We start from the raw sequence: 70,799 nt of genomic DNA, 5'->3' as shown, positions 1-70,799 counted from the left end.
CGACAGGATTAACAAAACGCTTTAACATAACATTGTTGTTCTGGGTTACTAATCTAAAGTATTATTATTATCCTATTTAATCTCTGGGGTGTATGTGTGCTAATGTCTGAGCTAAACTGTGTTATGTAGTGAAGTACAAGTGCCACAAGATGGCAGGAGCTACATTAGAAGTTCTACGGACAGAAAATAAGACGTGTTTTATTAGAACATAACTGACCAAACAGAGGGAGTTAGATTCAGAGGTTTTGTCGCCACACTAGAATCTTTTTGGAGATCTCACAAACATCTAGATGTTTAGAAACAAGTAGAAAAGAAGAGCATCTTTAAAACACTCGATCTGATTGGTGCTAACGTAACTACTGGACTGAACTGTTGGAGCAGCTGGAGCTGTTGTATTTTCCAACAATGCTCTGCTCGGAAGGCGCCAACAGGTTGTGCGTTGCTAGGCTTCTTCTTCTTCTCCTTTATAATTTACTGTAGCTCCCCCTTCTCGCCTCCTCCTTACTCGTCCTCGTGCTCGAAGAACTCGTGGCAACAGACGGTAACCACGGAGATGAATGTCATGAACTCCTGGAAGTCACACTCGGCGTCGCCGTCGGTGTCCAGGCTCTCCATCAGGTTGTCAAGAGTGGCCTGGTCTTTCACATGCTGCAGGGGGAGGAGGAGAGTTCAGCTCAGGACACAACTCAACACCAGAAAGTCAAAACAAAACTCACAATCACAAGATCTGAATCAGTTAGTTCCGAAGCAGAGCATCAAATAAAAAGTCATGTTTTATCGGAACTGTGTTTATACTGACAACTACAGGTCAAACAGTCATCAGGTCCAATGTTCAACAATAAAAACATTTTCAAATGTGTTCTGACGCAGCATGACATCTGCAAAGTAACTGGTAACTAAAGTTATTGAATAAAAAGTACAGATTTGCCTCCAAAGTGTAGAGGAAATAAAAAGTAGCAGAAGATGAAAATACTGATGAAATTAAATAGTATAAAATGGAATTTCTCTGCTCTACGTGTTTCTTGTTTCTTGTTTTGTGTTTCTTGTTTCTTGTTTTGTGTTTGTTTCCTGTTTCTTGTTTTGTATTTCTTGTTTTGAGTTTCTTGTTTTGTGTTTGTTTCCTGTTTCTCATTTTGTGTTTCTTGTTTCTTGTTTTGTGTTTCTTGTTTTGTATTTCTTGTTTTGAGTTTCTTGTTTTGTGTTTGTTTCCTGTTTCTCATTTTGAGTTTCTTGTTTTGAGTTTCTTGTTTCTTGTTTCTTGTTTTGTGTTTTGTGTTTAGTGTCTCACCGTCATCAGGTCCGGCAGCTCGTCGTGCAGCAGATCCTTCAGCTCGCTCTTCTTCAGTTTGTGTTTGTCTCCTTCTCTCTCTGAATACTTCTGGAACACGGCGATGATGGTCGCCATCGAGGTCTCCAGGTCTGTCATTGTCATCTGCGACTCGTCACCTTTTCATTAAAAAACAACAGATAAGAATAAATATGGAGGACAATCCTTTTCACTTGCATTGTAAGTCAGACACAGAAGGACAAAGTGTAAGTCACTGTTAAAGATTATTTTAAGCAATCCAGTATTTTAAATTCACTTTTGCTGTAATCATAAACAGAAAAACGGATTTTGTTGTTATTGATATTAATTCAAAAAATCAGCCTCAAATGATGAAATACATATTTTTAAAGTAAAACAGAGTTTTGATCCGGTCACCCCATTCAAAGTATTATATTCTATTAAAATATTATTTGTGTAATATCCATGATAATAATAATACAATTAATCTATTTAACACTTTCCTCACTGTACCAAAGTGCTTTTCAAAATAAAACCAGGAAAGGTGGATAAATAAGAACATGAACTCAAACAGAAGATACTTTTTAAAAATGTTGTCTTTATCGTTGATATTTTACAGTTTTTATTACAAACTGTTCAATCAATCAAACATCAAACATTTTTAAAAGCTTTAATCAAGAGGAAAAAAATCAAGAAAAGATTTAAAAGAAGCTAAAGACAATATTTTTTTATATCATACTTAATAGTTTTTAAATTCTTGATTGTTTGCTGCTCATTAAATGAATGTTTGACTAGCATGACAGTGCAAAAAATACTTTTTAAGATACATATCTGATTAAAAATACTTGATTTGCCTTTAAAATTGAAAATGGATTTTAAATCAGATGGCCATTACCTTTCCCTCTCTCTGGTTACACTATATAATAACCATCATTAAGAAAATGGTAAATTATACAATTGTAAAAATACATAAACATCATTTATAAAAAACAGTTGGATATTAAATATTTTAAAGGCACGTCATTGTTTACCAACCGTTAAATAACTTTTAACTAATGTTTAACAATGAACTGACCTTTTGTTGGATGATGGATTAGATGATTAGTCATCAGTTGAAAATTAAAAAATACATTGCATATGAGTCAGTTTTAAAGAAAACAGGTTGATACATTATATTTGTTTCACTCTACACTTTCTAACTTTTTCTTTATTCTTGGCATTGAAAATCTTCCATACTTTGCTGTCATTGCTTGTTTATCAGTTCAGATTTCTCGTTGAAATAAAAAATAACACGAATGTTTAAAAGGATACTCCAGTGCTGCTTTTATAAACTATAATCCACACAATTTTTAAACCTTTGGTTCCATATTTTAAAACAGTGAAGTGGAGTCGTGACCTTACCTCGGTGTCGGATCAGGCAGCAGTCGTCCGGAGGGAGTGCAGGCTGAGGATGGACAGCAGGCTTTATATGCAGCCGGGTGGTGCTGGTGCTGGTGCTGGTGGTGTGGAGGGTGCAGCGCTGAGGTCATCCAGCCTGTCACTCAAACTGCTGACCAATCCCGTGCGTCCACCTCCCCTCACTCCACTGCAGCCAGCACTGATGGGACTGTCTGACTCTGAATGTCAGTCTGATAATGTGACGGGAGCAGAAACAAGACGAGCACATTTAACATTAACTCTGTAACGTTTGGACATTTTGAAATTACTGACTGACATTCATCTAGTATGTAAATATAGACTGCATGCTCTAAATAGTGGCTTCTTACTCTTCTTACTCGCCATCAACCAGCGAACAAGTCCAACTACGACCCGGTTAGCGTACATCGCTGCACCCAAAACAACACGACTGCTGTGACGTACCAGCGACAGTCGAGCCCGACCTTCATCATAAACACTGGTAGTTTTGTCAGGTTTAGGAAAACATTGTGTTTTATCTTAAAATAACTACAATTTTGACTTCCTCCTTTGCTGTTGTGATAATGACTACAGCCAGTAGAGGTCGCCACAGAACAAGAGACAAAAACTGAACAGGTTTAGGGAAGAAATCTACTTGGTTAGGTTAAAGAAAACATGATGGTTTGACTTTCAGAAAGGATTTTACTTATTTAACTTCAGTAATGAATGGACGTGACGTAACTTTACAACGCTAATAAGCCAAAATCGCTGACTTTAGGTTTCAAACTGGATTCAAGAGTGCTCTCCATTGTCAAACTCCCATACCAGAAAAATTTATGTAAAATTATCCAAAACTTGTATCTCAGTCGAGCCCAGAGTGAATCAGAAGCTGTCGTTGAACCATTTGGGGTACAGAAATGGTTTCAGTGTGTATTTTTCACCAGTCGCCTACATTTTTACTGCTAAAATCAGCCTGCAGATGAGAGCAACAGGAGCAAAAACTCATCACAGTTCTTAATCTCCTTATTCACACAAACTTTGTGTGGATTAAATAGTCAAAAACAAGTGCTGAGGTGGAAAAACAGCGTATTCAAAGAGCAAAAACTACAAAAACGTGCATGATTTCCAAGTTAGGCCTGAAAACACCCATAAAAACAATTCGAAATCCCATGATGCATCATTCAGCTGATGTTAAGTGGCTCAGGATGGAGGAAAGTGGTTCTCCTGTCTATGAAATCACTTGTTGGTTGTTGCAGGATCTTGGGCGGGCATAGAAGAATAGTGAATTGAAAACAATCGCCGTTTAATCATGAATCACTGTGTTTTGGACTCATTATGTTACTGAAAAGGATCTAGTGGACATTCAGGAATAAGAGAGTTCAGAGTTTGTTGTAGTTTGTCGTCTGGTTCTTTTGTTTGTTTGTCGATTGTTCGTCGATGATGTGAAGCTTTCTAACGCCGGACCATCGCGATAAAGCCAACAATCAACCGCCTGGTCATTCATGTAACCTGACATGTTTGGAACAAGACAGCCTCATTTAGAAAACCTCGCCAAACACTCGTGCACTCATTAGGCTGAAGCTCGACGGTAAAACAACATGCCAAACGCCTCCGTCTGCATCTGTGGATCGTATACATCTATCTGCGTCCTCCCTTTGATCGGGCTCTGCTTCTTCCTCGTTTTGCGCTCGGGCATCTGCTGGGCCACAAAGGCCCGTTTCAGAGGAAGCGTCTGGCCGTGCATGTTAATGAAGACGCTCTTTTCACTGGTGAAGTTGGCCAGACGTGTGCCCTCCGCTGCCGAGAGAGAGCTCGCAAACACTACAGCTGCTCCGGCCAAATAGGCAGGAGTTGAGATGTGCCGGTGCCAGAACTTTAGTCCAAAACGCTGTCAACAAACCTTTCTGAGGGGAAAAATATACCAACAGTTCAGAACATGAGTTAGGAGTCACAGAATATGTAAAGCTGTCCTGTATGTATCCTCACAAAGGATTATTACCGGCTTTCACAGGACATTTAGTGATTAGAACGTTAATGAAGTGATGTTTTAGTACGAGGTGTCTGTCTGAGACAAATGAAGAGCGACAGAAATGAAAGACGTTCGCAGCATCTTCAGCCCGTTTCTCCACACAGAGTTTCAGTGTTTGAGGGGAACAATGGCGGCGTCTGTGTTCGTCCGCGTGAGGAGTGAATTTATCGCCCAACAAAGACACAGTTTATCGAGTAATAATCGGCTCTGTTCTCAGACTGGAAACACACAGAGCCGAGGGAGGTCGGAGGTCGCGGAGGGCGGAGACGAAGTCATCCGGGGAATTCAGCACATCATGAATAAACTATTGATCAGATCCACCTGCTCTGTGATCAGCTCTGAACACTATGTTAACGTCAGTTTAACACATCGGACAGGGTGATTTTGTTTTTTTGGTAAATTTATCAGCAGCTGAAAATGTTCTGAGTTAAAAAAGTGTCCAAGACGAGTGTTAAAATGTCGGATTTATCCTGAAAATATATCTTGTTTTGAGTGTTTTAATGCACTTTTAGTCAGTTCTGTCATGTATGAGTGTGTTTGACCCACTTTCACTACATCAAAACCACATTAAACACTAGAAAAACAAACATTTGTGACACTGACATGTTGAGAAATTTGTGAAAACTGCTTTTAAACTTACAACTTGTGAGCTTTACAATCATGTTTTCCCCATTTTTCACCAAACAGATTCAGTTTTTTACTGGAAGTCACAACGACAGATTACACTTCAACATTTCACAATCGAGCCTTCTTTCTTTCTTTCTTTCTCTGTTGTGTCTCTTTTTGCATTTCGTCTCCGGGGCGACGGCGTCCTCAGTCGTCCTCGCAGCCAGCGCCTCCCGCCGGGCTGGGAAAGGTCCGGCCGGGCCGCTGAGTCGCTCATGGCAGCCGGTGCTCACACATGCTGAGGTTGCTGATGTTTGGACTCTTTCTTTCAGATTCTCGGTTATTTTTAGAGCGTGATGTGTTTGTTTGAGAAGTCTTCTGCGACCTCTGACCTTTCATCTCCTCGTTACTCAACCCCTGTTTCTGACAGTTTCTGCTGACCTCTATTCAAATATAACTGTGGGGGAAAAAAACAGTAAAACAGAACAATCCTCCTCTCGTTGGACTTGTAATTCTCATAGTTCAGCATGAGAGGGCAGCGTCAGTCAGCCACAAAGCAACCTCATCCCAGACTAATAATCATCTTACCTCTCTTATCAGTCATTAAACTGACACCAGAACACATTTTCCGCCTCTTAAAGTCACAATTTCTCCATTAAATAAGTTTAATTGGATTCTAATCAATTATTCACAACTACAGTTTGATTATAACCTCTGCAGGAGAAGTAATAAGGAGGATTTGTTGTCTCTCTCTGAGGCGTTTCTCCAGATATTTGTTTTAGTGTGTTTCTTCATGCGTCTCTCATAGACTTCAATAAGTCTGAAACCACAGTCTGAGTAGGCCTTCCTTCTTCTTTTTTAAGGTTTCTGGACTCTCACCTGGAGGTTTTAGCGACAGGTGATGAACTGACTTGTGTATTCTTCTGGTTTGAACATTACAGGAAACATTTGTTACAGTGCTTGTTGTGTCATGTAGATTTTACTTTACTTTAAGAATTTTAAATGTTCTCTGAAGCAGAAATACAGCAAATCTGTGCAGTATAATCAAGAAAAATCAGCACTTTGAGAAATACGTATCAGAGGAGATGGGTGTGTTTTCAGTAGAAGATAAATAAGACCTTTTAAATTTGTTGTTAAAAACCCAAATGATGCTCTGAAGTCTTGTCAGCTGATGACGAGGTGGATGTTGCAGAGTTGAACCGCTGCAGTTGTTTCTCTGTCGGTTAAAAAGCGGTGGAACGGACGCGGCGGCTCCCAGAAATCCCTCCCTGGCGTTGGTTGGAGCACCGTTGACGTGCTGCCCGCCGGTGTCATGGCGCCCTCCCTGGCTGGTGTTTCCCTCCGCTGGATTACCTCCGTGTCTGTTTGCCTGGCTGCCGATCACAGCGTAATCTGGACAGATCCTCAATCTGTCGGTCCAACCCGAATCCCATCTGGCTCATTTGGTTGTTCACACCGTAGCGGCAGAGTAAATGCAATAAAGCCGGATAATACGGAGGAGGAGAGAGTTTTCTGGAGGGTCAGGGCCGCTGTGAGTGTTATTGTCACCTTGAGTTATGGCTGCAATCAAGACGCTCAGGTGATTTGTGAAGGTCGGCGGCTGTCGCCTGGAGCTCAGAGGAGATGATTTTCTGTCTCCTGTCTCTCAGACACACTCACCACATAAAGCCTTAATCTCAAGTTATGAATTCCCTGATTCACCCTTCAGTTCTGATTCTGAGGCGGGACGATTCCACCTTTTTCAACCAGACAATTTACTTTTACTTCAGGTAATATTAGACAGAAGTGTCTCTGACTCAGACCGACTGAGCTTCATCACTTTATCATGAAAAATTAATGAGGACACATTCAGTATTTCAACAACTTGCTGCCTCACAGATTCAGTCTTGTTCAGTTTTTATCCATCAGCTCTGCAGCATTTTAATGGACAATCTGTTGGATAGTTTATAGATTTTACAAATATTAGAGAGGTGATGCTTCCGACCTTTCACCTTGTAGTTATTACCTGACGTTGTTGTCCAAAGTAACCTCAAATCTGCCGTCATTTTATGCAATATGTAAGTTCTGGCCAGCTTTTTTGTTTAAAACATTAAAAACTGAACAGAATATGAAGAAACAACGATGATGTTTTGCTGAAAGTAAACTTGACTGTCCAGGATAACTTCTGTCTAATAGTTATCAACAAAGATGAAACATTTTATAGTTTTATCTGCTTTAACTGAAAGTTTTCTTGTCGTCCGGTCGAGGTTTGAACTACAGTTTGAACAGAAAATAATTGTAAGAGACGTCCTTAATCAGAACATCTGCTATACTCCAGTATGCAGATGATGTTAAATTATACTTTACAAAAAGACAGTGACACAGTTCATCTTTAGAAACGCATCGACTGAATGCACATCGTTGTTTGGCGCCGTTTCGAGCCGCTGCTGCGGATTTGAACCCGCGCCCGTCTCTGTTGCCCTGGAAACTGCAGACGTGGCAGCAGGACGAGCTGTGCAGCTGCAGAGTGGCCATCTCATGTCGCATCTTCCCTCCGTAATCCCATAATCCTCTCCTGCCTCTACTCTCACCCCCCCGATGGGATTAGAGGCTCCTGGATCACAGCCCTCTATCCTGCACACACACACACACACACACACACACACACCTGATGGCCTACATATCCACTTCCTCCGTCCAGTTTGAGCTAATTTGGCTGCCGGGAAATCAAACCACGAGACAACAAACAGGTTTACAGGCTGATCAGAACAGACTGAGGACTAAATAAAGGTCGGCGATGAGTCACTACTAGCAACAGCTTCCTAAACATCGTAAACTGTTTGGTGTCACACTGACGCTTTAATCTTATTTATTCCAACAAAATCTGCCAACGGGTGAAGGAAACATTCACGTTCAGCTTGTAGAGTTTATATTTTCAACATAAATCGACTTGTTTTAACAGAAAAGTTCTAAATTTTAATCTTTGTTGCTTTAAGATCCAGAAACAAATTTCTCAAAAATGAGTTTTGTAGGCAGATTTGTTTCTCTATTTGATCTATTTTATCATTCAATTCTTCAATTTTTAAGTATTTTTTTCGTCTTAATTTGAAAGGGATGTTTGCAGAAGTCTGATTATACATATTACACATCTCATGACATTTCAGAGCAACACTTCTCCTTGAACAAGGAACATGTTTCTGGTTATAAAACGGAGATGCTCCCTGTAATGTTGTCAGACACTTAGAATAACAACCTCAGCCTCAGTGGGTTAACTTTGATGTCACAGTTGCCCCAAAGGATCATATTGCAGCCATGTTGCAGCAGCCAGACGTCTGCTTTGTAATCCAGCCTTGAAATTATAAAATTCATCATTCAAAGAATAAAAAAAGACTGTTGTAGTTGTCACCCTGACATCAGACTGTTTCACCTCCTGCAGGTCACTGTCTGTCACACACTTGCTGGGTCATGAGAGCCAGATTTAGCTCGTTGGCTGATTAATTGAATCAGAACACAGACAGATCACACAGCTGGAGGAAGTCCAGGAAGGAAGTGTTGTGTTTAGAGAAAAGCTCCTCCTCCGTGACCAGTTTGTGTCCGTCTCAGACCTGACGAGATGTTTTCAGGTCTGAGACAAACGTGAACGATGCCAGAAAGGTTCGACTTCAGACCAGAAGCACGATGTTGTCACAACTTTACAGTCTGCAGAAACTTATCAGCAACATTTATTCTGACGATTGAGATAATCATCCAGCTGTTTAGGGCGACTCAACACAAATGCTTCTGCCATCAAACTCTCTTAACTGTTGAAGTATACACCATTAAAAACAATCTTAGTTGGATTACAGCCATAGTTCGACTATGCTGCTCAATCAGACAACTGCAATTATCCGAGTATACATGCCGGTGAGAAAATTATTGGCCGTAGCATGTCATACCCGGTACGATAGGTGGCGCTGTGCCCATTTCAACTAGTGGTAACAGAAACACCTCCGGCTGACCTCTTTACGTCACCAGCAACAACAAACTGCCTCGGCATTCCAGAAAGATGGCGTATGAAGAGCGAGATTTTCGTATATGGTGTACATGATAATTACACAAACTAGATGCACAATGGTGCTCTTTCTTGCGGTTATTTCGGAGGAAAGACGCCGCCGCCGTCCTTCTACTTCCGGCTCACGGCCCCAGGAAAGAAATCTCGCGCCTGTGCAGAACGCAAAATCTGATCCAATCTGATGGAACGTATACATGCAGGAATAATACTCTATCAATCAAATAATCTAGGTGCTTTAATCCGACTATGAGAAATCTAAAACGCACTGACTGTTGCTGCTGAAAATCTATCTGATGTGACTCAGGCACAAATGTTCACACATGAGGAAATGTTTTAGTTTGGTTTGCCAACTTCACCGTACCGTAATTAGCGACAGGTGACTAAATGAAACGCACCAATACAACAGCAGCAACATTTCATTGTGAAACCATTACAGATATTCCAAAATGTTCGGGTTGATCCTTTTTGCTGATTAGGAGGAGCTTGAAACAAGATTCACTTCCTAATTTCCCATCATCATCAACCCGTCCATCTATACGCTGTCTGTAACGTACAGCATCCGTCTAACTCCAGTAAAGAAAGTCATCAGACGCAGCATTAGAGACGTCTTCTCCAGTGTTTTGACAGTCCTCCACTGAGCGCCCAGTGTGTCAGCGACCACACACAGCTAATCTTCCCCCTGCACACACAAAAACAGCTCCCGACAACCACAACACCATATGGTGAACACTAAGCCCCCGTCAGGTCATAACAGCAACGCTTCAAACTCTCAGAGCGGCTGGCACGTCGCAGGCCGACTTCACTGGAGCTGCCAGAGGGGATTACTGATGTCGAAGAAGCGAAAAGTGTAGAGTTGTGAATGCGAGACGTTTACGTAGCAGGGGCCAGATAAATAACAAGTGAGTGAGAAAAAGAAAATCTGTGTCGGAGCTGATTACAAACTGAATAATTACAGCGGCAGATTCATTAAACCGAAGCTGAAATACAAATTAAATTAGCAGCCAGAAGCTTCTCAGTTTGGCTGAAAATGGCCCCAGAACACAGGAAGTCAGCAGGAGTATGTCAGCATCTCGCTCAAGGACGCGTGGACGCCTTCGTCCATCTCATCCGGATCGAAGCGCTGACCTTTCGGCGACAGGAAGTGCCCTCCGTCCTATTCTGATGTAAGCGTGTGAACAGCTGTCATGGCGAGGACTTGGAAACAGAGACGAGGGAGCTCATTATGATAATAGGCCGGGGAGCTTCTCAACAAGATTAAAAACAATTTGATTAACCCGTCTGTCACTCACCCAGCGCCCTCTTTCCTCTTTGAAACCCTGCGAGTGAAATCACAGTGACCACAGAAGAAGAAATCTCCTGTTCCGAGACTTAGAGAGTGACTTCGTATCCTCAAAATCTTTCCTTGAAATCTCAGTTTTGCTTTGCTTTTTCTTTCTTCACAGTACTCACACTGACATCTTAATGTAACAGTAACTCAGTGATGTTTAACGGCTACGCTAACACCTTCGTCCTCCCTCACTCTAATCCCCATTTATCTCACACCTGCTCGCTGAGCTCGCCTAAATGTTTTTCGGCCTTCGTTTGCCCGAGCTCCTCCCCCATCGATCATAATTATCAGCCATGATTGATGACTCCGCAGAGGAAACAAGACACCCACTTTATGAGGCCGGTCACTTTCAATGTAACTTGAAGTGTGTGTGAGTGTGTGTGGCTGAAGAGATGGACGGCCTCCTGAAGTCATATATATCTCTCGGGTGAGTGGGTGAAGCATGGAAACCCATCTGAAGGCCAAATGAGAATTAAAGCTCCATAAAAAGGTTAAATGGCTGTTTCACCTTGGGATTAAAGACCGTATACACAGAGGGAGTGAGCTGCACAGCTGATGTATAGAGATGTTAGCACTCAAAGATAGCAGTTAATCAAGCGAGACGTTCAACAAATAGAGCGAGAGGTTGTGAGGTTTTAATCCTGGTTCCAGTTGGATGGTGGTGAGTTACACATCAGTCAAGTTCCTCCACAACAAACTGGAACATCTGTACAGAGACCTGTCTCCACCTCAACATCTGTACAGAGACCTGTCTCCACCTCAACATCTGTACAGAGACCTGTCTCCACCTCAACATCTGTACAGAGACCTGTCTCCACCTCAACATCCAGAACATCTGTACAGAGACCTGTCTCCACCTCAACATCCAGAACATCTGTACAGAGACCTGTCTCCACCTCAACATCTGTACAGAGACCTGTCTCCACCTCAACATCAACATCTGTACAGAGACCTGTCTCCACCTCAACATCTGTACAGAGACCTGTCTCCACCTCAACATCAACATCTGTACAGAGACCTGTCTCCACCTCAACATCAACATCTGTACAGAGACCTGTCTCCACCTCAACATCCAGAACATCTGTATAGAGACCTGTCTCCACCTCAACATCTGTACAGAGACCTGTCTCCACCTCAACATCTGTACAGAGACCTGTCTCCACCTCAGCATCAACATCTGTACAGAGACCTGTCTCCACCTCAACATCAACATCTGTACAGAGACCTGTCTCCACCTCAACATCCAGAACATCTGTATAGAGACCTGTCTCCACCTCAACATCTGTACAGAGACCTGTCTCCACCTCAACATCTGTACAGAGACCTGTCTCCACCTCAGCATCAACATCTGTACAGAGACCTGTCTCCACCTCAACATCAACATCTGTACAGAGACCTGTCTCCACCTCAACATCAGGAACATCTGTACAGAGACCTGTCTCCACCTCAACATCAACATCTGTACAGAGACCTGTCTCCACCTCAACATCAGGAACATCTGTACAGAGACCTGTCTCCACCTCAACATCCAGAACATCTGTACAGAGACCTGTCTTAACCTCAGCATCAACATCTGTACAGAGACCTGTCTCCACCTCAACATCAACATCTGTACAGAGACCTATCTCCACCACAACATCCAGAACATCTTTACCTTTATCCTAAACTACCTGTGAAAACAAATTTCCCTCTGGAACTATGAAGTCTATGAGAGACGTCTTTGCTAAACGTTGGCAGCTTTATTATTAAAGGATCTTTTTCTTTTACTTTCTTTATTTCAGTAGAAATATGCACAGTAGTGAGCAGTGGGGCACAAATACGTTTTTGATCTTATTTGAATTGTTCCATGAATTAAATATATGATGTTTTTCAGTTTAAATATGAGACAAGCACAAATAATCCAGAGCTTGACTTTGACGACTGAGTTTTTAAGAGCGTTTTTTATAAATGCAGAACGTATCTGTCAAATATATTATAACGGCTCCATGTTAAATGGCAATTACAAGGTTATTCGAATCATTTTCTGGAGGTTTGCAGTTTGAATTGAGGGAGCTGTTAAATATTTGACCCCATCCATAACAGACATCCTTCATTTTCATCTTACAAGATGGATTTGTATAATTTGAAGCTGCTGCCAAGACACTGTACGTCCATTTCTAAAGAGAGGACATCATTACCCTCCGCTGATCATCCTGTATCTGGTCTGGGTGTCCTTGAGCGAAACTCTAAATCCCTCCTGCTCGCCCTCTTTGCAAGTTTCTCCAGATAATAGCAGCAGGAGGTGAATGCTGTGTGGATGCGGTTGGTGTAGACAGGATCCAGGGAATAAAATGGTAATCATTTAGTAACCAGGGATTTGAGGATTTAAGGATTTAAAGGCTGCCCTTCATGAAGTAGCATCATTTGGTTACATCATGTTATCAGAGAGGATTTCTATGTTTTTCAAACGGGAGACGGAAGACAGGATTATAAATAAAATGCCGACAAGGACAATTTAAAAACACAAGAAATGATGAATAAAAGGCTGTGAATATTCAGCTTGTCCATAAAACTGAGGATTAGTGATTTACACTTTGCTTAAATGCAAATGTGATGAATTTATCACCCGGTATTCACACCAAATCCTTAAAAAGTGCTGCCTCAGGTCAGAAGAGGCTGCAGGTTTCAGGTGTGTGTGTTTGCCTGAAGATACAGCCGGTTAATCCGCGGCGTCTCCCCGCTGCTGCAACTGAAGGGAAGTGATGAATACGTAATTTTGCGTGAACAGGTCGAGGATCCTCAAGTGTGGAGATGTAGTGAACGGACAGATGGAGGCGAGAGAGAGAGAGAAGTGGCTGGGGGGAAGAAGAGATAGAAGAATACTGCTGGAGGAAGATGAAAGCTCCTGTTCTCTCAGCAGAAAATACAGATTCCCTGCATTTTTATACTGAACACGACTTTAAGCAGAACTCTGCACCAAAACACAGATTACTGTGACTTTATTGTACTTTAAGGTAGTTTTTGTATCGTCCCTAATGTGAGGTGTAGCTGGTTTTTGTCTGAGATGTTCCGACTTTCCACGATAAATAACCAGTTTGAGTTGCCAATAAAACTAAAAATAATGTTTTGACTCCTCGGGAAAATGAAAAGTACGATGCCTGGAAATGTCGTCAGATTCTACTTCCTACAGATTCTCTCTTTAAGTTAAATGTTGAATTGCATTGAGGTGTGACTCCCTTTACTTCTGAACAAGATCTGCCACAGTTCTCACCTTCTCTGCTGGTATTTTAAGTATTTGGAACAAATTCTCGGCCACCGCATTATAAGGAATTCCTCGTTTTTGCATTCAGACAGAATCTGAAATAAACCAAATTCCTGGAGTCTCTTCCCAGAACCAACCTGGCTGTCAAGCAGACGCTCGGTTATTCTGATGCAAAGCGAGCCGGGCTGATAGCGAGGCTTCTTGATAAAGCAGTGAATGGAAAGAATCCTTTTCAGGTCCCACAGTTCCCATTCAGCCCGGCTGAATAGACGCGTCGAATCCAGTCTGAGCCTCTAATAAGAGCTGAACTTCGGGGCAGCAACGGCCTCTTCTGAGTGAGACGTGTTCAACGGAATAACATTTACCTCTTTGTACAGACAGTTCTTTGTGTTTCTGACTCTATGAAAGATTTTAGGCTTTACTCTTTGTCTTAAACGTCTTTAAATCTGCTTAATTTACAAGCATTAGGATGCAAACTGCTGTTCTGTCATTCTGTTTAACATATATGCAAAGTTTCTTGGAGGAAATGTTGACGATTATGATAATCAACGTGACAAATCTGATGGTGGATTGAGAGAGAGTTTGTGAAGCTGTGCGATCTAAAGTTCAACCCTTATCTCATCAGTTACTGGATGATATTTGGTACAAACATTCATGATTCTCAGAGGATGAGTCCGACTAACTCAGCTGTTGCCACAAATACAAGCACGGCCCAAAATGTCTGAAGGTCTCCTGAAAAACATTTGCCTTTGTCTCCACATGAGCAGCCGGAACTGTCTCTGTCTTCTTATTGTTTTGGAGCAAATAAACAATAATAACATAAATAAAGACGTGAGTGAATAATTTGCGGTGCAGCACTGCATTGTGAGTAATAAAACTTCAGCCTCTTTGATTTAGCTGGCCGTCTCCTCCTTTGATTTAGCCTGAGACGGTGGAAACACGTGGACGTCCAGAGGTGACCCGGACCTGCTGAGTGGTTATCAGAGCCCCGCGCTGGTCTCCAGTCACTTCATACGTCGCCTCACAGATATCCATCACATCCCCGCCGGCCGCTGACGGTGCAGAATGAGGAGGCATGCGGAGGGCGGAGGATAAATCAAACACACTTCCACTTCTCTGAAGCTGCTGCAGCATTCATCATGTACCCTGTGGACATAAAGAAAGGCCGGTGTTTCCTGAAATCCTGCAGCTTTTGGGATGTGATTGAGCCACGAAAACACGAGCTGAATAAGTTCAGAACTCAGACACATGAAGGCTGAACGTAGAGACTTTTTCACACTTGACCTCTGAGACTTGCTTGATGTAAATATAAATAAAAAGCACGAGTGGTTGCTGCTCCGACGCCTGATTTCCACCTGATTAAGTCGGCCGTGAAAGAAGACGCTGCTCTGCTGTTGTTGGTCTCCAGCTGTTGGTCTAATTAACCATCTTGTTGGAAACTTTTGGTGCCGCCTTTAAAAGCTCCCAGAGGCCCGGCTGAGGGGGAACAGGCAGCCAACACGCTGCAGAGCTCTGATTTTACAAGTTTCCACGCTGGAGCAGATCAAAGTCAAGTTTTCTTTCTGCTGTCTTTGAGCTCGCTGCATTCAGGCATCTTAAAGTGTTTGATATTCTGCATTTGATGCTCGATTTAGTGGGTTGCAGTAAAAGAAGTATTTCAGTGCTGGAGAGATGGCCCTTGCATAAATAAGGCTGCCGCTGCAGCAGAGAGACACAAATGTGCTTGAAATCGGTGCTTCATGACCCGAGAAAACAGAGAAAAGGAGATGAAGTATTACCTTTTGTTCAGAAGGTAGAAAAGCTAAACCAACAGGTGATCGGCTGCAACTTGTACAATCCGAGACAACAAAGACTCACAGAAGAAGCAGTTGTTGGAGAGAGATTGGGGCGATGAAGCCAGGAGGAGAATTTTAATAGCGATAGTTCAGGTTCAGAGTTATTGTTATTATGAATTTCAATTTTATAAAGTCATTACAACTCCAACTGTCCTGCTGAAGCTCCCCGTCTCTGTCCAGATGTGTTGCCAGAATAAAGTTGGCAATTCTGCAAATCATCGAAAATGTTGAACGTTTCTTTATGATTAGTTTCCAGTTTTATGTTGTTGCTCTTCTCTTGCTGCCAGTAGATCTCTAACGGTCTGAAATATCCCCACTATAAATGTTTCGCTGAGTACGTCTCTGCAAAACCACAGAAAAGTTCAAACTGGACGTTCCTTTACGTTGCATCTTAAAGGGATATTCCGGTGTAAATTTAATCCATGGTCTAAATCACCGTGAAACTGTGTTAGACTCCCTCTCCAGAGATCAAGTTAGCAGACCGCTTATTTACGGAGTTTTATCAACCTCAGAAACGACTGCACGACAACAATACACTGCAGTAAATGGATCCAAATATAAACCGCCACCAAAAAGCCACAAATAATGCTCAGAACAGCACCAAACTTCAGCAACAGTACAAATAGGGTCTCAGTACATAGTCCGGGGCATCTAACCTCCGCTAGCTTAGCTGGATTTCTACTGAAAAGCTGACTAGATTTACAACTCTCCTCCATCAGCTTCCGGGTCGGGAAGTCCTGACGAGTCGATTACCGAGTGCAGTAGAGTTCCGCGGCTCATGGATGAAAATGTATGATTATGACTCCATGGAAAAGCAATCAAAGTTCATATGTGTCTTACCTGCCAGTTTATAACAGTTATTATCGAGAGCGGACAGGGAAAAGAACGGAATTGAGCATTTCTAACCGCACTCGGTAATCGTCGCATCAGGACTTCCCCGACCCGGAAGCCGATGGAGGAGAGTTGAAATCTGTTTTTAGCTTCACAATAGAAATCCAGCTAAGCTAGCGGAGGTTAGATGCCCCGGACTATGTGCTGAGACCCTATTTGTACTGTTGCTGAAGTTTGGTGCTGTTCTGAGCATTATTTGTGGCTTTTTGGTGGCGGTTTATATTTGGATCCATTTACTGCAGTGTATTGTTGTCGTGCGGTCGTTTCTGAGGTTGATAAAACTCCATAAATTAGCGGTCTGCTAACTTGATCTCTCGAGAGGCAGTCTAACACAGTTTCACGGTGATTTAGACCATGGATTAAACTTACACCGGAATATCCCTTTAATGTCTGTTTAGGTTGAATTTTCTGTTTCTCTCTTGTCACAACTCTGTGTTTATGCTCTGTTCAGGTTTAGGCAAACAAAAGACTCGGCTGTGGTGAGAAAAATATGGCACACAAACGTCACTGCAGCATCCGAATGAACAGTGAATTATCTTTTAGGAATCACTAAAATCAGGGGAAACAGTCTCAGCGGGCGATCAGAAGCTTCCGTTCAGCAGCCATGAATAAATCCTCACATGCAGAGCGTCTTCATTTCCAAACTTCTGCTGATTTCCAGACATTTTTTCTTCCTCGCGTCGTCTTTTCCAGTCGGCTCCAGAGCAGCATCCCTCTGCTCTGACAGCAGCTTTGTGCAGCAGAGAGCACAAATCGTCTGAGTGGTTTTGTCAATGAGATGAAAGAGGAAGGTCATTAGACGGATGAAAGCTGCTGTTTTTCTCCACGCTGGTGCTTTTTCTGTCCCCCGCAGCCTTTTTACGCTCTTTTAAGTTTTTTTTTTTCAATCTCCATCTTTCCTCAGACTCGTGAATTATGCGACGACATATTTCTTGAAATAAAAATATAATTTGTTCATGTGTTGTATTAATGGAAAGCTCAGTGTTTTAATATTTCATTCTGAAACGCTCATCTGTTTTGCATGCAGCGTCCACATTTTGGAAGCGGCTCCTGCTGCTGTTGTTATTCTTAATGGCTCCACGCAGACCACAGCGCTCTCAGAGGGATTTCAGCTCGCCGACAGCGTTTATTCACCAAACTCTCAATGAACCGCGCCTCATTAGCAGAGGACCGTTTACCCCTCAGCTCCACTCGGCTTTATTTATAGAGCCACTTAAACTCACACAATTTGTTGATCATTACTGGCTCCAAAGGCAGTTTTAGTGCCTTTATTTGCAGTTTTTTATGACGCCGTTTGTTAAAAATGTAAGCAGCAACCGGAGCTGTTAAATTCGATTTCATTTTGGTTATTAGCTCTATTTTCTGGAAGTGTGATGGACATTCAGAAGGACTGTTGTCTGCTGTTTTTGTCCATGAAAAAGGGGCCCAACAATGGACGATGTTATGCTATTTGCTGATACCATAAACTCTGCTACGATACAATTTGATTTCTATTAAGGGGCCTTCAATAAAAACAAATCCATCAATAATTGTAATCAACAGCAAAAACTGTAAAAAAAAAAAAATCAAATACATATTAAAAATACTAAGATGCATCTTTAAAAAGGCTGTTGCTGCGGCCAAGGCTCTTTTCTTTAGCTCCGGAGCTGTGTGCTTTGTGCTAATGTTAGCGGCCAAAGAACCAGAGTGTGTTAGCCACCTAAGAAGGCTGATGCTACCACTGCATGCTCATTTGTTGGGTTCAGGGGCTGTGTGCTTTGTTCTAAAGTTAGCTGCTACAGGAGTCTATTAGCAGCTAAAGGAGGCTGTTGCTGCTGCGGCTCTGTTCTTCAGCTCTTGTGGTGTATGTTTTGTGCTAACCTTAGCCACCACAGAAGGCTGTTTCTGCCACTGCAGCTCTGTTTGGTTCAGCAGCAGTGTGCTTTGTGCTAAAGTTAGCTGCTACAGGAGGCTATTAGCAGCTAGAGGAGGCTGTTGCTGCTGTGGCTCTGTTCTTCAGCTCTTGTGCTGTATGCTTTGTGCTAATGTTAGCCACCACAGGAGGCTGTTTCTGCCACCGCAGCTCTGTTTGGTTCAGGGGCTGTGTGCTTTGTGCTAAAGTTAGCTGCTACAGGAGTGTGTTGCTGCCGCAGTGGCTCTTTTCTTGGGCACAAGGACTCTGTGCTTTGGGCTAACCAGTTAGCCACTTAACCACAGTCTGTCATTACCACTGCCACTCACTGGTTCTTTGGGTCAGGGGCTGTGTGCGTTGTGCTAAAGTTAGCTGCTGAAAGATAGATTCCGCGGCTGTGTACTTGATTTCTCACTCACATGTACGAAAACACCAAATATTAAATAACGAACATAAAAATCAAACATGGCCATTGTTAGAATGCATCGCCGCCGAGCTAGCATGTTGCAGTGTTTGATATATTGATTGTTCTACAAGTATAACAAAAAAATTCACCGAGCCCAGTTTTCTCAGCGAGCCTCTGTGCTTCATTAGCGGGCTGACATCATGCAGTCTGATCACGGAGTGGCACTTTGTTGAAGTAATGAGCTGACATCCATCTGTTTTCATCCATCTGTCTACCCAGTTTGTGCCACTTCTCTGCCTCGTTCTGGGGGGAATACGATCAAAACAAAACAACAACAAACCAGAAAACACAGGAGAGTGATGACTACTGGATTACTTGATAGTTGAGTGTGCGGTGGAGGAAGTATTCAGATACTTTTGGTTAAATTAGTATAAAATGTAATGTAATGTAATGTAATGTATGTAAATGTATGTAAAAAAACCCTGATAATTAATTATATTGATGCTGCAGTTAGACTGTACATACAGTGTGTGGCCCCGCCCCCTTTTCGTGACGCCACCAGCTCTCCTCCACCACAGCGGCTCCTCCTCCTCCTCCTCCTCAGACCGGAGCAGGGACGCACGGAGAGCGGACTGACGCCGTGTGATTTATCGTTAAACACTTGTTGGACCGGGGACGAGCTGCCATTCGACCATTTTGACACTTTTCACCGTTTACTTCTTCATCTTCGACACAAATGACGCGAGAAACAACGAGGAAAAGGAAGAAGAAGTGACCGTTAGCTCCCATTCTTCACCTTTCTGCTCACTTCGCACCTACTCTGAGCGTTCGGGCTTCCAGCCAGCAAGAGGTCAGTTTACATTACAACGTAATTTACACGTATTTACGTCTAATTATCTTTTTAACGATGGATTTCCTTATTTGCTCGCGTTTTTTTTAGTATAACTATGGGCGGAGAGGAATTCGGCTTCTCTCTCATGAAAAATGTCGATTGCATTCCTGTGATATTCCTGTTGTTATCTTTTTCTGGTACTGGGACCACCAGCAGGAGGTGGGCTCAGATTTCAGTCAAATTAACATTAAAGTACCTCTAACTAGATTGTTAACCGAATTATTTTCATTTTGTTCACCACTCTCCTCATGAAAATGTGCGGAGAGGAATTCGGCTGAACTTTAATGAAAAATCTCTGTCTATGTTATTCCTGTATCTGATGCTCTGTTGATTCTTTCTTCATGAGCTCCGACCACCTTTCACACACATTTACGTTTAAGTTCGTCTAAATATATATTTTAAACACATCGTTTTTCAATTATGTTAGCTAATTTTAGCAGAAAATGTGCGGAGAGGAATTCGGCTTCACTCTCTTGAAAAATCTCGGTTGCATTCCTGTGATTTTCCTGTTGTTATCGTTAACTGGCGCTCGAGGCTTCAGCTAGCAGGAGGTCGGTTCAGAATTCATTCAAATTTTACATTCAAGTACTTGTAACTTTATTTTACACCAATCATATGTTTATTTTGTTTACTGATTTTAGCATTAACATTAGCAGAAAGGACTTCGGCTTCACTCTAATGAAGAATCTCTCAAGTATTTAAATGATATGCCTGTAGATATCTCTCTCTGGTGCTCTATAGCCAAATGATTCTTCAGCCAGTAAGAGGTCAGTTCACAATACAATCAAATTAACATTAAAGTACTTCTAATTAGCTTTGAAAACAGTCAGTTTCTTATTTCTGTCAGTAATTTTAGCAAAACAACACATGGAGAGTAATTCGGCTTCATTTCAATGAAAAAATCTCTTTAAAAGTTCTACGATATTCCTGTATTTACCTGTGTTTGGTGCTCTTTAGTGGTGCTGTAGCCAGCAAAAGATAATAGCATTTACATTTAAGTGCATTTGAATTATATTTCCATCCAATAACTTGCTACTTTTTGTGCTGATTTTAGAGGAGCAATGTACAGAGATGAATTCGGCTTCACTCACATAAAACATCTCTATACTATCCCTCTGATATTGCTATAGTTATCTGTTAGCCAGCAGGGGTCCATTCACTTTACAATCAAATTTACATTCAAGTACTTCTTACTTTTTCTTCAAACGACATCTAGCTAATTTTCTGTACTTACTTTTGCAGTACACTGTCTGAGGAGCAATTCAGCTTTAACCCAATAAGCATATATGTGATTTTTCTAAAGTCATCTATCTCTGGTGCTCCATAGCTTAATGATTTGCCAGCCAACCAGATTTCAGTTTAAACTACAATCAAATTTATATAATTTATAGATCACTTCTAATTAGCTTTTAAACCAATCACTCTCTCATTTTCCCCCTTATGTTAGCAAAACAATGTCCAGAGAGGAATTCTGCTTCATTACAATTAAACATTTCTTTTAATATTCCTATGATATTCCCGTATTTACCTGTCTGTGGTGCTCTGTAGTGATTCTTCATGGTGTTATTGCTGGTTTACAGTGAGTTTATGTATTGTATTGTGCATTAAGGCTTTTCTACTGTTTTACATAGTGGTCAAATGCCTTTTATGAGTTGTGTTGCCTATTATTGAGCCTTGTTGTTCTTTTTAGCGTTTTATGTGGCTTAATTTCTGTGATATTGTTGATATATTGCTGATGGTGCCCATACATATTCATGAATTGGCATTAAAACATGCAGCTTCAGAGGAAATCTCAGCAGCAGATGGAGGATAAATTAATGGAAATGACAATTTGACAATTAGCAAGTGTGTTGTGGAGCGTTTCCACGTCTCCAGCACCTCCTCAGCCCGGCCAAAAAGGTCATCTGATAAGCTGAAAATCCTCCCAGCGTCCCTGTATCAGGCAGCCTCAAGGTCTGAAACACACACTCACGCACACACACACACACACACTCTCTCTCTCTCACACACACACACACACACACACACACACACACACACACACACACACACACACAGATTGTCTTATAGCCTGCTGTCATCCACAACTCTATTTGATTAGATTGAGGCTGATTTTCTTCTTGTGTGTATGAGTGTGAGTGTGTGTGTGTGTGTGTCCTAAATGTTTTGGTAAAATATTTCTAACACATCCTCCCTCTGCTGGTTCCTCCCTCTTTCCTCCTCCTCATCTTCCTCTCCCCTTTCTGCTGCCTTCATGTTTTCTTTATGTCTTCCTCATCTTGTCCCTCTTCCTCCTTCTACTCATATCCATGCTAATATCCATGCTATTGCTTTTCATGTTGATATCCAATCTATATAATATAATATCTTTGTTCTCACTGTCCACACTGATACCATCCAAGCTTCTGCGATCTAAGCTAATATCATCCATGATTGGGCTGTCTATGTTAATATCCATGTTCTTGCTGTCCATGCTAATAATATCCATGCTATTGTATTCCCTGCTTATATCCATGGAGTTGCTATACATGCTAATATCCATACTATAGCTGTCCATGCTAATATCCATACTGTAGCTGTCCAGTCTAATGTCCATACTATAGCTGTCCATGTTAATATCCATACTATAGCTGTCCAGTCTAATATCCATATTATAGCTGTCCAGTCTAATATCCATACTATAGCTGTCCATGCTAATATTCATGCTATAGCTGTCCAGTCTAATATTCATACTATAGCTGTCCACTCTAATATCCATACTATAGCTGTCCACGCTAATATCCATACTATAGCTGTCCACTCTAATATCCATACTATAGCTGTCCATGCTAATATCCATACTATAGCTGTCCATGCTAATATCCATACTATAGCTGTCCATGCTAATATCCATACTATAGCTGTCCATGCTAATATCCATCCATACTATAGCTGTCCATGCTAATATCCATACTATAGCTGTCCATGCTAATATTCATACTATAGCTGTCCATGCTAATATCCATACTATAGCTGTCCATGCTAATATCCATCCATACTATAGCTGTCCATGCTAATATCCATACTATAGCTGTCCATGCTAATATTCATACTATAGCTGTCCATGCTAATATTCATACTATAGCTGTCCATGCTAATATCCATACTATAGCTGTCCATGCTAATATCCATACTATAGCTGTCCATGCTAATATCCATACTATAGCTGTCCATGCTAATATTCATACTATAGCTGTCCATGCTAATATCCATACTATAGCTGTCCATGCTAATATCCATCCATACTATAGCTGTCCATGCTAATATCCATACTATAGCTGTCCATGCTAATATTCATACTATAGCTGTCCATGCTAATATCCATACTATAGCTGTCCATGCTAATATCCATACTCTAGCTGTCCATGCTAATATCCATACTATAGCTGTCCATGCTAATATTCATACTATAGCTGTCCATGCTAATATCCATACTATAGCTGTCCATGCTAATATCCATCCATACTATAGCTGTCCATGCTAATATCCATACTATAGCTGTCCATGCTAATATTCATACTATAGCTGTCCATGCTAATATCCATACTATAGCTGTCCATGCTAATATCCATCCATACTATAGCTGTCCATGCTAATATCCATACTATAGCTGTCCATGCTAATATTCATACTATAGCTGTCCATGCTAATATTCATACTATAGCTGTCCATGCTAATATCCATACTATAGCTGTCCATGCTAATATCCATACTATAGCTGTCCATGCTAATATCCATACTATAGCTGTCCATGCTAATATTCATACTATAGCTGTCCATGCTAATATCCATACTATAGCTGTCCATGCTAATATCCATACTATAGCTGTCCATGCTAATATCCATACTATAGCTGTCCATGCTAATATTCATACTATAGCTGTCCATGCTAATATTCATACTATAGCTGTCCATGCTAATATCCATACTATAGCTGTCCATGCTAATATCCATACTATAGCTGTCCATGCTAATATACACTATAGCTGTCCATGCTAATATTCATACTATAGCTGTCCATGCTAATATCCATACTATAGCTGTCCATGCTAATATACACTATAGCTGTCCATGCTAATATACACTATAGCTGTCCATGCTAATATCCATACTATAGCTGTTCATGCTAATATACACTATAGCTGTCCATGCTAATATCCATACTATAGCTGTCCATGCTAATATCCATACTATAGCTGTCCATGCTAATATCCATACTATAGCTGTCCATGTACTTTCATTTTCTCCAGTCTTTTCCCTCCTCACCCTCTTCCTTGCCCATCCTGCTGCCTCCTTTAGCCTTTACTCTCCTCCTCCTCCCACTCATCTCCTCTTCATCACATCATCTTCACCTCCCTCCTTCCTCTTTCTCTTCACCACACCTGCCTCTGTTTAACTTACAAACATACAAACTGATCTGAAAGTGATGCTGACCACACACACACAGACACACACACACACACACACTTACTACACTTTCCCATCCCCCTCCCATGAGGCTAAGCCTTAAAACTCTCATGTCATCGTTTTCCAGCTCCGTGTGAAGGCGCACTCCATTTGTAATTAGTGGCCGCTTGGCACAACATACACACACACACACACACACACACACACACACACACACACACACACACAGTGGTCCACCGCAGTCTTGAAATACTGTTTTACCAATAAGTCTTGCATGCAAGAAGTTTCCTGAAGTAAAAGTATGACAATAAAAGCATCAAACTTAATTAAAGTCTTACTCATCTTGTGGTCTTGCCCATTTTAAAATGAATATATATCATATTATTGGATGATATATTTTGTTTTGTATAATATATCTTAGTATGCAAAAGAACTTACCAGCTGTTCTCATGCAGTGTTTAGCTTTAACTTTGTGCTCACTGTGTTGATGTACAGTAATTATTCCGACTCAACAAATAGAACATCCTGATTACAGTTATCATCCAGAACTCCCACTGTGATTTCTGCTGATGAGTTATTACACTTTATTTTTCTGACAACTCCACTGTCATGCAAATCCTCAAAAACTCATTAAAGCCCCACTCCAGTGTATTTGGGTGTTTTGTCAGGATATTTTACATATTTCTGAGTCACTAACTGACAATGTTGATGAGCTACACTGTTTGCCAAATAGCTTTTTATCCTATAATTTTGTGCTAAAACTTAAAAAGTGAAAGCTGTTGCTAAAATGTGACAATAAGGCATGTAAGTCACATCTTAAGGCATTGCTGTCCATGCTAATATCATAGCTTATATTCATGATATTGCTGACCATTATACCGATGCTATTGCTGTCCATGCTCGTATTCTTGCTATGACCGCCCATTCTAATATCATAGCTTATATTCATGATATTGCTGACCATTATACCGATGCTATTGCTGCCATCCATTCTAATATCATAGCTAAAAACCATGCTAATGCTGTCCGTTCTAATATCCATGCTATCACTGGCCATGCTAATCTCAATCATGTTCTCGTGATCTATTCTATTGCTGTCCATCCACTGCTATTGTGATCTCATTAGTAACACCCAGTTTTGTCTTCACAAACATTGCTGCAGCTTGTCTTAGGAATATATATCTCTTTTTTGTCCCCATAAACACTCCTAGAAATAGTCCTGAGGTTGTCTTTAAGATATCCAGTGGTGTAACATTTGTGTAACTGTGGTCATTGGCAGAACTTGAGGCATGCAAACTCAACCGTCTCCTACACCTCCTAATATGAAGGTCAGATATTAAACATGTAACGTTCCTATCATAAATATCCATTTTTGTCGCCACAAACAAGACCTGATGATGTAACAACATATCCTAATTATCTCATAACTCTTTTATTCTTACTTAACAACACAAGGCTTTGTTCATCAACATTATGACTTAATCCGTTAAAAATATGCTAAACCCTTTTCATGGAATTATAAATGCTGGATAATTTGGTAATTAGCTGCTCTGTTTCTCCCCTGAATTTATTACATGAACACATTTTCAGACCATTACAGAGTTTTATTTCATCATCCATCTGATGATTTATGCGTTGCTACTTGGCTGCTATAAAAGGAGACATTTTAGGAAAGTTATTGCATTCAACATACTTAATGTTAAAAATTACACTATCTGCTGCCCTGAAGTTGAACTGCCGACACGTGAAAAATGCTGCTTCCTCTTCCTGAGTGTGAAGATCTCTTCTTAAACCGCCGGTGGTTGAAGAATCTCCTCCAGCGGCACTAAAACTCGGCACTTAACGCACTCATTTACCTGGAAGACCTTCCAGAGGGGAGTCAGGAGCGATTGTAATATTTTACGGATGAATATCTCAACTGATGAATGGTGGCAGGCGGGAGCAGAGCGGCGCTGCAAACTAATGTAGTTGACCGAGTGCCAGGTTGAGGCTTTTTATTCATTAATTTCTTTATTTCTGCAGGTAAAACATAAAACCCCAAATATGAAACAAAGCTGCAGCAGGACAGTTAGAAAGAGAGGAATTGCCAACTCAGCCTGTGGGATATGATGTTTATCTGTTTATCAGTTATCTTCTCATCTCCTCAATTCCCTGATGCCACTGACGGAAATGGACTTTGAAAACCCGCTTCAAGCCTTTATAAGTGCAATCTTCTGACATCATAATGTAGAGGAAATGTTTTGATTCGGAGGAAAAACACACCATTAATTTTTCATGATTCATCATAAATTAGTTACAGCTTGCACTTTAATAAATGAGAAATTTATGCCAGAAGAAATTAGTTACTCCAACGAAAGGTGTGTGTGTGTTTAACATAATCTTAAAGCAGTTTACACCAGATTTAATGATTGCACACGGAACTTATGTGACTATAGACACACAGCAAACGCCTACATTTATACTTCTTGACCACTCCCCCTTTTGGGTTCCCTCAAAAGTGGGCGTGGCTGACAGAAAGTGACGTATGACTGCTCTCATCTACTTTGGAAATCATTTTATGAGTACACTGAAAACAGAATAAAAAGCCACACAAAATCTAAAAGGTTTTTAAACAAATTTAGTGTTTGCCAATTACTTGAGTATATCAAATAATGACTATGTCAGCAGTTTAATCAAAATAATAATAAACTCATGCATGTTCAATTGAAATATAAGGTGAAACCGCTCATTAAAGATCTCGCACCATCAGTTTTATTCCGTCCAAGGACGTTCTTTCCTTGAGCTCCTGTCTGTTTCTCCTGCTGGCTGATCACAGGTGTAAACAAACGGCCAAATGCATGCTGGGAGCAAAGCTGCGTCGCCTCGGGCCACAACAGGACGGCCAGTCCTGTACCTGATTCAAGTAGACCTAATGTGTTTCTGTCCCTGAGGTCAGGACTGAATTAAGCCTGCACTCAGTTTCCTGAAAAATGGATGAAAGAGCTGACCTTTAATGGAGTTTAAAGTCAAAGGAAGATGAGTTTGGATGTTTTTTTGACTCTATTTATGGCTGAAAGAATGACTCTGTAGCTTATTTTATCTTAATGGACTTTACCAAGAGAGGAAAAGAGCCCACGTTATCAATATTCGGGAGGAGCTGAAGAAACATGTTAGATTTCATCTAATGACGTAGCTAACGAGCCTTTAAAGTTTTTTCATTTAATTTTGTTAAATTGATGGTGAAGAATCGTGACGCAGTCGAGTCTTTGGTTTGTTTGATCTTGATTTAAAAGACTTTAGCCCTTCAGCCTCCGTCTTTGATCTTCGGATTACAGCCTGTTTGCATACTAACACATGAAATTCAGCAGTAGATTAAACTTAAATATTACATGCTTCTGATAGGATCTGTTTTGTTTGCAGGCCTCTGCTGCTGTGTCTCATTCTCTGTCTCATTTTAAACAGCTGTGATGGAAAAACGATAAAGTCTCTGTGAGCATATGGCTTCTGGAAACGGTTATTATAACAACATTCATCCAGGGATTAGGCCCGGCCGACTCTCGGCTAATTAAACTTTCGACTCCCCGGCGTCCTCCCTGCTCCTCCACTCTGTCAGCCCGACTCAAATGAGTTAATAACGCAGAGTATTTCACCGACTCGGATATTAACGCACCAGTGGGGGGAAAGATGTTCCAGTTTTGAGGAAGGCTAACCCACAAACCCTCCGGCAGTTTGCCAGGATCCCCTGAAAGTTTCCTTTCAAGTGTTTCGTCTTCGTCTGTAGTGAAGTGAAACAAAAGTAAAATGGAGTTCATTTCCCCCGATGCTGCACATGCTTTGTGTTGTTATGTAAAATGTAAAGAGTCCTGCTTGTAGCGGTTGCATGCGGGGTATCACAGTCTCGTTGAACTGTTTCTCTAATTGCCTGTGTCAGTTTTCCATCAGCTTCCAGGAGGTTCAGTGTGGATTCTGAACTGAAGCTCCTGCTGCGTTTGCCATCTTCCAATTGCTTTTTTTTTCTTCCTGTGTAGCTGTCAGGACCGCCCTCACCTCCTGCTGCATTCAGCGGGGTTCGCCTCAGTCTTATATCAAAGCCTGTGACAGTGTCTTTTGTCTGGCAGCTTGTTATTGATCGCAGCCTCGCTCTCGCTGCCCGCTGAGTGCTCATTTTCGAGTGGGAGGAGGGGTTTTATTGACGGGGCGACACGATCCCCGACGAGCAGCGAGGGTGCAGGAAAATGAAATGTCACCTCGGAGGAGTTTGACGGGCTTTCAGCTCGGGCTCCCAGGTGAACAGATGCCGCCATTAAACAAGCCCCACTTTCTCCTCACTGTATGCTCTGCATCCCAGAGTGCACCTCTGCTACAGCTTCACTCAACCTCCAGAGAGGAAGCGCTCTGAAGCAATCCCACTGTCTCACTTTTTTTCCCGTCATTTTGAGACACAAGAATTCATACATCTGCTCAGTTCTGCCAGACTTCCTTTATAAAAGAGCAGATTAAAGCTGCAGAGGTTTAAAAAAAGGCTAAACTTCTGTGGTGTATGTTCGTAGGGGAGCAATGTTTTGAACCAGGAATAAGGTGGAAAGTCAGAAGAGAGGAAAGTTTTTCGAGACAGTTACCATGTGCACATTAAGCCATGCAGCTAACGTTAGTGTCCTGTCAGCTGACTAACGTGAGACCCCAGTTTGCCGAGAGCCGAACCTTGTTACTGAATTCCCTGTCATCAAATTGGCAAACCAACCCTCCTGAGTGGCTTTCAAGTCGTTCAAGAGATGGTAGTAAAGTGAAGATACTAGAAACTGGATATGAATTCTTAATCTGTTGCATAATAATGTCGCTGTCGTACGCTGCCCTCCCCTCGCTGCCAAGCAAACACCAGTTTGTCTTTTTTGTTTTCTCCCTCTGGAGTTTTTATTTTTAGATTTTGCATTTGAATAAAACAAAAGAACTGAGGATGTTCAAAATTTCATTATGATCAGCCCCTCTAGGATTTCTCACCAACAAAAAGCAGAAAACATTAGAAAGTGGTTCCAAAATATAATCTGGAAGTAGTGGAGAACTTGTTTTAAGTGAGCAGAGATACCAACCAGGTGCTATATCTATAACATAGATATCATGATTATCTTTGGTTTCGTGTTTACATGCAGCTGAATTTAGACCATTTTTATGGTTGTGGCTGTAAAAATTAGGCCAAATTGAAAGTTTTATCTCATCAGATAAAAGTTGTCCTCAGGGACAAACACTCGCCTGTCAAGATGATGATAAATGGTAAAATTCTGCATATCACAGTTTAAGAAATTATGTTGAAAACAGACCCCTAACCTACAATTATTATCGCAGCAGTAGTTTTCTTTGACTTTGGGCTGTTGTTTTAGTCATGTGTCGGCACAAGTTTGCACATAACAGCCTTGTTACTGTTTGAAATACACAGATGTTTCATTTTTTTAATTAGAGACAAGAAAAACAGTAACATCTGTCACAAAAATTAGAATTTTTCTGCATTTTTTGTGATGTTTTGCTCTGATGTGTGTAGAGAGAGTTAAATCAATGCTTTTTCAAAGGGAGTTCTGAGCAGCTGATCAGATCCAGATCAGCTTTAGGCATCAGATCTTGCTAATGAAAGCTTATTTTATAAAGACGAACACCTGTATCAGAATCAAAATGGGAACATTCAGCCCCAACATTGAAGCTCTAATGAAGATAATCAGTGAAAGGCATTAACATGGCAGCCTCTACAGCCTGTGTTGCTTTAATCAGATTAAAATGGCATCATTAGTGTGCAAATGCAAATGTTCCCATCGCCGCCGCTGCCGCTCGCCTCATCCTGCAGGAATAATCAGGTCCCTCGTGACTGAAGGGAACAACGTTTTGCAGCAAAACTATTTCTCGCTGCCGCTCTAATCAGATTACAGTCCTCTGCCGACTGTGTGTTTTCATACACAAATTGAATCACAGCTCAATTCTGTCAAGGAAATTGGTAACTTGGTTGATACGATCACAGATGTAAATACTCATAACAGACCGAGCAGTGGAGCTAATAAAGCCAGAGAAGGATGAGATGTCTGGTTTAAACTCCCTGTAGGAAAATATTCCTACTAGTATGACTGCAGACAGACTAGCTTCTTATGTTGGGTATCTAACCTTTTTATGTATTTTATTATAATAACTACAGCATTAAATGATGTGCTGTAGAGCTGCAGAGATGTCCTGACCAACAAATCTTCAGATTGATTGTCTTCTATCCTATGGCTAGTTTGTGAACTTCTTTAGCTAGCGAGCTAACCACTAACATGCTAGACATTTGGGGACATGCTGGAGGTAGTCGGTCACAGTAGCTTCTTACGTGTTAAAATGTTTTACCCAAGATTGTAAATCGTAACATTAAAAAAAGTGTTATTGAAGAGAGAATCTAAGCTAACTGAGCTAGCTAGCTTGAAAGCTTGTTCGCTTGGTTCCCCATGCCTGGACTGGTTGGTCAACTAGTGTAGTTACGGTGCTAACCGCTAACATGCTAGCCATCTGGGAACATCTTCAAGTCAGTCACAGTAGCTGTTTGCCTGCCTCTGGCATTTTTTGCACATCATTTCAAAATATATTTGACCTATTTCAGTCTCATAACTGTTTGCAAACTATTTCTCATTTTCATAGATCATTTCTTACACCAACAGAAGAGTTGAATAGAAGTTTATGGTGCAAAGCAGTTAATTAGCTCTGATAGCGTCCTTCATTTTGGTCTCTCCAGCTAAATGCTCCCTCAAAGGGCAACACTGTCAACATGGCTTACTTTTGCTTTTTGTGCCTTTTCACTCCTTGGAAAAATTAGAGCAGATTATTAGAAATTCCATCTAAATGAATATATTTGAAGCAAATTTTTAAACATATTTAATGGTTTAGAGACTGAACATTAACAACAACTGTGAATGTTCGACCTTACTGAGCAAATCCCCTCAGGCTTATAAATTCTGTTGGAAAGCCTGAAACCAGAGGAGCGTTGGTTGTTAAAGCTTCAGACTGCTACCAAAGGTTTTTGTCCACATATTGTTGTGTTTTGGGAGGCCTCCATGCTCCGTCTCCACCTCATTCTTGACGTTATGTTTCTGACCTTCCTCACTTTCACTCAGAACTTAAATCTCCTCTGGTTTCATTCATTTATTGCTTTTCGATTGTTCTCACTCTAAATCACATCTCTCTCTCCTTCTCCTGCAGTTCAACGCTCACGGTCTTTGTATTGATTTAGAAAAAAAGCTCTCACTGTTCGGCAGGCAGTCATTATTTCTCAAACACATCCTTCACTTCCTTCAAAAATGCAGTGATATTTCTCAGCCTTATATTCTGCCACAGCTGCGTTGACCTTTGCAGGCTCTTACTGTGTTAGCGATCTGGAGGATTAATCTTCCTCTTCCAGCGCTTCCTTGGGAAGTCTCTCTGGATGTGACTGAATGTAGATGTGTTTATAACTGGCTGGTCGCTCTCCCGCCCTAAAATCCTTTGTTTGTTTCCCCTCCAGATGAAGAGCTGCCAATGAGCGAATGCTACAATAAGTACCGGCCATGGCAGCCCATCGAATCATCAGAGTGACCAACAACAACCACATCCTCCCTCGCTGTAAGTCTGAGGGGACGCTTATCGACCTCAGCGAAGGCGTCACAGGAGCCAGTCTCAACGATGTCAAAGGTCAGATCACACAACAAGCTGTAGAGTTTCAATTATTTGCCATTTTCATCTCTCACGGTGATAGTACTCAATCGTGTTGTTGAAAGTGCTTTTATTAATTCTCCGGCTCTTTCGCCTCACTGGTTGCACTTCATTACAGCTTTGCTTACATGCTCCATATACGCTAATGAGCAGGACTAAAAATAGTAGATTATGCAGTAAATTATGCAGCTCATCTGCTTGTACACTTACCTAGTGCTCTGAGAATATTGTAGTTTTACTCGGACTGATTAAAAATAAGGTTTCATGTTATTTTGGGGGTATTCTGGATGGCTTTGAAACCTGTTTGTCTGATCTGACCTACCCTCATCTCATTAGTGCAACTGGTCCATTATGTCGATTTTGTTTCAGAAGATAAGTACTGTTAACTGCAGTGTTTTGTTCAATAAGCCAAAAAGTGCCAAGCTTTGCAATCATTATTTGCAATTCAGACAAACAAAAGCCAAAGGTGGTACAAATACTTTGTTTCCTTCCTGCATCTGAACACAAATATCTGAACATTCTCCTGCTTATGTTTAGTTTGAATGCATTTGAGGGGAATTATGGATTATTTAAAAAAACAAAATTAGTTGAATAAAGATCTTTTTTACACAAGTATCTGGACTTTGACTTCAGCATCATTAATTATTAAAGTTTCGATTTATCTTTTTCATTTACAGTGCCTTCTCCCAGTGCCTTAAGGCTGGACACTTCAGCCTCCTATGAAGCTGCACAGGAAGTGGTCGCCATAAAGGATTATTGCCCAAGCAGCTTCACAACGCTGAAGTTCTCCAAAGGTGATCACCTCTACGTGCTGGACACATCAGGTGGGGATTGGTGGTATGCCCACAACAACACGGAAATGGGCTACATCCCCGCCGCTTACGTCCAGCCAGTCAACTTCAGGAACTCCTCGCTTAGTGACAGTGGGATGATTGACAGTCTTGGTGAAGGGTACGAGGATGGGTCGAAGGAGTTTGGAGGTTTGGGGGAGTGGACGGGGATGAGCCTCAGACCCTCCACACTTTACAACAACAGTCCTTTTTCTGTGAACCCCTTCATCTGTCCGTTAGATCAAAACTGCAAAGATATAGGAGGGAGGAACTCAGCAGATCTTATTCTGTTTGATGCGTTGGCATCTCCGTCGTCTTGCTCCAACTTTAACACCGGTGCAATCATGAGCAATGGGTTCAGCACCTGCCACATTAACAGTACCACCCCCACCAGCCCAAACCAAGAGGTTTTACCAAACCTCCACAGGGATAACCCATTTTTCAGGAGTAAACGTTCCCACAGTCTCTCAGAACTCTCAGTCCTGCAGGCACAGTCAAACCCAACCTTACCCTCTTCGGGATTCTTCACAGGCCTTAAGGCTCCTGTACCGGAGCAGTTCCAGAGCAGGGAGGACTTCAGGACTGCTTGGTTAAACCACAGAAAGCTAGCCAGGTCTTGCCATGACCTTGACTCCCTTGGCCAGAGTCCTGGATGGGGTCAGACGCAGCCGGTGGAGACCAATATCGTGTGCAGGTTGGACAGTAACGGAGGAGTTGTTCAGCTCCCGGACACCCACATCAGTGCTCACATCCCGGAAGGTCATGTCAGCCATGGAGACCATCAGCAGATCTCCATGAAAGCATTACTAGACCCTCCTCTGGAGCTCAACAATGATCGCTGCTCCACTGTCAGCCCTGTGGTGGAGATCAAACTCAGCAACATGGAGACCAAGTCTTTCATCACGTTGGAGATGAAGGTGTTGGTAACTGTGAAGAAGGAGAGCTGTGACACTGTGGAGGTGCTTTGTGTTCGAAGCGACTGCAAAGAAGGACCTTACACGCCAATCCCAAATGCTTACATTTACAAGGATACAGTCCAGGTGCAGTTGGACAGTCTGGAGCCTTGTATGTATGTGGCTGTTGTGGTTCAGTCACAGTACATCACCCACAATACAACAGTTTGGGATCACATGCAGAGGAAAGTAACTCTGGGCGTCTACGGACCCAAGCACATCCACCCGTCCTTCAAGACAGTCGTGGCCATGTTTGGGCATGATTGTGCCCCCAAGACCTTGTTGGTAAACGAGGTGGGCCGGCAGGCAAGCTCCACCCCGCCGGTGGCCCTCCAGCTGTGGGGGAAGCACCAGTTCATTCTGGGGTTCCCTCAGGACCTCCAGGTGGGATTATACTCCAACATGTCCAACTACCAGGTGAAGGCAAACGAGGGTGCTGGGATGATTCGGGGATTTCAGGTGAAACTGGGTAAAGTCAGCAGGCTGCTGTACATGATCTCATCACACGACCCCAACAACATCTCAGACTTCACTCTCAGGGTTCAAGTCAAGGATGCTCTGGACTGTATCCTCACCCAGTTCTGTGTCCAAACTCCACCGCCGCCACCTAAAAGTGGAGCGAGGATAACAGGTCAGAGGAGGTTTCTGAAAAAGAAAGAGGTGGATAAGATTGTCCTCTCGCCGCTTGCTGTCACATCCAAATACCCAAAGTTTCAGGACCGGTGCATCACCAACCTAAAATTTGGCAAGTTGATCAAAACGGTGATTAGACAGCACAAGAGCACTTATCTTTTGGAGTACAAAAAGGGGGATGTTATTGCTTTACTGAGCGAGGAGAAAATCAAACTTCGAGGGCAACTGCGGACCAAAGAGTGGTACATTGGATACTATCAGGGAAAGGTCGGCCTCGTCCATGCCAAGAACGTTTTAGTTCTGGGTAAAGTCAAGCCCATTTATTGGTGTGGGCCGGACCTAACAACCACGATGCTGCTGGAGCAGATCCTCAAGCCTTGCAAATTTCTTACATACATTTACGCAACCGTGCGCACGGTTTTAATGGAAAATGTGGGCAACTGGAGGGCGTTTGCAGATGCCCTCGGATACGGGAATTTGCCTCTGAATTATTTTTGCCGGACCGAGCTGGACAATGAGCCCGAGAAGGTGGCGTCGGTTCTGGAGAAACTCAAAGAGGAGTCAACGAACATGGACAACAAGGACAGGAAGTCCTTCCAGAGGGAACTCATGATGGTAAGACACTGAAAACATGTTTATTTTGTTTTTACAGATCTGGCAGAAGCCTTAAAGATAAGATTGCTTGTGTGACATAAAGTTGACTTGATTCTCTTTTTAGTCCCTCCCATTTTGTGTTTTCTTGATTCTGAGCAGGAATTAGTGTGGAACTTGGACAATATCACATCTAAGCTTTGTGTTTTGGTTATGAAAAGCTCACATGGTATTGAGCCTTTGTCAGTCATGAACTGTGAAGCTGTAACTCTTTTGCCTAAAGGGAGAAACTACAAAACTGAGCTTCAAAGTCTTTATCCGGTTGTGGACAATACAATTTTGAGGATGTCATCTTGGGCTTTAGGAAATGCTGGTCAATCAAACATTAAAGACTAAAAACAAAAGAGTAATCAAGAAAACAATCTTAAGTGTTAAAAACAGACATATTTCTTTTATTTAATGACGTCACTTTGTTTCCTCATAGTCTTTTACAAAGTCACAGTCAGCGCTGCTGAAAGTGTCTTCTCATTCTGTTCTAGGAGAGAATAGAGCGAGTTCACAATCACTGATTTGTCCTTGAACAGAAGAATAAGGTACACAAAGTCCTGCAGTTGGAGCTGCTCCCCCTGTATCCTCCAAGTGTTGCATTATTCAGAAAACATTCATGCTCAGCAAAAGCATTTACTGCACAGATAAGTGTAAAAGAACATTTCCATAACACTGCAGCAGATTTTATTTACAAGACGAGCACTTTTATCAGTGTCCCTCAGATGGTGGCTGCATCATTAGTTCAGCTTTGTTGAAGCTGAAAAGAACAAAAATCTAATTTCCTAAACAGTCAGTCACCCGCCGCCTGATTGATTAATGCCTCACTGTTGCGTTGGCCCTCGACATGATTTCTTCACGCCTCCGCCTGGACGATACGACACAATCAGAGTGTGCGCTGGATTTGAGTCCTTATGCTCAGTCATATGAATGGTAAACAACGTGTCTTGCAGCCTGAGGTGGCTCACAGCGGGAACAGCCATCCCATGAAAAATGAAAGGAATGGGGGTGTGTTGGAGGAGAAAATCCTCCAAAGGGAGGCACAGAAATAAAAGTTAACATCTGCAGTTTGGGCGAAAAACAACTCTGTCAAGTAAACGCACGCAGGCTTCGATGTGTTTTTCCTCTCCGACAGCGCCAGCGCCCTGCAGGGAAGCAAAAATTGGCTCGAGATATTTCCAACGCCAGACACCATTATTCAAGAAGTACTTTAGCAAAGTACATTTTCCAACCGCTGTTTATCCGGGCAGAGTTGATGAAACGTGCTCAGATGGCGGGCACCAGAGCAGCTGGAGGTAAAGAGCCTCGCTAAATGCTCCTCTGACAGCCACTGTTGAGGTGAAGAAGAGCGTTACTCATTTCCTGTTCGTGCCTCCTCACCTGGACTCCCTCGCCCTGTTTGGCTGCGAGTCGTGCGACCTCCACATAATCTCACTGAGTCTAAAGCGAGGGAGGGACGCTTTTATGTTTTATGAAAGGATTTTATTCTGGCGGCTACCTTCAGCTCCTGCTGAGGCTTTAAACTATGTGTGTGCACAAAGAGCACCTTGGTTTTCTTATCTTTGAACTGGGCTCCATCCTTGACTCTGCTGAGCTCCATTTTCTTTTTTTTATGAAAGGAGAACACACAGATTTCACAGGAGTCCAGCAATTTTCTTCTGAAGTCAGAAAAGCTTTCATCACCAAGGACGATATAGAAATTCGTCCTGCTGACCTTGATGGAAAGATTTCTTCAGAAGTGTTCGACCACTGTATGGTCGTCCATCAGATTATAAACCCGGACATATCTTTCACTTCGAGTTAGAGGGACAATTGCCAAAACATGATTTCGTAATGTCATGATGCTCGGCCAGCTGTTCACACCAAATTAAATTTAAAGTTATTGTTTATTGACAAAACCAGCAGGCGACGGTGACTTTCGCTGTGTTTCTGCAACAATGATTTGAGGTTAAAATGCTCAGAATGAAGAAGAAACGCACGTTACAGCTGAAACAATAAGTCGGTTCAATTAAACGCTGATTTACAGAAAATTAAACTCTCAAAAACTTTCGACTGTTTGTCAGAAAAAAACAAGCATTTTCTCTGACTTGCTCTGAATGACTGATCTATTATTAAAGGAAACAGATGAATTAATAACAAATTTAAGAATTATTTATAGCCCAAACAGATGAGACTGCAGAGGAGATCAGTTAAACACACTAACCTCCTAAACTTGTGCATTTTCTCTTCATGTTTCTCTGAAGTTAGATTCAACACAGTCTTCTTCATCTTTATCTGCTTCCTTGATGTTTTCTTCCAGCGAAATCCGACAAAATCAGGACGGCAGTTTTTTCAGCTGCAGTACCACATCAAATAGAAAATGTTTGAGACGCACATCCTCCCAAAACTCACTCGACATATTTGATGTTTTTAGAAACTTAAAGAGCTGGAAGATTTTATTTATACTTTTGTTGAACTGAATATTTGGGGGATTCAGACACTTTTCATTTAGTTTTTCCTTTTTAGGACAAGACGTTTTCTTTCACAGCCTTCGTGGCCTCGTCTGACGATGACAGAAACATTTGGTAACACTTACGTTTACAGGTCTGTAAATTTTATGGGGAGTAGGTGGTAATTAGCTCAAAACTTACTGGAAATATTTCGACACGATAAAATGAGGGAAAGGGAAGTTAAACAGAAACCAGCTGGAAATTAAGCTGCAACGACTGACTTCAGTTCAGCGGCCTGCTGAGAGGAAGTAAGACAGAAACGAGTCGGAAATAAAAATGAAGTTTAGCAGGAACAAGTTAGAAGTTTCCTGGAAAGATATTAAAGAAGCTGATTATTAACTGCTTACTGGAAAATAACAGAATATTGTTTTCAACATGTTGCTTTGTAATTCCAACCTGCTCACTATCAAATTTATGGACCTGTAAAGTGTTACCAAACATTGATTTCTGCTCTGGATTTATGGGTTTGGCTTTAGTTTGGATATGAGATTATTCTCTGGTTGCCGCTAACGATTATTTTCACACAAGATGAATCCGTCAATTATTATTGTAGTGTAAACACGGAAAATGCTCATCACAGTTTCCCAGAGCTCAAAATGACGTCTCCAGATTGCTTATTCTATTTGACCAACAGTCCAAAACACAAAGACTCCTCATTTATTGTGATAAACAACAAAAAAAGCAGTAAATCATCACATTTAAGAAGCTGGAACCTGCAGTTTATCTCTTACTCAGTCTGTTTTGTTTGCTTCCCTATCAGTTTCCACTGAAAGTAGATGTAGTCTTCTCAAAAGAACAGGTTGTCTTGAGGCTGAATTTCTCCCGTATTTTATCTCAAAGTATTTGTTCCTGCTGCAGAAAGTCACAGCTCAGTTTTCTGCTGTAAACACTCCGTGGTTTGTGTAGTTGTGTGTGTGTTCCCTGCGACATTTTCCCCGGAGAGCAGTAAATTGTCATCAGGCTGAAGGAACAAGGTCCAGTGAGTCACACAGGCTTGAATTACTAAACCCTCTCCTCGAGGAAGAAAATAGCTCGTCTTATACGAGTGTTGCTCAATAAAACATGCACAGAACCTCTGGCTTTAAAATCCTTGATGAGGAAACAAGGAGCTTGGTGCTTTTCCTCAACAATGAGGCTTTTATCCAGTTGGAGCGGCTCTTTTTCTGCAAGAGATAACCAAATCTATGCTAATCTGGACAATGTTCTGAATAAAAGTGTCTAATTCAACCCCAATGGGTCCAAGATGCAATTTAATGTGTGTTTTCTTTGAGCAGCTCTTGCATACGCAGATAAATTAATCGGACAGATGTGCCAGGAAAGGATGGGAGGGAGTTATCTGATCTCAAGGGGATGAACCGAGGGTCGAATGGGAGTCGATGATAAGCAACAACTGGAGACACTTTTGCTTTATTGTCCCCCCCGAGGTTTCTGTAATGAGACGGGAGGCAAGGAAGCAGAAAAAATGGGTTTGGTTAAAGGGATGTGTGAAGTGGAAACAGTTCAAACAACCTTTCGCTATTGGCATATAGATTTCTGACATTACGCACTGCACTTGAATGCACCACAAGGTCAGAACCTGTGGCTGATGGCTGTCAATTCAACGACAGGGAATACGATTCTAAGGTGGGGTATTTATTTGCTGGCAACCCAGGGCCTAGTCAGCTAATTGGACTGCTAACGTTAGCTGCATGGCTGAACGAGCAAGTGGTAACTGTCTAACAGCAGCTAAACTCCGTAAATCGCCTCTGTACTGGATTCCATGTCATCAAACATGCAGAGTTCTACAGAGTAAAGTTGTCCCTTCATCAGGAAACTCTGGAGGACATTAAAGGGAATGAAGTTATATGTGTTTTTGTATTCATTCTAGTTGAGGAGGTATTTGTGGGATTTGGGATTCATGTTTAATATTTCATTGTGGTTTGGGAGTCGAAAGCCTGTTATGTGCTGCTCTCTGTGTATTTTACTTTGTTGTATCTGAAGCTGTTCTGCTTACATAACAGCGCCCAAAATACATCCATCTCTTTTTGTGTAAACCAGTTTCTATTAAACAGGAACACAAACAAAAGTCTGCTAATCTTAGAGTCTCACGTGTTGAGCTAATCAGTTTAGCAGCTGGACCACAGGAACACTGGTCAGCACTGTTAACCCTGAACATCCCCTCACAACAAGGCCTGTGTGAAAATGTGTCGGACTTCCTGTTGATTTCTGAGGCAGACGAAGACACGTCTTGTTTTCTGGTGTAGGTTCGAGAATGTATCTGAATCTAAACTCTGGCTTCTGCAGAAGTGCAAAGCAAAGAGAAGTTGTGGGGATTTTTGCAAAGCAGAGAGATATTTCTGCTGTAACCCCGCTGACTTTAATTGCTGCTCTGGAGTGTCTGAAACATAAAAAATGAAAGTGCTGCAGCAGAAGAAGCTCTTACGGTTTCTCCTCAGGGTTCAGCTCTTCCCTTCTCGTTTCCACACCAGCCGACAGGTGTTCTCATGTGAAATGTGAGCTGGCATTGATGAGGACAGATCTGGAGGCCTCGGGGGCATCCGACACCGCCCCGGCAGATCTTTTAACGCCGCGGCTCCAGTTACGACGGCAGAGGACAAATGAGAAGAGTCCCTTCAATGGAGCAGTGTCGTTTAATAATAGATCCATGCAGAAAGGCGGGGCGAATCAATTCTGCGGGGGACGTAATCAATCCCCGGCTTGTAGACTCCCGTCTAAAAGTCATAAAATGGCTCCGAAAATGAGACATTTTAATAAATGAACAGACGCCTCAATCCACTGTGCCGATAAAAATGGTAATTAAACAATTCATTTTGAACATCAAACCTTTTATCAGGACCTGACTGCTGCAGATTTATTGGACCAGAAACCAGAGTTGTCATAATACCAGAATTTTTTACTTCAATACTCTGAAGAATATTAATATTCAACACCACACTCGATACCGAGGGGAAAATCTTACACAACACTGAAGGAATTTTACTTAAAGATAAATGGACGCTGCAACAGTACCACAAACTAGAGACGTGTCAGAGAAACACGAGCTCCTCTGCGGCTGAAATAGTTTCAGAATAACGTCTTTTTGTCAGGTGAAATCAACACAGCAGTAAGACCAAACTGCAGGGAGACTCTGAGGGGTTCTCACATTAAACCCTCCTGTCAGTTCCTGCTGAGTAACTCGCTCCACAGAGGAAACGATTGATCTGAAACTGCAGAGTCAAAAGCAAAAGTGTTTACTGGAGAGCAGCAGGCGAGGACGCGTGGATCACTGCCAGACTTCATCTAACGGGACATCTCAACCAAACGCAACCAATTAGAGGCTGAATGTTTCTGTACAAGTGTTGTGTTGTGTTTGTGCCACTGGTGACGGACCTTGAGGATTTGGCATATTAGACTGAGCAGGAAGCCAGAAAACAACCTGTTAAAAGGAGACGAGTGTTTAAGGTCAAGAATCTTATCAGGTGGAGTTGTTTTCACCAAACTCCACTGAAGAAATGTGTATTTTAAGCTTTGTGCCTGTGAGTTCTGCTTTCCTCATTTTTTGGGCGAGTCATTGTTGTTTAAACATGAAGAACATCAGATGTGAATCCCAACCTGAAGTCTAACGTTGCTTCTCGTGGCGTCAGTGATGTTTTTTGCTGCAGGGAATACATCCTTTGTAGATTTTTGGAAACAAATCCCTGTAGTTTTGTGGGTTGAAATACAGTTCATGCTCAGAAATATTCTTGCGGTCAGGGAGAAGGACTGGTGTGACCTGTATTTTCCCCAGTAAACACACCACCCTCTTCGGTGGTTCCGGCCTCTCCTGACTGGCCAGCTGCTGGTCGTCTTGGGTTAAAGGAAGAGCTGAACAAGGTTAGCATGAAGAAGGCGACAGCCAGAGATGATTATACTTCAGATCTATGTGACCGTCTCAGAAACAATCACCCGCTGACCGCTGTGAGGATGAACTTGTCGTGGAGTTCACTGCCTCCTGCTGATGCTGCAGAACATATTTTTGTCGTTCTGTTTAGACAAACATCAGGTTTTCTGATTCCAGCGCTGTTTTAAATATAGTATCTCAGCTCCCCACAAGAGTTGAGCACATGCAATCATATATAAAGACTATTCGTTGGGGAAGAAGCTGCTTTTGAATTCAGTCTGAAGGCTGAAAGTTTGTGGTTTCAAAGAGAATTTATGCAAAACTGATATTTCAGTTACCTTTTCAAACAATTTACAACAAAGTTTAACATAAAAAAAGCATTCATTCTTTCTCTCTTTCTTCTTTGTTCTTTAGTTGTCCTGTTTGACATTTCTCGCTGTCCTTCTCCTCTCTACCTGTCGGTTCTATCATCTCTTCCTCCTCCCTCGTCCTGTTGAAGCTTTTGTAAGAGAAGCTCATTTAGTTGACAGCCGCCTGGTCAGCTGTCAGCTCCGTCTGTCCGGCTGCTCTGGGGCTTCCTGCAGGTCGACGCTAACTCATATTTTTCAGACATTTAAGCCCGTCACAGAGCCGACTGTTTTCTATTTTTAGACCAGAAGTGTCTTGTTATTTAATAATGTGGAAGCAGTAAAAACAGAGTAAACCATAAATAAAACATGTCGTTGTGCAGCTGCAGAGAGAGAACATGATTATTTCACCAGTTGTAAGAGCGGGATTAAATAAAACTGTCAGGAAGGAAGTCAAAATGAAGGAGAAGACTGAACTGTGCACGTCAAACAACAGCTGACAAAGTGTCTCTGAGCAAGATGTCGACCTTTAACCTCCATCTGTTTCTCTTTGGATCACGAGATATGTCTCACAGCGAGATGACTTAAACCAAATTCTGATGTGGAGAAGTTTTTCCACCAAAATCAGACTAAAACTTGCGCGTTGAAGGTAAACAACTCCACCTCTCCGACCAACTGATCTTTATTTTGAAGCTCCTTCCTGTCGTGCCTCTCTGCTTTTAAGCCCTTCCGGCTTTGGGAGCTCCTGATTTGCATTTGAACACATCATGCTCATTTCCAGACAGCAGGCTCAAGTGTGTGTCTATATTTAGAGCTGAACCTGTGTGAAGCCTGAATCAGCAGACGGACGACATCACAGGAGGAGGCCAGAGTGCTCGTGGGCCAGGTGGTGGAGAGACATAGAGGCAGACAAGGAGAGAGAGGGGCTGAATACAGATACACTGGGCTGTTGTGTGGTGCCTGTTTCAAAACCAAATAATTCATCATGTCTGTCTCTTAACTTCATTGTAGGTCATTCAGGTTAATTAACGTCATAACAGAGCTGCAGATAAAAGAGATGCGAGATGAAGGAAGCGGAATAGGCTGTTAAAAATAGATTATTCTAATAAATGGAAATGACGTGACCTTCAGATTAAAAGGTTCTTCCTGTTTTAAACGCCAGCAGACACAGTGATGAACAGGATTTATACACATGCACACACTGTGACAGTGAGTGGATTACTGAACAGGTGTAGTCGTCACAGGCCACTGAAGTGACTGTTAACAGTTTATCTGTTTGTTATACGACTACAAAGAGACAGAAAACAATAGAGACGTAGAGAAGTGTGACATAGAGGCTTTAAACTACCACAAGGAGACACGGGGACCCCATAAAGATACAAAACAACTACAAAGATACAGAGAACAACTACAGGAGACACAAAACAACCACAAAGAGACACGGAGCAACTACAAAGAGACACAGACAAACTACAAGAGACACAAAACAACCACATAGAGACATGGAGCAACTACAAAGAGACACAGAACAACTACAAAGAGATACAAACAACTACAAGATACACAGCTACAAAGAAGCACATAACAACTACAAATAGACAAATAACAACTACAAAGAGACACAAACAGCTACGAAGAGACACAGAACGACCACAAAGAGACAGAGAGCAACTAGAAAGAAGCACATAACAACTACAAAGAGACAGAAACAGCTACAAAGAGACACAGAACAACCACAAAGAGACAGAGAGCAACTACAAAGAAGCACATAACAACTACAAAGAGACACAGAACAACTACAAAGAGATACAAACAACTACAAGATACACAGCTACAAAGAAGCACATAACAACTACAAATAGACAAATAACAACTACAAAGAGACACAAACAGCTACGAAGAGACACAGAACAACCACAAAGAGACAGAGAGCAACTAGAAAGAAGCACATAACAAACACAAAGAGACACAAACAGCTACAAAGAGACACAGAACAACCACAAAGAGACAGAGAGCAACTACAAAGAAGCACATAACAACCCCAAGAGACACAGAGCAACTACAAACAACTACAAAGAGACACAGAACAACCAATATAATGTTTAATGTGAGGTGTGTTTGAATTGTACTTGAGGAAACTAAGTTCTACGTCCGTCGCCTTCCATCACTCTATTTTCCAAATCACCAAATTAAGCAGAAAGTTGAAGCAGACCTTCAGTCTTGTGCACAGAGATGTTAATAATTAATCATCAGGGGTATAAAATGGATGAATAATACATCAGCACTTAGTGGAGTTGATTCCATTAGTGCAGGTGTTTGGATCAGAGACACTTGACGGCAGCAGCAGAGTCACAGAAGGTTTAATTCACCTTGATTACATGTGGGAGGTTTGGTTTCATCCCATCCAGCTCTCTGCAGCTGTTTCCTCTTCTGACATCCTTTCTCTGCAAGATGATCTTAGAAAACTGTTTTCCAACTGTTGTATATTAATAAATGTTCATGCACATGTGTTTGTAGAGTATTTGCTTATGTACACTCTCATCTTCTGCAATTTATCCTGAGTGCAGTAAACATACGAGCGATGATGATCAGTTGATTGAGAGAAGAGGTTTTTTAATATTTTCTCATCCCTGCTTCACAAAATGTCAGGATACGATGTGTTTACCTCCTCACATGTGACAGTTAATGCAACGTCTTGGTTTGAGAACTTCAGGAGGTGATAATCTGTCTGGTCTGTGGGAAAGTTAAGACGGAAACTTCTTTTTTTAACAATCGCTCATTCATGAAAACAATCTGCAGATTAACTGACAGCAGATATAATCTTTTGAGCCTTCAGGAGACTTTGTGTTTAAGTCTTTTACATGTTTCATCCAATAATCGTGTGTAATATTTTGATTTATGGCCATTTGTTGAACGACGGCGCAGGAAATCTTACATTTGTTATCGCTAATTATAATTCTATTGCATTTAATTCATAATTCAAAGAGTTTACTTGCACTAATGTGTTTGAATTTTGATTTAATTTATACCAAGTGACTAAGTGTCATCTGTTTGAACAGATGACGACTTGTTGGTTAACAATAATCAATAATCAATGAGACTAATGATGCATCCGTCAGAGGAAGAGGTTTTTGTTCCCGACGTTTCTGTCGCTGTTTCATATAAACTGTCGATTGTTTCACAGCTGTGTGATCGTAAAACGTTTGGAAATGTTGTCTTTTTTATTCAGATTACAGTGTTTTGGTAGCTGGAGTGTGTGTGTGTGTGTGTGTGTGTGTGTGTGTGTGTGTGTGTGTGTTGCTTTGAAGCTGCCTCTGACTGACAGCGAGGCTGATTCGCTGTAAATCACTCGAGCTCCATTAAATTAAGTCGAGGCTTCGCAGTCGAAGGTTCTGAAATGTCTTTAATATTTTTTTTTTTTTTACATTTTATTTTTTATTTTCTCGGTCACGTTCGTCTCTGCAGCATTTTTGGGGAGAAATCTTGAAACACGATTTGCATAAAAAGCAGAGAAACAGAGTACATTAACTTCCTCGTGTTCCTCGTGGATCTGAGTCATCGGCAGTCGGACCAGATGAATCACGTCGTGTTCGGGACGCCGTCGGGCTGACGGCCATTAAGAGGAATCTGTCCCGAGTTTCACGCGACACTGAACACAACGCTGACCTCTGGTCAGATCTTACAGAGACGTTATTAAACTCAGTAGTCAGTGTGGAAGAACAGTCAGCTGTAAAAAGTACATTTCCTCGAGTACAAATTGGAGCTACATGTACACTTCTTCACAGGGAAATGTACTTTTTACTTCTTCACTTTACAAGAGAAGAGTTGATGAATTCAATGTTTGTTTCTAATTAAACCTCCAAAATGAGTTCAGCTGAAACTGTGAGACCACAAATCAATTATGTGATGAAACAGGAAGAAGATTTTATTGTGGGAACAAAAAAACTATTCAGTAAGTTTATATTGCTGCGTTTGTTACAAGAAAACTAATGTTTCAGTCGAGTGTTGAATGATCCCAGTGAGGTTTAGAGCTCGATGATGGTATCAGATCAGATCCAACTTCACGTATCAACATGAGATCGTAACTAAAAAAGAACATACGTAGTTTTGCATGTTGCGTCATCAGGAAAAACTTGTTAAATGTGAATATTTTCTTGTTTCTCTTCTCTGTGAAAGTTTGTGGTCTTCAGGGATGATCAAGCTGAAATGGTGTGGTCACATCCTGATTAATCAATCAGATCATATATTACTTTAATATTTGACAAATTAATGAATCCATTAGTTGTCGACCATTTTAATAATCAATTCTTTGTTTTTAAAGAGAGACAGGCCAAATGATCAAAACAAGACAATGGAGGATGAAATCTGGAGCTTTAGGAAACAAGTTTTGTACATTTTATGAAAAACAGAACAATTAATTGATTCAAATATCTGTCATTGATCATTTTCAGTAGTTTTTTGATGGAAAGAAATTAAAAAATCTCTGATCTCAGCCTCTAAAATGTAAATTTTTGAACCTCTGATCAACATTTTATACCAAAACAACAAATCAATTTAGAGCTGCAGAAGCTAATGATTAGTTGTCAGCTTTTAGATTAATTACCAGCTATTTTGGTTCTTAATTCATCTGTTCACGTGTCGCTGTAAGAAAAAGATTCCAGTTTGTTCCGTGTGAATATCTCCTGGTTTCCTCTGACGCTGAACTGAAGGTATCTTAAAGTTGTGGACATTAAGAGACGTCTTTTTTCACCAACAACTGATTAATTAAAGAATTTAATCAGCATTGAAGTCGTAGTTTCAGTCCATGTCAGTGTGTTTTCAGGCGTCCAGCTGTCTGGGCTGTCAGTCACCGGCTCGATCACGTAAAGCTTATTAACGCAGCTCACGTGCGATGGCGGCCTCGTGCCTCATATTTATTCTCAGCCTTGTGCTTTTTGAGCCTGCGTTGAGATTTCTTGTGTAAACTGGTGTCGCGGCCCGGTCCGACTGAAAGACAAACCTCCTGCAGAGGTTTCACCGCAGGACGCTGCTGCAGATGTGAGCCCAGATCTCATCTGTGGACACAAACACACACTCGAGTGTCTTTTCTCTGAAGAAGAAAAGGAGATCTGGCCTGCAGTGTTGTTTCCAGTCAGCTGCTTTTGTTAAAGCTCAGTATTTTCCAACCCTCATTTAACCGGGTCATCTGCAGCCTGAGGCCCGGTACTGCTCACAGGACGGGTTAAACTTCAGAGACGCTCGGTTTTTCTCCAGGAACTGTGTTTTCAATGTTTGCTGTTGTTCCATTTCATGTGAACCGCTGGAGACTGAACTCCATTAAGTCTCTAATACTGACTGTAAACCTTTAAACCTTCGTGTGTGGAAGCTTATGATGGTAAAACAACAAACTGCGTCTCTTGTCCCCGTCAGGCGCTGTTGAAGATGGACTGCCAGGGTCTGGTTGCCAGGCTGGTGCTGGATTTCGTCCTGTTGACCACGGCAGTGGAGGTGGCGTCGCGGTGGAGGGAGCTGGCCGAGAAACTCGCTCGAGTGTCCAGACAGCAGATGGAAGCGTATGAGGCTCCGCACCGCGACAAGAACGGCCTGCTGGACAACGAGGTGAGACCTGAACAGACACCTGCACCTTCTGGCACATCTTGTGCTAGCTGTTAGCTTGAGTTAGCTGTTAGCTTGAGCTAGCTGTTAGCTTGACTCCTTGTTGTTTCTGTCCCGACCCTTCAGTGCATGTGGAAGCCGGCGTACGACTTCCTCCTGACCTGGGCCGCCCACGTGGGGGACAGCTACCGAGACGTGATCCAGGAGCTCCACCTGGGCCTGGACAAGATGAGGAACCCCATCACCAAGAGGTGGAAGCACCTGACCGGCACGCTCATCCTCGTCAACTGCCTCGACACCCTCCGCAGTGCCGCCTTCTGCCCCACGGGGTACGGAGACTTCGCCGTGTGAGCAGTATCGTCCACGTGGAGGAGATGTTGGTCCACTGGTGACGGTTGGGGATGGATCTGACTCTCGAGGCTTTCTTTGGCCTCCCATCTTCAGGTCAGACTTCGTTTGGAGTCTTGGATCGTTACGCTCGCATCGATTGGTTCTCGATGGACGACTTCTAGCGCTGGATATAAAACTACTCTGACTGTTTTTATGGCTCCGGTTACGTTTGTCCTGCTTTCTTTTTCCTTTCACTCTCCTCCGTCGCTTTTCTACCTCACCCTTTGTCTTGATCTCTGTCTATACTTTTGTCTCTCTCATGTTTCCTTCTATCTACACTTGGTATGATTTAGTCTTTCTGTTCCTGAACTCTGTGTCCGATTCTTCTCCTTCACCCTCAGGACGACATCAGAGACCTCGACCGCTGCAGTCCAGAACCACACGTGACCGTGAACTTTATTCTTTCTCGGCCTCTGGCTGGTGTTTCTTTTTAAAAAGTTTCCAATTTTCATACGTGGAAACATTCACATCATTTATCAGTTATTAGCTTGCCAAACACAGTTAGCCGAAAAGCTAACTGTACATGTGACTGAATGCAGTCCTGATGATATAAACAGAGTCTGTGCTTCTATTTTTTATACTCGCAGAACAACACGGATGCTGATTATCAACAGTGTTTAGATTTTCACGTTGTTCCAGTTCATGTCCTCACGTTTCAGCTGCCGTCAGTCAAATAAAGACAGTTTGTGCTTTAAAATCAAAATTACAACGTGGCTAGTTAGAGAGAGAACGAGGAAAAGCTAACGCTACGTACTTCAGTCGACTTCAGAATTAGCTCGCTAGATAGCAAGATAACTATCTATCAAAGGCTAATGCTATATTTAAATTTGATAACATTAGCTTAGCTAGTTAGCGAGTTAACATGATTTCTTGTACTTCTTGTCATTATTAAATCTTTTAATCGAACATTTCCAGATTTGCACACAAAGACGTTTTGATCCATCAAAGATTCTGCGTTGAAAATGGATCTAAAATGATTTTCAGATCAATAAACTTAATATTTACTTAAATATTTCTCGTTAATGTTCCGTTTCATCTCATTATCCGTTAAAGGTCAGAATCCTGTTGACCTCCTGACGACTTGCAGCAGAACTACGATTGTTTTCTTGCGTTACATTCGGCTCCAGTTCACCTCAGTTTACTGCTCGAACTCATTAAATGCTGTGAACAGTTTGTAGTTTCTGTTGAAGCCTTTCGTCTCTGATTGTTTGATCTCAGCAGCTTTTTATTGTTCATTTCTACATTTCAGTCTCTGATTCACTGTTTTCTCTTGGAGGTGTTCTGTGGCGGCCGCAGTGTTCCCGGGTCTGTTCCACGTGAACAGAAAACGTGCGAGGAGTTTATATATTTGTACCGAACGCCGATCGAGTATTGACGCTTTCTTATGTGATCGCCTGTGACGGGCGGCAGATCTGAGGTCTGTTTCAGTGTTTGTGTTCAGAAGGTTTCAATAAAACTGAACATTGAAAACAGCCTGCAACGATGTGAGTGGTTCATTTTGGCCGCATGGAGCCGTTTTATGTTTTTCAAAGGAAACGCTGCATGAAAAATATAATCTGCTGAAATGTTTTTCTGGTTTTACAACATGTGACCGAATGAAATAAAATGTAGGGATGATAAACGAGATAAAACATGTGGAGAAGCAGCTCTGGAGACAAAAGGTTGATCAACTCTTTCCACCTCCGTGACTTTGTGAATCATGCCCCGACTGTGAATCATCTGTGTGTGTGTGTGTGTGTGTGTGTACAGCAGATTCCTTCATGTAAACACGTCCAGATATCTCGCATGAACGCACAAACGTTCTCATGTGTTAATGCTGCACAAACAGCCCACATGAGTGCACACCGATCCCTCGTCGTCGTCGTCGTTGTGTGTGTGTGTGTGCTCTGTTTCACTAACACACACACACACACACACACACACACACACACACACACAGAGGCTTTAATGTGCTTTAATTAAAGCAGATAATTATTCACCCTGTGAGGACAGGCCACCTTGACAGACTCGTCCTTTGCCTCTCGATGACGAACCCTCAACATTCCTGCCCGTCTCCTGGAGACGAGTCCCAGCTCAGTGTTCTGTTCCAGTGGAGCGGTTCTGTCCCGTCATCAGAGGACTGCAGCTGTTATTCTGTCCATCAAACCACAGAATCAGAACCGTGTGTGATGAGCAAAACATTCATTTTCCACACCGCTCATTCACACACATTGGCAGGCGACGAGATGCTTTTGAAAATGCAAAGCAGGCGGTGAGATGAAACGCTGCAGCGAGCCGTCGGCCTGTTTCATCTGTGTGGAAACGGGCCAGGCCGGATTCACCTCGTGGAGTCCGGAGGATGTAAAGAGCCCTTGAAAGATAAAGGACGCACAGAAATAAAACTCCTTTATCTGCTTGTTGTCACGCCTCGCTCCTCCAGCAGCTCCTCCGTCGTCACAGGGGAGTCGGCTGTTGTCATGTGGATCCTCGTGGAGCCTGATGGAGCCTGATGGAGCCTCTGGTCGTGTCGTTATCACGACTCCAGCTGAAGGATTATCTGTTTCACTTTCCAGGCTGGAGAATCTGCTCCTCCTCATCAGTTCACAGCCTGCAGATATCATATCACAGTGCAGGAGAAACAGCAAAACATTCAGGTCCATGTTTTGTTTGTTCACACAATAACAGTGTCTTTCCAGATGCCTCAAAAATGAGTTTTGAAAAAGTTTTGCAGGGGAAAAAAAATTCTGAAAAAAAATTAAAAAATCAGAAAAGTTCAGATTTTTATCGAGAAAAAAGAATTTCACTGAAAAAAAATATTAAGGAAAAAAAACTTTTATTGAGAATTTCTTTTATCGAAAAAAAATTGAGAAAAAAACATTTTTATTGAAAAAAAAAAAAAAAATTTTATAGCATTTTTTTCTTTTTGAAAAATTTTCAATTTTTCAATTGAAAGTAATTTTATTGAAAAAAATATATAATTATAGAAAAAAATGTTTTTATTGAAAAAAAAAAACATTTGTGGAAAGAAAGAAAAAAAATTCTGATTTTTTTGTGAACTGTTCCTTTAAGTCACATATTGATCAGATGATATTGATCAGATGATATTGATCAGATGATATTGATTAGATGATCTAAAAGCCGTCCACAGCTGTGAACTCATCCGAGAGTTTAAACAAAAGAAATCTTTTATCGTACATGAAGCAGAAAAAATCATCATCAGAACATTTCAACAATAAAAAGTTCATTTAAAGTAAATTTCCCCCTAAAGCGTAATGAAGGACGGAAATGTAATCAAAGGCAGAGAACAAACAGTTTTTTAATTTGCACTTTAGAGTTGGAACTAAAACTTTTGTTTCTCATTAAAACTTAATTTGAAGGTAATTTGGACTGAAGAAGTTCAGCTCAGCCCGTTTCCACAGAAACACGTTGGTTACTGTTACCTGAGGAACCGAGAGGAGACGCAGCTGAGTGGGCGAGAGACACTTAGTGACTCAGCCTTGTTAGAGAGAGAGGAGTGTGTGTGTCTGTGTGTGTGTGTGTGTGTCTGTGTGTGTGTGCCTGTGTGTGTGTGCGTGTGTGTGTGTGTCTGTGTGAGTGTGTGTGTGTGTGTGTGTGAGCTGGTTTTAATTTGTTTTATTGATCACACACACTCATCAGGTCGAGGATCGATGCAGGAGGAGGTCAGAGAGAACAATTAGTGAAGTCCTGATGACTCAGGTTGTGTAGTTGTGTAGTTGTTGTGTGTTTGGGGACCGGTGTTGTCTCTTCACTGATGAAACCTGTTAAAGGTTCATTCCGCGCAGCTGTTTTCACTCAATCTGGTTGATTAGATGCTGTTAATGTGTGTAGAGCTGCAGCATCACCCTCAACTACAACAGCTGAATTATTCACAAAGGTTCATTTATAAAATCGTCTTCTGTTCACAACCAGACAAACAAACGGAGGCGTGTGAACATGTGGTTGTACCGGCAGCAGAATGCTTACAGGCCGGAACACAAACAGAACCAAACTGAAATGTGCTCCAGTGAAATAAAACGTTAAAACTGAAGGTGTTTCATGTGTTGAAGTCAAGCAAACACATCAGGGTCTAAACAGACCAGAGAGTCAGGGTCAGATCCAGACTGAGCATCAGAACCACCTGGTGTCACCCCCCACTGAGATTGGCTGAGATGGAAATGTCCCACGCTGCTTCCACTCCTCCATCAGGAGTCAGTCTGCACCACCTGCACTCAGCTGATCTGGATTGTTTTCACGTCTCCTGCTGCTTCAGTCACATTTCTGTTTCTTGGTGCAGCTTTTTAGAACGCTTTCAACATTTCATGCTTAAAATGAAGTGACGGGGAGAAAGTTTGCGGCAGGAGGAAGTCGTGGAGTCGTTGCTCAGTGTGAATGATGCCTGTGAACAGATGCAATAAAAGAAGAGAGGTTCATGTTAATGTTCAGTTTCTGTCTGCAGAGAATCTCTTATTGTTGTGAGATCTTCTGCTGCCATCTAGTGGAGCTCATGTTGAAGGTTCCTTCTCTTCAGTGCTCTGCAGATGTTGGTGCTCAGAGTTTGGACACATAAATCTTAAGTACGCTGCTTTAAATCCCTGAATAATCAACTTTCAGTGTGTTTCTTGTCCTTGATTCTACCGTTTACATACAGATAATGTTGAATTCACATTTACGCTCATTTACACCAGCGTGCTTTTATTTTCTTTACCAGTTTCTGCTCACAAAAAAAGAACTTTTTCATATATGACAGTTGTAAACGCTCATGTAGACCAACTGTGTGTGTTGAGGTTAAACAGTATCACAGATTATACTGACTCTTCTACATTATAAACTCTCTACAGAACCTGCAGATGGTCCGAACATCTTTAAATGCTCGTCAGCTCACAGCACCAGATGTTTTTAATGTTTTTAACCTCAAAGCCTTTTTATTAAACACTTGTTTAGTGGCCACACATTCATACAACCACACAACAATAAAGAAATTTGATTGGTCTCAATCAAATATAAATGCTAAAGAACATGAAGTTAGAAGGTAGTGCAGGGGTCACATGTGACCGCTAGGTGTCAGTTTGAGCAGCTCTGTGCGCAGAGGAAACACTGCAGCACACACCTTTCAAAATAAGATCCTCCCGCATAGAGGAGGCTTTTATTTTGTCTTCACCGGAAGTCTTATTTTGTAGTCCTCTGCCCGTGCTTGACGCATCTTCTCATGAGGCAGGTCCACGCGTCACACACCACCACTTTGTGTTGTGTGTTGCTACATGGAGACATGATGTGACACTCGGCAGCGCGTAATTTGCGCATTTGGAGATGTTCCGCTGTGCGCGCGCTGGTTCGGCTGCCGCTGTTGGAGTGAGTCCAGGGATGCTGCCGGAGTGCCTCCGCGCAACGAGGGGCTGCGCCCTGCGCCTCTGCTGAGCGGACCAGACGTTTGATTCGACTGCATGGATCACTCCCGGGACGTGTGAGCGTCTGCCGCGGTGCGCACTGACCCTCCTCCCCGCTGCATCATGGGGAACAGCTTCTCCAACCTGGCCGCCTTCACGTCCCTGCACATCGTCATGCTCGGTTTGGACTCTGCGGGGAAAACCACCGTCCTGTACCGGCTGAAATTCAACGAGTTCGTCAACACGGTGCCCACCATCGGCTTCAACACGGAGAGGATCCGTCTGGGCGGCGCGGGGGCCTCCAGGGGCATCAGCTGCCACTTCTGGGACGTCGGGGGCCAGGAGAAGCTGCGGCCGCTGTGGAAGCCCTACAGCCGCTGCACGGACGGCATCGTGTACGTGGTGGACTCGGTGGACGCGGAGCGGCTGGAGGAGGCCCGCACCGAGCTGCACAAGATCACCCGCTTCTCCGAGAACCAGGGGACCCCGCTGCTGGTCATCGCCAACAAGCAGGACCTGCCGCGGGCGCTGGATGTCGGGGAGATCGAGAGGCAGCTGGCTCTGGCCGAGCTGAGCCCGTCCACCCCGTACCACGTCCAGCCGGCCTGCGCCATCATAGGAGAGGGTCTGGACGAGGGCATGGACAAGCTGTACGAGATGATAGTGAAGAGGAGGAAGTCGCTGAAGCAGAAGAAGAAGAGGAGGGAGTAAAGTCTGCGGATGTGAGCAGATTATATTCACGGTGATGAAGGTGAAGCTGCAGAAACTCTATTTAACAACATGTTCATTTGACAAACAGCTGTAATAAGAATCAGAGTGATATAATGTCCAGGAGGAGGATGATGATGATGATGATGATGATGGTGGTGGTGACAGATTGTGTTGCTGACAGCAGCAGCAGTGTGAACAGGACGGACTCTCCTGGCACAGCTCCCTGCTGCGCACACAGAGCTGAGACGGTGTTACACCAAAGAAGATTCCCCCGAGAAACAAACTCTCATCCTTCCTCTCATCCTTTGGTTCCTTTGGTTTTGACTCTGGAGGGTTCAGTTAAGGTCATTTATCAGCTGTAGCTGTTCTGTGGCTAAAAAAAAAAAAAAAGAAAGCGGATGAGGGATAAAAAGATCTGTTACAAGATAATGAGCTAGATTTAGTTGGGAATGTAGAAGAAGAGCTTGTTAACTGTGTAATTTAATTGCATAGCTTCTCAGCATTCATTTTTTAAATATGATTTAATGACGTTAAGGTTCATTACATCATGTAACTCTTCACTCCCCAGGCTGCTCATAATGCCACAGAACAGGGAGGTTTCTCCAGACGACCCACAACAAAACACTGCGCGGTCGTCAACATGCAGTGATTTTGGGCACGAGCCTCGGAAAGAAAATCCGATCTGGATCCTCACAGTTCAAAATAACCACAAGTTCTGGTTCAGGAGCTCCTGGAGGGTTCAGCTGAGGTCATTATTTCACTTGTAGATAAAAAAAGTGAGGGGTGTTCTAGATTTTGTAGCTCTACGACTGAGCTGAAGCAAACAAACAAAACAATTTTTCATGACTCATCACACACGAACAGGCCTGTAGCTACAACTGAGGTCATGTCCTCTACAGATACATGTCTGGTAACACTTTATCCATTACGTCATTAAAATAAACGATTAAATATGATTAAATAATGCAAATTTATAGTTATTAAACTGTTAACAAGCAATGAAATGCTTTATAAACTATTTATTAGCGATTGTTCTTTGGAAAGTTACAGTTGATTTATGAACCATCTCATTGTTCCTGAACAGTGAAATCTAACAATCTATAAATGAACATTGATTAATGATGGTGATTATAAAGTGTTATCGAGGTCAGTAAGTTCTTTTTTAGCAAGGAAATAAGTTAAATACATTTACAAATATACTGTTAGACACAAAATACACACCCGTATCTTGACATCCCTGGATTTAAGAAAGAAATGTGAAAAAATGACAGTAGATATTTTCATCCTCGTCCGTGAAATCACCCAGAAGCCATATTTCAGGCCTCGACCTGAGTAGATGTCTTTTATCAACTTCACATGTAGCGTTCCCAACTTTCTTCTACGTAAAGTAACAAGTTAAATAATCACAGGTGGAGTAAAGTAATAGAGTACAGGCTCTGAAATGTACTCAAAGTATTTCTGTGCAGAGCTAACTGAAGCTCACGTCATGTTAATATAATTCAAAGACTGAAAGTTAAAGGTAGAATCGATAGGATTTGTCCCAGCTGTTCCTGAACACACCACAAAGACAGCTGACAGTTGATTGCTGGTAAAGCGACATAATGCATTCAGACTGATATACAACCGTGTTTTTGAATTGAAAATGTAACAAGGAGAAAGTTCAGGGAGGAAAAGTCAAAACTGTCTCAAGTAAAGATACGTGAAAATCTACTGAAGTACAGAAACAAACTTCCCACTTCTGGATATTTCTTCTCAGTGACTGATTACAGCAACTTTAATCATTTAATTAACTTAACGTCATTACACGTGACTCTGTACTCCCTGAACCTGCAGTGTTATTCCAGGCGACTTACAACAGAACACTACGCAGTCGTCGACATAGAGTGATTTTGGTGGTTTGGTTTCAGCAGTTTTGGAAGCCGCTGTTCCTCGGAGTTGTTGAGAAAGTGTTACGAGTGTCTTCCTGTGAAACAAACTGACGGGCTGGAACCCGTTCAGCTGTTTTTCCTCTTACTGAAGCATATTTAATCCTGATGAATGACAAACCAAAACATGCTGCGTGGGGAGGTTTTTTTAAAAAAAGAATCGAATTAGAAATACCCCTACGCACCAATTCAGTCCCCGACACAATGAGCCACCCACATGATTGACAGCTTGCAGAATAGTTCATAGAAAAATGACTGAAATAAGTATTTTGTCTTAATGACAGGACGGCTGAATGTCTCACATGGACTGTTGCGTAATGCCGCGTTCACGTCTCAACAGGAGAAGAAGAAACGGGATTAAAACGAAGTTTGCTGCATCAAACTTTAAAGACTTTAAATCAAACTGCAGCATGTTCCGCATCCTCACGTACAGCTGATTGTGTTTTAATATGTTGGAATGCAGCAAAATCCCCACGTCACACTCGCAATAACCACCAGGGGGCAGACGCAAATGTTTGTTTTTGTTCTCGATCTAAATACAATATTTCCGACATCGATCCGACGTGAACGTGGCATCCTGTCTCCGCAGTGTTCAGTCGAGCTGTGTTCAACGTTGCATGACGGCCACGACTGCAGACAATTATACAGTAGTAGTGTTACAGCCAAGATACAGCAAGACCAAACAATGTATTACATGCCAAAATGTAAAAAAAAAGAAAAAGAAAGACAAGAAGAAGTATTTTTGGGATTAAACTGTTTGTAATTGAACGTGTGTGTCGTCTGGTTTGTAAAGCTTTAATCAGGGTCGACTGATTCACAGCAGCTCAGATAAATGTTGCTTACAATGTGAGTTACTATGAAGAATGATTTACTTTATAACTCATCATATAAAGTAAATTATTACTATCTACCTGGTGAAACTGCTGCAACCTGCAACTGTATATATTCTTTATTTTTGCTAACACTTTGTCACCTGAATGACATTTTAACTTATTTACTTCTAGAAAGTTTGATCTCATATTCCGATATTTTATTTGCTTAAATGAAAGGTTAAATTAAAGGTGCAATATGTAAGAAATCAAAAGAAAATTGACAAGAAGACGCTCCTCACGTGTGCAGAACTTGCCTTAGAAGTTTCACGTTTTTAAGTTTTCTTCAGACTCAAAGTAATCCGTTGATAGTTTTCTGTACTTTTATGAGTAAACTGCAAACAGGAAGTGCTAACGGGTAATTCGGCAGAGTTTAAATGTTGCCACTTTGCCAAAATGACATGAGTTAACCAACTGACGTCATCGTAACAGCAGACGTCTCTTTATGTCCTCCTAAAGCGTGACTTCTGAGTGCTGTAAATAAAGCTGGTTAAAAATACAGAGTCTATGTAAAGTACATGTTTTCCTCCCAGTTGTTTTCTGGCCTCGTCTGTCTCGTGCCAGATTTACCTTTTCTGCGGTCACAACATCTTATTATCGTGGTTCCAGCTGCTCTCGTGTCAAAGTGTAATCACCGAGGAGGAAGATGTTATTTACTCGTTTGGTGCAGTTGTATCACGTGTTCCTGAAATAAGATGCTTTATTATTTCTCGGGAATCAAACCGTCTGGAAGTTAAAGGATTTATTTAGATATAAAACATATCTGTAGGTGGAGATTAAAGATCACTGCTTCAAGTCTCTGTAAACATAAAGAAATATTTAAAGCCTTAAATATCTCCATTGTTGTCCAAGAACATTTATCCTCTCCCTGTAATAAAGAATTCATTGATTTGAATGAAGTCAGACGATAAGAAAGACTGAAATGATTGAATAGGAAATGATAATAAGGTAAAAAAAAGCTGCAGAGCGACTCATCTCACAGTTTGTCGTCCTCAGAGGAAGACGATCCTTCATGTGTCTCCAGACGTTTCCTGCTTCTCCTCCGTCCTCTCTGTGTTTCTGTGGGAGGCCGTAAACAGGATTTTCTGTTTCATCTGCGTCTTCTCCTGGATGGCGATAATCCCTCACTCTTCCGCCCTCGCCATCTGAAAACGGAGCGGTTTTTTCCGCTGAGCGTGCAGAAGCTTTGAGCGCCGGAGAACAAGAACGTTAACACGCTTTAAAATCCACTCGTGTGTCTGGATGTGCAGCAGGGAGATAGATTTATTTCTTTAAAGGAGGCTGAAAATGTGTTTGCGACTGAAGTTACTCCTGAAGAATATGAGTATGAGGGTGTTCTGGTGATGCAATTTTCAGTTTTCTGTGTTTGTGACTTGAGAACTGGGAGAAAAGGTTTCATCAGGATAATCTTTCTAAGTTTCTTGTGTTTTGCTGAAGGCCGTGTTGGGTCGTTCTCCCGCAGACAGAATGTGTTGTATAACCTCACTTCACTGTTTAGCGTCTGTGAATGCAGCTTGTGTTGAGTCAACAGAGGCTTTAAGGTCTGAAATCAGTCTGATGACAACAACGCTGCCCTCACATCAGCTGCTTCAGTCTCTCTCTGCTCTTGTCTCTCTGTCAGGTCTTGTCTTGGTTTGTGGTTTTGACGCCTCTGCCAAGTTCTGGTCTCAGATTTTCCAAACCCCCTCCCTCAGACCTGGGCTTGGTTTTACTCAGATCGTGTCTTAGTTTTGATCAGATCTAGTTTCTGCTTTGATTCTGTTAAAATGACTTGAGCAGGTAGAAATGAGACGATGTTATGTGTCCATGTTGAGAGAATCTCCTTCACTCAGCTCTGAGAACTTCGTTATTTCTGTGCAAAATTACCTCTTCTTATTAAAATGCAAATTCCACCTATATGTGCAGCTGCAGCTGGTGTTGAATCATCGCTCACACACACTGCGGAGTGTGTTGGGGGTTGTCGGTTCAGGCGGAGGCTAATCCGGCTGTGTTTCCTCGTGCCCGCTGAGCGTCGGGGTGAGCGGTGAGTCACCGCTGACGTCACGGTCGAGGCTTCGCTTGAAACGTGGCCCATTATCATTTTAATTACAGGCCGGGAGAGTCAGAGGAGAGAAACTAGAGCCGCCAACAAGTCATTCAGAGTGGAATGAGGAAAGACTCATTTTCATGCTGCTGCATTAATTAAAATCAAGTCTTGTGTTCTTTAAAGGGATATTCTGGTGTAAGTTTAATCCATGGTCTAAATCACCGTGAAACTGTGTTAGACTCCCTCTGGAGAGATCAAGTTAGCAGACCGCTAATTTACGGAGTTTTATCAACCTCAGAAACGACCGCACGACAACAATACACTGCAGTAAATGGATCCAAATATAAACCGCCACCAAAAAGCCACAAATAATGCTCAGAACAGCACCAAACTTCAGCAACAGTACAAATAGGGTCTCAGCACATAGTCCGGGGCATCTAACCTCCGCTAGCTTAGCTGGATTTCTATTGTGAAGCTAAAAACAGATTTCAACTCTCCTCCATCAGCTTCCGGGTCGGGGAAGTCCCGACGCGACGATTACCGAGTGCGGTTAGAAATGCTCAATTCCGTTCTTTTCCCTGTCCGCTCTCGATAATAACTGTTATAAACTGGCAGGTAAGACACATATGAACTTTGATTGCTTTTCCATGGAGTCATAATCATACATTTTCATCCATGAGCCGCGGAACTCTACTGCACTCGGTAATCGACTCGTCGGGACTTCCCGTCAACAGGAAGCTGCTGCAGAAGAGTGGTAAATTTAGTCAGCTTTTCAGTAGAAATCCAGCTAAGCTAGCGGAGGATAGATGCCCCGGACTATGTGCTGAGACCCTATTTGTACTGTTGCTGAAGTTTGGTGCTGTTCTGAGCATTATTTGTGGCTTTTTGGTGGCGGTTTATATTTGGATCCATTTACTGCAGTGTATTGTTGTCGTGCGGTCGTTTCTGAGGTTGATAAAACTCCAATAAATTAGCGGTCTGCTAACTTGATCTCTCGAGAGGGAGTCTAACACAGTTTCATGGTGATTTAGACCATGGATTAAATTTACACCGGAATATCCCTTTAAGGAGGGTCGTAATGTAACGCTGAACGTAAAACTGACATAGTGTTTAATATTTACTTCAAAACTGTCTGAAACATGTCACATAGCTTATATAAAATAAATACAGGGGCCTTAATGGAAAAAAACCCACACCGTTAAAAAAATAAAAATTGGCAAAATACTTTAACCAAATTGTGAGGTGGGCTAGTCGGCTCATTGGGGAGCCACAGCTGAACCCAGAATCCCGACATAGAAGGCAGCTACAGAGGCTAGCTGGGTCTATCTTAGAGGACGGATGCCACCCACTTTATGGTGAATTTCAGCCTCTCACATCAGGCCGAAGGTACAAAATGCCTGTAAAACAAAAAGATACAGAGGCAGTTTTGTTCCCTCAGAAGTCAAAACATTGCATAGTAATCAGGACACACATTAACTTATGGACTGTACAGCCTTCTTAATCTATTTATTTATCTATTTATTCCGATTTAGTTTTTTGTATCTGTCGTGATGGCGTTTATTCTGTTTTTATCTTTTGTCTTCTGATATTAATACCTTTGTGTATACTTTTTATCCATATTTCCATGTCCAGAGAACTGTTTTCACTGTTATGTCACTGTCTCTGTTGATGTTGTAAATGATGTCTTGTGTGTGTAAGCAGCCAATTCTTTTTAACTGCAACCAAATCTACCGTCAGGTACAAATAAGGTTACCTTACCTTAACTTATACTTTGAACATTTTCCAATTTCTGGAAAACCCAAAAATTCTGATTTTCTTTCCAGAATTTTTTCAATTTGTTTTTTCATCTCAAGAGATTTCTTTTCTGAAAATAAAAAGAAAGACACATTTATTTATAAAAAAAAATTGTTTTTTTTGTTTTCTTTGTTTGTCCAGAACTTTAAAAAAAATATATAATACATTACAAATTCTTAGGAGGTTTTTTTTTTCAGGCAAATTATTATTATTTTTTTTTCAGAATTCTTTTTCTTTTTCTTTTCTTTTCTTTTTTTTAAAACAGATTTTAGTTTTCAGTAGAAGTAAGATTTTTCTCAGGAGACTTTTAAAGTAAAAACTTCAGCGGGCGGATGGTTCAGCACATGAATGCACAGAATAAGTTGGAAAAAACACAAAGACAGGAAGTTTAAAGGATGAAACCTACAAATAAAACAAGAAACAGTTCTAAACTAAACCAACTAAAACCACAAACCCTCAGAAAAATTGTCATCATGATTCAGCAGGAAGAAGACACAGGAGGAGGAGGAGGAGGGAAGTTAAAGAGAAAAGATGTTAAACAACTTGAAACTGGACATGTTGTGTCATGAAAGCTGAATTATGCTTCAGAGACGAACAGCTGCTGCCGCTCGACCTCCTCTGAAGCGAGAGAATCTGCTCGATGTGTTTTGTGTGTAGGTGGCAGCAAAGCTCCGACTGTCCACGCCAATTATTTCATCTGCGGCTCTCAGACGGGGAGCCACAGATGGGATTTCACAGATGCTGAGACGAATCGGATTGTGACAGACGGGATGAATCACATTTTCTGAAGAATTCTAATTTCTTTTTTTTTTGTGAAATTTGCAGGTCAGTGTAAAACCAGTGAAAGCAGCCAGCAGACTCTGGCAGAGAGTTTCTGAGTCTTTTCATGCTGCTTTCATCTGATTATATGGTGTTTTTCAAACCAGACTGCTAAAACAAAAAGACACAAAATGTTTTAAAGGTAAATAAAATAATAAAGAAAGGAGATCTAAAGAGAAGCAGGAGAGAAGATGTTAAAAGGAGGATGGGTGGAATTCTTCCAAACAGCTCAGACGCGTCAGATTTACAGCTTTAATGACGGATGTGTGTCGGAGCGTGTCATTAACATGTTAAATTACAAAGCTCACCTCTGTAATCCAGAGGGCGGGACTCTCCCAGAGGATGCTGGGAGTTGATGGGAACGAACTGGGAAGAGGCCGTCTCCACCTCAGACTGTCATCTGTCTGTCAACAGTTCTCAGATTATCTTCAGACGAGTTGGAAACAAGATGGACGTCAGTTTAGGGTAGAAATGAAGAGACACAGGACGAAAAAAACTGCGATGAACTGATAAACAAGGCGCCGTGATAGCTTTTAAACATAACACAGACGTTAAATCCAGCATGTTTAAATATTTATAACAGTGTTCGCCTCGGGTCAGATCCCAAACTTTTTTTCCCATTTCCTGTTCTGAGTCTTTTAATTGCAAAGACAGTAAAATGAAAGTGGTAGTTTCGTCACTTGGCCCGCACAGGCTGTACTTATGGAGGGAAATCATCTCCCACCGCCCGTCGAGCGTGGCTGAAAACTGGCAGCGCTGCTCAACGAGTCATCGACTCCACCGCTGAGCAGGGCTACAGTCTCATAATGTTTCCAGTGTCGGGTGACACCTCGAGGCCAGTCGAAGACAAAACACTTCTCAGGGCAGAAAAAGACGACAGACGGTAGTTTGATTTATGGAAGGTTAAGAAACACATTTAATAACTTTAATATAAGCTGTAATTATGAGTTTATTTTGGTTTGTCTGTATCATTATACCTAAAATACTCATTACATTAAACACAGCATCATCAGTGATAGCAGTCAGTGTTGTTGGTAACGTATTAACGACCCCACAGACATTCAGTGTAAAGAAAAACAGAATATTTTCAGTTGTTTTCAAATTGTTTTATTTAATAGAATTGCAGAATTACAGCGTTAACTGTTTCCACTGCACACGTGTACCTCTCTCTCTCCCTGCAGCCATGCTGATGCAATACAGTATGTTAACTATTTTGTTTATGCAGTTTCCTAGCAGCCATCTTTGTCAGTCGGTTTGGCTGACGTCCAATGTCTGCAGACAGGTTTACATGCAAGTTCCCTTCACTAAAAGAAACAACCACAGCCTGGTTTCAGAGAGTTCGTGGCAGGAGGAGATGGGAGGAGGTGCGGTGGTCAGCGAGGCCGCTGGCTGCCTGGAAGACAAAGAGACACAACAAAGACAAAGTCAATCAGGTAAACACAGTAGACAGGTCGCAACAACAACTGAGACTGACAGGAGAGGTTTTCAGGGCCTTTCATTAACTCTGTGTCTCACCTGTGTTCACCTGTCTACCAGTGACCACGACCGTGACCACGACCACGGCCACGTCCATGACCACCGTGACCTCCACCATGCTTGTGGCCGTGCTTTTTACGTCGGCCGCCGTGACCGTCATCCTCGCTGCCGCTGCCGCTCCCGCTCCCGCCTCCACTGCCACTCCCATGACTCCCACTGCGGCGACGAGGGCTTGAGTCACGTCCGTGTTCGCGGTCTTCACGGCCGGGGCTGCACCTCCTCCGGTGGTCGTCATCGTGGTCAGGGCTGTGTCGCCTCTGGTGATCATCCCCATGGAGATCATCCACACAGCGATCATCCCTATAGCGATCATCTCCATGGCGGTCATCTCCATGGCGGTCATCCCCATGGCGGTCATCCCCACAGCGATCATCCCTATAGCGATCATCTCCATGGAGATCATCCCCACAGCGATCATCCCTATAGCGATCATCTCCATGGCGGTCATCCCCATGGCGATCCTCCCTATAGTCATCTTGACAGCGATCTCCAAAGGGCTCATCTCCTCCATAGCACTCCTCTTCTCCATAGCGTTCGCCGCGTCCATGGCGTTCGTCTTCTCCATAGGGTTCGCCTCCTCCATAGAGTTCGTCTCCTCCACAGAGTTCCTCTCCTCCATAGCGTTCACCTCCTCTATGGCGGTCATCTTCTCCATAGCGTTCGTCTCCTCCACAGAGTTCCTCCCCTCCATAGCGTTCACCTCCTCCATAGCGTTCGTCTCCTCCATGGCGTTCGTCTCCTCCATGGCGTTCGTCTCTTCCATGGCGTTCGTCTCCATGCCCATGGCCCCCGTCGTGACCTCCCTGAGACTTGGGGTCGTTGCGGGGATCAGGCCCCAGGTTGTAGCCGTGGGCCGGCTTGTCTGTTGGAGCACCAATAAAAAGATTTATTACAAGAATAAAGCGACCACTTGGATAAACGACCGTTTCAACAGGACAATACTCAGAGAGACGGTATTTTGTTCAATAAATTAATATCACAACAGAGAATAAACACGAGAAGAGTTTCATACCTGAACCGCTGCCAAACATTTCTTAGCCTTGGCGTTTGTCTGGAGGGCAGATGACTCTTTAATTACAGCTCTAAATGAGAGAAAACAGGGAGGGGCCTGTTAACAGATCAGTTAAACCAGTTTGACTTGAAAGTTGCAGGCACAGCAGGTGACACCTCATTAAAAAGCAGAAAAGCAGATACAGTTTCTGCAAGTGAGACATTATCTGCCAAGAATCATCTTCTTAGAAAACAAAAACAAACCTTGACTAAGTATTTTCTGTTCAACCCCGTCACTTCTCAATAACACGCAATCTTTCATCTTAGTGTCTAATACAACACTGGTCTGCCTTTTTCCTCAGTGTTGTGTTAAAAAAAGTCAAAACTTTCTTCTGGATTCTGACGTTGAATTTGATCAAAACAAAAGTAGAATTTGGTTTTCTGTTGAGTAGAGCTTAATCACATCTGTGCAGCTGTTTTCTCTTCAAATCTCAACAAAAACACAGAAGATGCCTCTCACTCTGCAGGATTCTGGACTCTACGTGCAAATTAGTTCACTCTAATTCAACTATACCTCAAACTTATACTTTACACAGGGTGTACTTACCTGAGTCAGGTAGCAGTCGAGACGAGTAGCTTCTGTGAGTGACTTGACGAATGAGTACTAATAACAGCTGTTTGTATTCTTGTCCTGTCGCATCAGGAAATGGGGCGGGTGGAGTGGAGGGCGTTGTCATATGCAAACCTCTCTGGTTTCATATGTTTGAAGTATGTTGACTTGATCCTGAGCCAAACAAAACCACCTGCAGTATCACCTGCTCAAAAGTAAACAACTGAACTTTTTTTAAAATAATATTTGACATTTTAGTTTTCTTTAAGTGATGCCCGCCTGCAGCTCTCAGCTTCAAGCCCATTGGTTCCTTAATCAGGAAATAATCCTAATCTATAACATGCAAAATAAATGTTACATGTTTACTACATATGAACACAATTTTACACAGTTTTTGTCGGTCCTCGGAGACGATGACACCACCCATGACTGAAGAGATTCTTTGCTGTAGTGCTGGTGCCACTCTGAAACCAGTTTTCCAGCAAGAACTGGTTCCAGAGTGCCTGTTGGCATTTCTTCAACACTATAAATACAATTGTATTGAATGTTAATTGTGCAAATGTGTCGCAAAATAAACAATATAAATGTGCAGAAACAGTGAGGTTTTTCTTATGAGAAGCTAAAAATAATTAAACTCTACCGCAAATTAAAGTTGTATCAACATTGTGAGAAACACTTTCTTGAAATAATTTGCTTTTATCACATTTCAAACATTTTCTCATGAATTTATTGCATCATTACTCTGACAAGTCATTTAACTAATGCTTCCAAGAATACAAAAAGACAGTTATCACAAAATACAAAATCCAAAATTACAAATATTCAAAATACTTATTTAAAAAAGTTACATCCTCTATTTGTTTTGCCGCTATCAAAAAATAGTTACGATCCCAACAGAACAGTGTATAAAAACACCATAAGAGAAAAAATAAAATAATAATAATCATTAGCAAACACTACCGGCTGCTCTTGGCCTCCATACAAACAGTCTTGTCTAACAAGGTAGAAATTCTGAAGTGGTCTTCAGCATGTGAAACATCTCGTCTAACCTGATGTGACCATGTTACTGCAGCACCACAACTGCAGTATGTGTACGTTTAGCAGTATTTTCTGCTGGGATAATCTAGTCTAGGCCTCGTACTTTAGTAGTAATTTCATTTTACTATCGTTAAACAAACTGTTAGTCCCTGAGCAACATACAGACCTTTTTCGGGTTATTCTGGGGGAACAAATGTCGAATTGGTGCGCTCCAGGTTGCAAGAAAAAACTGACATAATTTAACCACCTGAAAGACTGAGGATGGTGATCAGAGATAATCAAGAGGGACATCAGGCTTTATATCAAGGTAAAATAACACGACGACAGCTAATGTTGGCGTCCAATCACCACATTTCAAACTGCTTCTCTGTCTTAAAGGGTGTTCTGTCCTCAATGTTGTTTCCAAAGAGTCTAAAAAACCAAAGCAGAGAAACATCACTCACTCACCCACAATAACATATGTAACAGTATTAATCTAATCTGAGATGATGAAACGCAGATGTCTTATTTCTCACCGCACAGTGTCCATGGAGGGGTTGATGGAGACCAGTTCAAGTAACATGTCAGCAGAAGCATCAGTGATCTTATTGTGACTCAGACTGTAACACAAACACAGGAAGTGACACGGAGGATATTTATGACTGTAAATCATATCAGCTGCTGCTGGTGGAGGCAGTACAGGTTCTGTCCAACACACAACAGCCAGGAACACACACACATACAGAACATAACTACAACTATATATATTGTTGTGTGTGGACAGACTGATACTCACTCCAGGACTTGGACTTTGTGCAGATGTGTGAGGAGTGAGAGCAGCAGCTGGTCAGTGAGCTCACAGTGACTCAGGTCCAGTTCTGTCAGCCCTTCAGAGACGTCCAGCAGCTGAGCCAAAGCTCCACAGGAGCTCTGATCCAGTGTGGTGTGACTGAGGTCCAGTTCTCCACCCAGGGCTCCACACAGGGACACCGCCCGTCTCACTGTGTCTCTGTCTCTGTTCACAGGAACCAGGGACAGCAGCTGGAGGACGACAGTCTTACTGGCTCTGAACAGGAGAATCACAACAAAGAGCGACTGTTGAGGCTGATTTATGGTTGAATGTGGGTTCTATGCAGAGACTACAGCGTCACTTATGCATGTGGCCTTTGCTGATGTGACTGTACTTTCTCCAGTAAACACACTGATCCCTTCAACCCCTTGCAAACACTCTGCCTGACCCAGCTGTGGCTCTGGTCTAGGCCTTCAGACATTGGGCTGAAAACACTTGTCAGTGTAGAGCGGGGGTTAAAACAAAGACAAATCCTGAGCCTGAACTTTTTTGTGTGCGTGCGTGCGTGTATTGGGGTGGGGGTGGTGGGGGGTTATTAACATTTATCATTAAAAATATTTATTTTTTCCTGTGTTGAGTTTACTCCATTGACAGTTTTGTGAGAGCAATTTTATCTTCAAATATTGCATTTCTTTTTACATAAATTTACCAGGGGTTGAGAGAGGTTGAAAGACAAATTCATGTTCTGATGAACGTGCATACGCGTACTGTAAATTACCAAATAATAGCCGGGTTTCAATTAACCGCAGGGTCCCCTTTAAATGCTGGGTGCAGGTGTATATTTAGGTAAATAACGGTCGAGGAGCCTGAGATCAACACGCGGGAATGAGTTATCAGCAAACGGGCACGCCACAAGAGAGTGTCCCGTAAAATGATCAGGGTGATGGAGAAACAAATGTACGAGTGACAGCAGAGATGAGGAGTTTGCCGCGAGTGCTGGTCGGCTGAATCGTTTCCTCCGCCGCAACAACTTCACTGGCAGAAGGATGCTAGAGAATTCACAGAGAAGCTGGAGAACTTTGTGACATTTTCATCCCGGATTTTTGAGAGGAGGGAATTAAACGCCTGTCTCAAATTGCCGCCTGGTCCCAAATAAATGCCTGGTCTGTTCAGTGACTGAAACAAATAAACGCCCGGCTATTATTTGGTATTTTACGGTGTTTTCAAGTCTCCCACACGCGGTCAGTCATTGATGCCGGTACGTCAGCTGTGGTTGTTGCTCCCGGTAAACGTGTTGTGTGTTGGAGAGCGTGAACCGTTGCTCTATGAGCCGGGTCTGATTCGTTACGTGGTAGCACTTTTTTTTTTTTTTTACCGCTAGTTGCATATATCAGCTTTGTCGAGCACAAAGTGCAGGAGCAAGCGCCTGCTGCTCTTAACTTCTTGCACCAGCTACCAAAAGGGTTACCGTATTTCTCTATTTCTTCCATCTCCGCCCAGCACCATTTATTTCTTAATCCGTTATCAATTAGGACGGCATCTATCCCAGGCTTCATGAACTTGCTCGCCATCCTAATCTCCTACGTGACGTCTCTGCATGGGTATCAATGCAGCAGACTCGGTTGAAGCACATTTTTCTAAGACCCGCCCCATTTTACTTCTGATTGGCTAATGATGTTAGTTTGAGAGAGGGAGAGTTGTGTTCCCATCATATCATTGGCAGACGCACTCATGAACTCTCAAGTGATAGCAAAAAATCTGGCACGGTGTCGGAGTACTTAAAGCCCTGAGAGAGACTTCGGAGGAGAAGCCGGTGAGCGAGGACTGCAACACTCGAAGAGGTCGGCGTGTTTACTGGGGAAACTGCTGGTCACAGTCACCTGTACTGGCATCGCTACTAATCACTGCAGGAGAAGCGAGGACGACTCAGAACCCTCATGTATTTTTCTCTTCCATGTATCTACACAAAGATTGTGCCACAGGTACGCGTAGATTTGATGCAGAAGCATAATCAACATTTAAAATGCATAAACATGAATGGTTTAGGTCATTGTGTTGTCTTCCCACCTGAGGAGGACTCTGTCCAGGACAGGAAACAGCAGGTCCAGTCCGCTGTCCTCCACCTCACAGTCCTGCAGGTGGAGCTGAGTGTGCTGGCTGCTGTGTCTCAGGATGGTGGAGACGGCCCTGCAGTCCTCATCAGTCAGACTGAGAGTTTCACTCTGACCCTCCTGCAGCAGCTCCACACAGGAGGAGCAGGACAGATCCAGCCTGTGCTGCAGAGTCCTGAGCAGGCTGACGGCTGCCCCCTGCTGGGCGTCAGAGGCAGCACAGCAGTGGATCAACTGCAGCAGCAGATTTCTGTCCACACTGACAGGAAATATATAAAAAATAAAATATTATACACCAAAGTTGTATATCTTCCACCAAAGTTTCTTGCTTCAGATTTGTACTGTATTTATTGTAACTGTGCCATAGACAGCTTTCCTGTGCAATAAACATTCATAACTGACACCTGAAGACTCAGTGTGACATAAACCTATAAGATATAATAATAAAAAAAAACATACTTGCACTGAATCAAATATGTAACTTCAGTAAAATTGATAAAATGATGTGCAAAAAAATTGGAGTGTTTCAATTTAGTTTATTTTAAATAAAAAAAATAAAAAAAAATATGTTGGACCAAAGTAAAAAAAAGGAAGAAAAAGTATAATTGGTATCAGATATCTTACTTGAGAAAAATTGATAAAATGATGTGTAGCAAAACTAGGAGTGTTTTTATTAGTTTATTCTAAAGTAAAAAATAAACTTGGATGTAATAGTTTCCCAAAATGAAAACAAGTTAAAAAAAATGGTTTATGGTCTTTATAATAACTTATTGTTTTACTTTTTGTGAATGTAAATTGTTGTCTTGGTCAAAAGAAGTATTTTGATTTATATTAATTAAGAATTGATGGTTTCAACCAAATCAGATGTATGATTTGGGAAAACTAATAAAATTAGCTGTAACGTAATTTTTTAAGTTAATCCAATGTCCTCCCAACCACAAGCACGACTGTCTGCTCTCAGTATCTGAACTCAGGGGCTGGAGGTCTCGGCGCTGCATTTATCCACGAGAAACACAAACACACCATCAAACCTGCGTGAGAGCTTTTTTCTTCTAAATGTTTAAAGTTTCAGGTTTGTTTTTCATTTCTGATCGAGCTGCTGTCATCATGTTAACATCCTGATTGTTCTTCAGGCTGATGGGATGGTGGGGACACAACCTGGACACTCGCTTCCAGATGAGCAACGGTGAGCAGAAATCAGTTTAAAGCTGCTGTTTGCTGCCATCTTGTGGTCTCATAGGATATTACATCTGCCACATGTGTATTAACACAGAAACTGAAGTCTCAGACATTTTGTGTTGTTAACATTTTTTAATTCTTGCGTCCTCAGCGTTGGAGCTGCAGCCCGGAGTGCGCGGCTTCAGACTGTCCAACCAGCCCATCCTGCTGGTCTGCCCCCTGCAGGCCAGTCTGGAGGTACTGCAGATGTAATGGTTGAAGGAAAGAACTTCCCCAACATGAGCAATATTCTTTAATATAATTATTGAAATAATAGGAATTATGCACTTAAAATCAGATATTGATAATGATGTTTGTCTGTGTTTTGTCTTTCAACAATCAAGAAAGATCCATATTTTCACCAATGCCTATTTTTTTTTTTTTTTTTTTTTTAGGATTTAATGGATTTCAACCTTTTCTTGCAGAAATTATCAGATCACAGAGTAATGACTATCTGATGTTTTTACTTTAAAGTCAAAAAATCATTCCAATAATTTCCATTTTTAAAAATATTTTTTTTTCCCAGAGAATTTTTTTTCCTTTTCAAAAACATATTTCTATTTTTTCAAGATAATTTTTTGGTTTTTCAAAAAAAAAAAAAATTCTTCTATAGGAAAAAAAATATTTTTCTGGGAAAAAGAAAAAACAACAAAGAAATGGAAAAAAATAAATGACAACAAAAATATATATAGTTAACTTCATTAACTTCACCTCGGTTGAATCTCATTCTTCCAGGTGTTCAACATGACCAGTATGCAGGCGCTGCGCAGGAAGTCCGTCCTGCTGACGGGTTACCTGGAGTACCTGATCCAACAGTATTACACCAAAGACGCGGCGCAGCCTCACAAACCTCACGTCAGCATCATCACACCCTCCGACCCTCAGCAGAGAGGCTGCCAGCTCTCACTCTGCTCTCCATCCACATCCAGAAGGTCTTCCAGGAATTGGAGAAGAGGGGCGTCGCTGTGAGTAGATCCTCAATAAAGAAATCTCATTATTGTTTCCCTGTTCATGATCTCTCACTTTAACTCTGTAATCTCAGACAAGTCCAGAACAGCTTTATTCTCAGTTATGCTCAATATTTACCAGATTCCCTTAATGTGACCTGTTCACATATTTGTCCTTCTGATTTTGTGTGTGTTAAAATGTGCTCTACCCTAACTAACACTCTGCTTGTACATTTGATTTAAACACAAATAAACTAAACTAACACACACATCAGTAGATAAGGGGATGACTGGAAGACATAACGGCGAGTTCTGATGCACCTGGAAGAATATGACATATTACAAACTTAGTTCCTTATTACAGGATGGTTTTCAAACGTCCTTCAAACTGTT

General features: G+C 42.0%; 6 protein-coding genes across 6 annotated transcripts in view; 3 read left to right on the top strand and 3 right to left on the bottom strand.

Annotated features, from left to right (window-relative positions):
* The window catches only part of s100b (S100 calcium binding protein, beta (neural)), a 4,323-nt gene extending 1,484 nt beyond the window's left edge, over positions 1 to 2,839 (bottom strand). Inside the window, exons 1-3 of the mRNA XM_030409852.1 lie at positions 2,687 to 2,839; positions 1,289 to 1,446; positions 1 to 648 (exon numbers count right to left, since the gene is read on the bottom strand). The exon at positions 1 to 648 is cut by the window's left edge and continues 1,484 nt beyond it. Coding sequence (XP_030265712.1) covers positions 502 to 648; positions 1,289 to 1,432 — 291 coding nt within the window. The 5' untranslated portion in view covers positions 1,433 to 1,446; positions 2,687 to 2,839 and the 3' untranslated portion in view covers positions 1 to 501. The remainder of the gene's footprint in view (positions 649 to 1,288; positions 1,447 to 2,686) is intronic.
* A 16,674-nt stretch (positions 2,840 to 19,513) lies between these two features.
* On the top strand, positions 19,514 to 49,153 carry LOC115577020 (SH3 domain-binding protein 4-A-like). Its single transcript, XM_030409778.1, has 5 exons — positions 19,514 to 19,786; positions 31,761 to 31,927; positions 32,626 to 34,979; positions 47,105 to 47,293; positions 47,417 to 49,153. Exons 2-5 carry the CDS (start codon positions 31,804 to 31,806, stop codon positions 47,639 to 47,641), a joined length of 2,892 nt encoding a protein of 963 aa, XP_030265638.1. The 5' UTR covers positions 19,514 to 19,786; positions 31,761 to 31,803; the 3' UTR covers positions 47,642 to 49,153.
* A 3,675-nt stretch (positions 49,154 to 52,828) lies between these two features.
* LOC115577053 (ADP-ribosylation factor-like protein 4C) lies at positions 52,829 to 56,447 on the top strand. Its single transcript, XM_030409844.1, has one exon. It carries the CDS (start codon positions 53,167 to 53,169, stop codon positions 53,752 to 53,754), a length of 588 nt encoding a protein of 195 aa, XP_030265704.1. The 5' UTR covers positions 52,829 to 53,166; the 3' UTR covers positions 53,755 to 56,447.
* Positions 56,448 to 62,278: 5,831 nt separating this feature from the next.
* Positions 62,279 to 63,799, bottom strand: LOC115577050 (uncharacterized). The gene is made up of 3 exons (XM_030409840.1): positions 63,736 to 63,799; positions 62,703 to 63,585; positions 62,279 to 62,580 (listed from the first exon to the last, which is right to left on the bottom strand). Exons 2-3 carry the CDS (start codon positions 63,505 to 63,507, stop codon positions 62,561 to 62,563), a joined length of 825 nt encoding a protein of 274 aa, XP_030265700.1. The 5' UTR covers positions 63,508 to 63,585; positions 63,736 to 63,799; the 3' UTR covers positions 62,279 to 62,560.
* Positions 63,800 to 65,092: 1,293 nt separating this feature from the next.
* Positions 65,093 to 68,606, bottom strand: LOC115576520 (NACHT, LRR and PYD domains-containing protein 14-like). The gene is made up of 5 exons (XM_030409053.1): positions 68,599 to 68,606; positions 68,198 to 68,500; positions 66,137 to 66,406; positions 65,877 to 65,960; positions 65,093 to 65,772 (listed from the first exon to the last, which is right to left on the bottom strand). The coding sequence occupies exons 1-5, from the start codon at positions 68,604 to 68,606 to the stop codon at positions 65,706 to 65,708; spliced, it is 732 nt and encodes a 243-aa protein (XP_030264913.1). The 3' UTR covers positions 65,093 to 65,705.
* A 596-nt stretch (positions 68,607 to 69,202) lies between these two features.
* On the top strand, positions 69,203 to 70,428 carry LOC115576519 (kynureninase-like). Its single transcript, XM_030409052.1, has 4 exons — positions 69,203 to 69,276; positions 69,375 to 69,427; positions 69,572 to 69,657; positions 70,195 to 70,428. Exons 2-4 carry the CDS (start codon positions 69,379 to 69,381, stop codon positions 70,426 to 70,428), a joined length of 369 nt encoding a protein of 122 aa, XP_030264912.1. The 5' UTR covers positions 69,203 to 69,276; positions 69,375 to 69,378.
* The last annotated feature ends 371 nt before the right edge of the window (positions 70,429 to 70,799 follow it).

This window comes from Sparus aurata, chromosome 24, assembly GCF_900880675.1.
Source record: "Sparus aurata chromosome 24, fSpaAur1.1, whole genome shotgun sequence".
Taxonomy (NCBI): Eukaryota; Metazoa; Chordata; class Actinopteri; order Spariformes; family Sparidae; genus Sparus; species Sparus aurata.
This window is presented reverse-complemented; position numbering and strand designations above follow the sequence as displayed.

What these genes read in the sequence shown, in the direction of transcription:
- LOC115577020 (XM_030409778.1), top strand. Translation starts at nt 31,804, where the DNA reads ATGGCAGCCCATCGAATCATCAGAGTGACCAACAACAACCACATCCTC. An exon ending in CAGTCTCAACGATGTCAAAG is followed by an intron (nt 31,928 to 32,625) that starts GTCAGATCACAC and finishes TTTCATTTACAG; the next exon opens with TGCCTTCTCCCAGTGCCTTA. An exon ending in TCCAGAGGGAACTCATGATG is followed by an intron (nt 34,980 to 47,104) that starts GTAAGACACTGA and finishes TGTCCCCGTCAG; the next exon opens with GCGCTGTTGAAGATGGACTG.
- LOC115577053 (XM_030409844.1), top strand. Translation starts at nt 53,167, where the DNA reads ATGGGGAACAGCTTCTCCAACCTGGCCGCCTTCACGTCCCTGCACATC.
- LOC115576520 (XM_030409053.1), bottom strand. An exon ending in CTGGACAGAGTCCTCCTCAG is followed by an intron (nt 66,407 to 68,197) that starts GTGGGAAGACAA and finishes TCTCCTGTTCAG; the next exon opens with AGCCAGTAAGACTGTCGTCC. An exon ending in CCCTCCATGGACACTGTGCG is followed by an intron (nt 65,773 to 65,876) that starts GTGAGAAATAAG and finishes TTGGTTTTTTAG; the next exon opens with ACTCTTTGGAAACAACATTG.
- LOC115576519 (XM_030409052.1), top strand. Translation starts at nt 69,379, where the DNA reads ATGGGATGGTGGGGACACAACCTGGACACTCGCTTCCAGATGAGCAAC. An exon ending in TCGCTTCCAGATGAGCAACG is followed by an intron (nt 69,428 to 69,571) that starts GTGAGCAGAAAT and finishes TTGCGTCCTCAG; the next exon opens with CGTTGGAGCTGCAGCCCGGA. An exon ending in CCCTGCAGGCCAGTCTGGAG is followed by an intron (nt 69,658 to 70,194) that starts GTACTGCAGATG and finishes TCATTCTTCCAG; the next exon opens with GTGTTCAACATGACCAGTAT.
- LOC115577050 (XM_030409840.1), bottom strand. Translation starts at nt 63,507, where the DNA reads ATGGGCATGGAGACGAACGCCATGGAAGAGACGAACGCCATGGAGGAG. An exon ending in TGGTAGACAGGTGAACACAG is followed by an intron (nt 62,581 to 62,702) that starts GTGAGACACAGA and finishes TTTGTCTTCCAG; the next exon opens with GCAGCCAGCGGCCTCGCTGA.